This window comes from Pelophylax lessonae (genome assembly GCF_965119305.1).
Source record: "Pelophylax lessonae genome assembly, chromosome: 4".
In the NCBI taxonomy this organism is placed as follows: domain Eukaryota; kingdom Metazoa; phylum Chordata; class Amphibia; order Anura; family Ranidae; genus Pelophylax; species Pelophylax lessonae.
In genome coordinates this window covers 107,755,980-107,828,068 of record NC_138771.1, presented here as the reverse complement: position 1 = coordinate 107,828,068, position 72,089 = coordinate 107,755,980, and the positions used below count along the sequence as shown (strand labels likewise).

Genomic DNA, 72,089 nt, shown 5'->3' with positions numbered 1-72,089 from the left:
TGGACAGTCCCAAAAAATATGCAGCATTGAGCCACCTTCAGCTCCACACTGCCAGCACGTACCAGGTACCTGCAAAAATATACCCTTTACCACCTTGTCAAGATCTTATAGCTAGTTTCCTGAACCTTGGTGGCAATGGAGGACTTCTGCGCAAAATGCAGTATTTTCTCCTACTGAGAGTCAGTGAACTGCATGTCAAGATCAGATTCCCATGTAGTAAGTAAAGCAGAAACAATGCCTGCTGCCTATCGGACCAGAGCAGCATAAATAGTGGAGAGGCAATGGCGGGTGGGTTGGAATGGTGCAGACTTTAACTGTGCTGTGCTGTTTAATTCCTGTGCCAGAAGCAGGTCTGAGAAAGTAATCAGGCAACTGATGGGCAGACTGCATAGCTAAAGCCAACATCATGCAGTGTCCAGTTTCCTTCCTATAACATGCACATCTTCAGGGTGCCCAGGGATGTGTTCTTTCACTCTGGTCCTGGAGGAATAGCAGTACACTGACATGCAAGGGACCATGTAGTTTTGCAATTAGCAGGAAGATGATGTATCACCCTTCCTGCTGGCTGTTATTAAGAGCTGGAAATATTAAAAAAAATAATAAACTACGGGTGTAGACTGATATGCATGCATTTTCAAAGTACAAACAAATATTTCAGCAATACTAATATAGCATTTTGCGTCAGCAATAAATGCTCTTTAATTTGACTTAATGTAAAGAATGTGACTTTAGTATTGCTTTAATAGATGACATAGAATTCATAGTGCACTATGGGTTAGCTAAGAAATAGCACAGTAGTTGGTACTTGCCTTTTTTCTAGCTATGTCTGACTTGAATGTTCAACTCCGATAAGGGATGAGTAACTTATGAGAAGCCATCTACCATTGCTTACATTAAAGCTTGAGACCTAGAGGATTTTATGAATGCTATATTTCATATTTAATTTACTGATAAAAAAGAAGACATTTACAAACCCACTATACATTCTTCTAATGAAAGCTGTGTGAATAGGCAGGTTTACTAGCACAGCTCACACCAGACAGCTGTGACTGATGTGACCATGCCCTGAAATAGAAATGTGCTTGTAATGTTTGGCAGGAGCTGTGGGACTTTCCTGCACCCATAGACTGGTGACCACAGTTCAGAAGGAAGTTGAAGGCTTTATTATCAGCTGCAGAGGAAGTTGTGTCTCTAGTTGTGGTTGTAGCTGCATGAGCTTAAACTTCTGAGGATGTCAGAGTACAGACACGCCTGACCCCGTACGTGTTTTTTTTTTTTTTTTTCACTTTTCCGAATGACCTTCAGGTCTTTGGCTGGCAGTACACCCGATTAGAACTTGTTCTTCCTTCTTAGTGCTGGTTGTAGAAATGTGGCTGATTGTCTCCATACGTGTTGTAGGTCAAAGACTCGGTATAGAAACAACAGACAGCTAGATCAATAGTGTGTGAAAAAGAGCTCAGCAATGGCATGGTAGATATTCCGGTTGTAAACCCCAAATTTTATTTTATTTTTTTTCACCCTGCAAGAGAAACCCATAATGAGCTAGTATGCATCGCATACTAGCTCATTATGAAATAATTTCCTTAGAATGAGCCCCCACCTTGCCGCCCGCTTACCTCTATGACGGGCGACATGTTCAGTCGCCCGTCTTCCGCACGCGCGGGAGCCGACGGTCACGGCACGGGGCTCTGAAGGAACGGCACCAGCGGCCGTTCCTTCAGAGCGCATGCGCCAGTGATGTCACTGGCTGCATGTAAGGTAAATATCTCCTAAACGGTACATGTTTAGGAGATATTTACAGTACTTATAGGTAAGCCTATGATAAGGCTTATCATAGGCTTACCTATAGGTACAAGTTGCAGAGGAGGGTTTACTTCCTCTTTAATATTAAACAGGATTTATACGGAGACGAGATATAAAAGCATTCTCTACACCCATTGTCACAGATCCGCTGACTTAGAGCCCATTGACACCAGTAAGATCCATTGCGGTGCATTTATCACATTCATGTTAGATTGCATGTTGACATGTTGTGAAAGCAGCCTGTCAATTTGATTGGGCTGCCTAATGCACAACAATAGATCAAAAAACTGAACTACTGCATTTTTGCTAGGGTGGCACACTGTGTTACCATGCTATGGTGCACTGCAAAGCAGGTTTGTTGGTTGGGGGGATATTTATTTTTTTATTTATTTTTATTTCAGGTACTTATATAGCGCTGTCAATTTACGCAGCGCTTTTACATTGCACATTCACATCAGTCCCTGCCCTCAAGGAGCGTACAATCTAAGGTCCCTAACTCACATTCATACATACACAGTAGGGCCAATTTTATACAGGATCCAATTAACCTACCAGCATGTCTTTGGAGTGTGGGAGGAAACCGGAGTACCCGGAGGAAACCCACGCAGGCACAGAGAGAACATGCAAACTCCAGGCAGGTAGTGTTGTGGTTGGGATTCGAACCAGTGACCCTCTTGCTGCTAGGTGAAAGTGCTAACCACTACACCACTGAGCCACCCATGATATTCATTCACAATGAATGGCACTCCATCGAATGTACCTTGTAGTACTGCAGTGCAGTGATATGAAATGAGCCTTAAGGCTGCATTCACACCTGAGCGCAGCATTTTTAGAGCATTTTCTGGTGTTTTATGTGCGTTTTTATGTGATATTTGTTCAGTATTTATACAGTGTTTTTTGAGCTTTGGCGTTTTTTTATTAGCCAATAGAGAAAACTATCATCTGTTGCATCATTTGTTGCTAGATTATTCTGCTTTTTTAGCTTTTCCATCAGTTTTTATTTTTTTTTTTATTTAATAATTATTCTTATTAATTTTTTTTTTTTAGGGTAAGGGGTTAGAGTTAGAGTGTTACCAAACCCAGGAGCCTGCATTCACTATATCTGGTCTGCCACTATACACAGAACATGGGAATGCAATTATTTTAGTAAATATAAACTGCTAAATACCTTTTCTCATCAGCAGTATATAGCAGTCTTGTGACTTCTATCAGTGTCTGGTCAAAGCTTGTAGGAGGAGTTTTCATTCTCCCTTGATTGTCTTATAAGGCTGCAGGACTCCTGACCCTCTGTCTGGACAGTGCTGATTGGCCCTGTACTGATCACATGCACCCTCCTAAGAAAAAATCAAAAACTCTCTAGCAATACACACCAAACTGAGCATGTGTAGCCTTCCCTCAAGGCTCTGTTCTGTCAGGAGATGGACTTGGGGACTGTGGAAGAAGGGGAGGACCAGAGAAGACGGGATCAAACAGCCTTTTTGCAAAATTAATAAAATTGAATCAAATAAAATAATAATAGAATAATAAATAAATAAATAAACAAACAAACACTCTAGCCCTAAAACAAAATAAATAATTACATTATTAATATTAATACAAACACTACTACTAATATTAATGATAAATTAATTTTTAATAATAATTATTTTTTTTGTTCAGCTTTGGGTGTTTATTATTATTATTCTTATTACTGTTATTATTATTGTAATAAATAATATTAAAAATAATTTAGTTAATACTTTTTTAAGGTTAAGGTTATTATTTATGTATTATTACATATTATTAATTTATTTATTATTTATGATGATTTTTAGTTATTAGGGTATTTATTTTACATTTATCTAGTCATAAATTATTACTATATTTTTTCATTTAAACTGAAAATCGTATGACAAAACACAAATGGCGCGTTCCCATTAATTTCTGTGGGAATAAAAATACCCCAAAAATGCCCAAATCTGCCCAATTTAGGCTACAAAAAAGCTCCAGAACTTTTTTGAGATTCAGACATTTGCTTTCAGGCGACTTGGAGTGAAGATATGAACCATCTCCATAGAGAATAATTGATTTTGTCCCTTTCAGCGTTTTGGAGCTTCCAAATTCTAGCTACAAAACGCTGAGGTGTGAATGGGGCCTTAAGGTGAAACGTGTTGAGAATACAACAGTCCCATGCAGGAGAACTTTATACATTGCAAGGAAAATATTGTAAGTGCAATTGTAGACAGAGTGGATAGATTAGGTAAGACCAGTAATCTTTGTTCAACTTTAAATGCTAAATGTAGCTTTTAAGGCACCTGTCCACTGTGGTATGACCCATACAGAATGCCTGGCTATAACATGTTAGTGTTCCGTTATAGGTGCCACTGTTCTAAAAACAGTCCAAAGTGCAAAGTCTTCATTGGATTTACTGGAAGTTGAAGTTTTAAGAGCACATACATGGGTCTGGGAGAGAAGATTTTGCTGGAATGGGAATAGATGGGTAGAAGACTGGGAGTGGTGGATACCAATGTACAGTATATATAGGCTGCCACTGATGGGGTTCCTGGGTTTAACTAGTGTATTACATTTCACATAGGTGTAGGAAGTCTTTAATATTTCCTTTACCACCCGCCCCATATTTCCCACACCTTTACTTAATAGGCAGCTTATCCCATTCATTAAATTAGCAGCATCAAAGTCTTCAATCTGATTAAAGCCAATGTTTGGTGGTTAGTGATGGGCCGAACACCCCCTGTTCGGTTTGCACCAGAACATCTCGAACAGGAAAAAAGTTCTAGCGAAAATGCAAACCCTATTATAGTCTATGGGAAATGAACATGAAAAATGAAAAGTCCTCATTTTAAAGGCTTCTAAGCAAGTTATTGCCATAAAAAGTATACTGCACTGGGGGACATGTATCAATGCAAAAAAATGTTTTTAAAACAATCTTTTTCAAAGAAGCAGGGATTTTAATGATGCCTAAAGTGAAACAATAAAAATGAAAAATTCAGTTAAATAACGTGCCTGGGGGGTCCGCTCAGTCTGCCTGTAAAATGGTGCAACTGTACAATGTTTAGAGTCTGCTGCAGCAATACTGACATTTCTAAAGGAAAAATCGAATTTAAATTTGCTTGCGGCTGTAATGTATTTTCAGCTATTGGCAATACAGATAGATAAAAATAAAAAAAATGGCGTGAAGTCCCCCCCCCCCCCCCAGTCCATACCAGTCCCTTCAGCCACAGATTCCCAGTTGGACTTTGACTGGGCCATTCTAACACATGAATATGCTTTGCTCTAAACTATTCGATTGTAACTCTGGCTGTATGTTTAGAGTCATTGCCCTGCTGGAAGTTGAACCTCTGCCCCAGTCTCAAGTCTTTTACAGACTCTAACAAGTTTTTTTCTAAGATTGCCCTGTATTTGGCTTCATCCAACTTCCCATCAACTCTGACCAGCTTCCCTGCTAAAGAAAAGCACCCCCACAAAATGATGCTGCACCCACCATGTTTCACGGTGGGCATGGTGTGTTCAGGGGGATGTGTAGTGTTAGTTTTCTGCCACACATAGCATTTTGCTTTTAGGCAAAATAGTGCAATTTTGGTCTCATCTGATCAGAGCACCTTCTTCCACATGTTTGCTGTGTCCCCCACAAGGCTTCTCGCAAACTGCAAATGGGACTTCTTATGGCTTTCTTTCAACAATGGCTTTCTTCTTGCCACTCTTCCAAGGCCAGATTTGTGGCATGCACAACTAATAGTTTTATTGTGGACAGATTCTCACATCTGAGCAGTGGATCTCTGTAGATCCTCCAGAGTTACCATGGGCTACTTGGCTGCTTCTCTGATTAATGCTCTCCTTGCCTGGCCTGTAAGTTTAGGTGGACGGCCATGTCTTGGTAGGTTTGCAGTTGTGCCATACTCTTTCCATTTCCGTATGATTGATTGAACAGTGTTCCATGAGATGTTCAAAGCTTGGGATATTTTATATTAACCTAACCCTGGTTTAAACTTCTCCAAAACTATCTATGACCTGTCTGGTGTGTTTCTTGGCCTTCATGGTGCTGTTTGTTCACTAAGGTTCTCTAACAAACCTCTGAGGCTTCACAGAACAGCTGTTTTTATACTGAGAATAAATTACACACAGATGGACTCTATTTACTAATTAGGTAACTTCTGAAAGCAATCGGTTCCACTAGAGTTTAGTTAATGGTATCAGAGTAAAGGGGGCTGAATACAAATGCATGCCACGCTTTTCAGATATTTATTTGTAAAAAAATTTTAAAAACCATTTAGAATTTTTTTTCCATTTCACAATTATGGGCCATTTTGTGTTGGTCTATCACATAAAATCCCAATAAAATACATTTACATTTTTGGTTCTAACATGACAAAATGTGGAAAATTTCAAGGGTATGAATACTTTTTCAAGATGGTAGCAATGATCTGTCATGAATTAATTAAAAAAATACCCAAACTGGCTACAAAAGCTCCTGAATTCTGACAGTAAGATTTCCAAAATTAAATAAATGCATTTTCTCAATAGAAAAATTATTAAATGTGTTTTGGAAATCTTTAATGCCTCTACAACATAAGGCAGGAAATCTTCAGCAGAACCAGTACCAACAGTAAGGATGAGGTTCTGTGTGGCAGGCGCAGCACTACAAAGTGCCTTATGCGCTGTGGCATTAGAAGAATTGGATCTCTCTGACTTCAGTCTAACCAGACTGTCTGTTACTCTATAAATTCCTCTAATACCGTTCTATGGAAAGCAGTAGGTTTAAAGAGCACACCTAACGCTTAAGATATCTTCTTTATTAACTTCAACTTTTCTTCATAGATAACACTGACACTTTTGCAGCAGACAGTCCATGTACAACATGTGCTGAATACAGTATAACAAATGGTGGATATATTTCTCTCTGTATTGCTGTTTGAGTTTATTTGCTTGGGTTTGTTTGAGTTGTTAGAGTTTGGTGGAACTACAAGTGAACACATAACTAGTTCAGTATACAGCTCTAATCACATTACTAACAATAGGAACATGTATAACTGTTAATTACCTATTTTTGGCCACTTGCTTCCATAAAACTGCTCTGTGGATCTGTGTGTCTATTCAGTTCTCTTCTGTAGTGGAAAATGAGAAGTCTGGCTGAAGCATGAGGCTTCAGAGAAAGAAAATGTGTGTAAGGCTGGCTGTGATTGGCCACAAACTCCTTATGGGTAATAAAGTTTAACTCTGTGCTTTCTGGTTTCAACTCTGCTGTGTCTGAGCTCACCTTACATGCATACAAATGAATCTTACAGGCATATTTTTCCTTTGCTTCTGTGAACACAGTATACAATTGTTATATGACATCCAAACATGAAATCACAGTAAATAACTCTGCTTTTGTCTCTCACATATAAACATATGCACTGTATTGAGGTTAATAACAGGTCTAGCTGTATATGCATGTAGGTCATATTAGCAACCTAGGACAGGTTCTAGCTGGCCAGCTACATTCAGGTTCATTGCTATTATGAGCTTGTGACGAATCCTACTTGTTCTAGGTTTGCAGATCTGGAAAAAAACTTGTGGGAATTCCCCATAGTATTCCAAGACTTTGAACTTATGCCCCGTACACACGTGCAGATTATCTGAAGACTTTTGTCTGCAGACTTACCAAAACCATATAATATGAGGTCAAACCTAAACACTTTCAATTTGTATGCAATCCGGCAGGCCCTTGCACTACATAGAAAAGGTAAATCTGAAGACAAAAGTCTGCAGATAATCTGCACGTGTGTACGGGGCATAAGACTCACAACCTATACTATAAGGCCCCTTTCACACGGGGTGGATCTGTCTGAGCGGAACCCGCCTGCTTAGCAGGAGATCTCTCTGCTGATTCTTGCTGAGCAGGCAGATGACAGGTCCGTGTCCACTCCACTATGCAGAGCAGACAAGGACAGAGCCTTCTCTTCTCTATGGGTTGGTCCAGTGGAAACGGACTACATCTGCTGATTCTGGATGTGCTTTATTTGCAATGGGTTTAAAGACTAATGACCAATTAAATCTTCAAAACAGACTGGTAATTAGGAAAACACATTTGCCCTGGCTCCATTTGCAGGGGGTTTGTTGAATACTGTTTGAAATCTGCAAAATCTGAACTTAGTTACAAATCCTGCTAAAACCTATGGTGGGAAATGGGGGGGGGGGGGGCAAATCTGGATATATTTTTAAGTGTAATGGGCAAGCTATGTCAACAAAGGGAGATGGACACTATGCCATTGGTGACATTTAAACAAAGTAAAAAAAATGTACAGCTTGGAGATGGTCCTCCTTTTATTGCAACATCGATAGTGATATGGAAAAAAACACCAATCTTTTATATGACCTGCTTGGGAGATGTGGTGTTACAGAACAGCACAATTTTCACAGACAGCCCCACCATATTTTGCTATTACGTATTTTGGATTCGTAGTTTATTTTTCAGCTTTTACATTTAACCTGGCTTAAATACAGCAGTAGCACCCCAATTATTTAGGCTTTTTTAGGTAGTTTTAGCTGTGACACCTATTTTTCTTTTTTTTTTTTCATCCAGTAGTAATAGGCCTTAATTGAATGGTTGAATGAAAGTTTACTCTTAAAAAAACAGACACATTCAGCTGAAGACCTTAACATCACACAAATACACCAGTGGCAAAACAGCTTAAGGCCCCTTTCACTGATCAGGTCCACCTGTCCGTTTTTCAGGCGGACCCGATTGGGCCACCTATTGTCCTCTATGGGGTGGCGGATGGCATCGGCCATGTATCTGTTCACACTGCCATATGCGATACGCTGGGGGTGTCATTTCAAAGTTAACGACACCCCTAGATCAGATCGCATATCGCAGTGCAATCTGACAGCTCGCACAGAATCGGATCGCACTGGTGTGAACCACCATGCGATCCGATTCTGCTGCGGACCAAGAAAAGGGTCCTGTGCGTGATCACTGCGATTGCGCTGCGAATTCAGCCATACAAATTGTATGGCTGAACTCGCACCACACAGACATTGCATGTGATTTTAGGAGCAGTGCGCTCCGAATCATATGCGATGTCTGTGATCGCAGTAGTGTGAACCGGCACTTAGTGTTGTTTGCCTGGACTTGGGACTTTTCTTTTGTTCTATATATCAGCGTAGCTAAGTTGACATTTTGAGCAGATGTCAAATAACAAGCTCGGGTGGTTTGATTCGTTTTTCTTTTTTCTTTCTTTTTCCTTTTGTTTTCTGTTTTTGCAAAAAAAACAACAAAAAAACGTTATATATGTGCTATATACTAGGCCTTTTATTTTTCTGACTATATATGTTTTAGTATGTGCAATGAATGTGTTCTGATTGATCTGTATACCATTTTATTGGGCTGTATGTCCCAGGCTGGGAAAGTAAGGATGGGAGGGTAACCCCCAGGATGGCAGAGATTGGAGCGGGTTTATTGCGGAGCGCTGAGGAAGCTGAGAACACCTACCTCCTCTCCATGCGGCGCCGGAACCGGAAGTCCAACAAACTTTTTAGCTGACTATAAGGCTCCATTCACACCATGGAGTTCCGCATCGCAGGCGGAATTGCCGCGATTATGCCCGCAATCCGGAGTCGTCGCAAAACACGAGACGTGCTTATGATCCCCGTTACTTTCAATGACACCCCAATTGTCGCCCGACGAATTGCAGTAAAATCGTGCAAACAGAATCGCGGGACACCTGTTGCCCAAAAGAAGCTCCGGGACTTCTTTTGGGTGACAGGCGCCCCGGGACTTCTTTTGAGTGACAGGCTCCCCGCAATTTTGTTTGCGAGATTTTACAGTCATGGTGTGAATGGAGCCTCAGGGCTCATTCTTCCCACTGACCACTACTGAAGCGAATATTATTCCTATTGACCCACAAAAAAATTATGCAAAATTTCAATAGATGTAAGGGGACACCTCTGTCACTTACCATAATATAAAGGGTCACTTCTCCCACTTGGCACCAATGTAAGGGGGCAACTTTCCCCCTGACCACAATGTAAGGGTACACAGTAAACATCAGAAAAATGAGGCATTTCTCCAATGACCACCAATGTAACGAAATCTGTCTGCATTTCTTTTTGTACCATTATTATTGTTATTATTATTTTCATTTAGTAGTCATCACGGCACAGAATTTTTTTATATAGATCAGGGGGGGGGGGGGGACATTGAAAATATTTAGAATTTAGTTATTTCTTTTTTTATTTTTCCCTTCTTCTTTGGGGGGGGGGGGGTTAAATCACAATAATAATCATAATTGCGATTTACATAATTTGAATTGTCATATTTAATGAAGTAGGTGGAGGCTAAGGGATGGGGGGAGTGGGTAAGGGAGAGAAAGATGGGGCATTGGGATTAGGAAGGATAGCCTGGTGGGTTTGATTGCTCTCTTGAGGAAATGCAAATAAAAAAAAGTATCACGGAAGTGCAAATAACAAAAGTATCACGGATAGTACTCAATTGTCTCCTGAGGAACATAGGCGGACCAATTTTTTTAAAAAATTTTTTTTTGAGTTTGGAGGACTTCCTCCTTTTCTTTTGCTCTTAATTTCTGTTTTGTTTTTTGTTTTAAAAATGGAACTGGGGTTTAGGAATACTCCCTTTCTATATGCTTGTCATTCCCTGCCTTTTCATGTTGTGGTTGAGTTTTCTTTAAACTTGAATGCTTTTTGTAAATTAATTTTTGAAAATGTTTTTGTACTGAATTTAAATGAATAAAAAGTAAAATAAAAAAAATGTTCCACCTTGCAAGGTCAAATATTCTACACCGTATTCTATATTCCTTTTTACTATTACATCTACAACTTACTGATCTTGCTAATGTACCATGAGCTATAATAATTTTAGCAGGGGTTCCCTGAGACCTGAACATTTCTTCTGGGGTAAGAAGGCTGAGAAAGGCTGAGAAAGGCTGAGAAAGGCTGAGAAAGGCTGGTCTACACAGCTCCATTGCGGGTGTTCTGTATTATAGTTGAAGGTACCAGTCCAATGTAGAAAAACTTTTGTACGTCATTAATGCAGATGTTGCTGGCTAGCAACTCTTCTGGATCGGCAATAAACTTCCTTACATTGATTATTAACAATAATCTATGTAAATGTAAACAATGTAATAATCAAGCCCTATTTTGTATCCATTCAAGTTCCTAACTAAACTGAACCAAAGCTCTGATGAAAGGGAAGTGTTTTTGGCCCCAAAAATGCATTGGCTGTCTTTTAATTGTGAACCAATAAATTCATTTGGACTCTTTTTATCATTTAGTCTGGCGCTCCTTCTGTTGAGCAGAAGGACTAGAAGGAGGGATGGTGCATAGCGGTAGTATATAAGGCTGATACCAATGGATAACAAACAGTCAATAAATTGTAACGGTTAAAAGTTTATTGAAGTTACCAATTAGAATGCGTCACAAGCTTGTGTGAGGAGGTTTCCGGAAGTGACACGAGGTCCACTGGTCCAGCGATTGTGTGCAACGACCGACACACTTGCCGGGCTGTCCTCCATCTCTGTCTTTACTTTCCATCAGGATCCACTCCCTGTCCCCTACAGCAGTGGTCCTCAACTCCGGTCCTCATGGCCCACTAACAGGCCAGATTTTAAGTATTACCTTGGGGAGATGCAGACTAGAGTACTGCAATCACTGAGCAGCAAATTATATCACTTGGGATGTATTTCAGTTATCTTGCAAACCTGGCCTGTTAGTGGGCCCTGAGGACCAGGGTTGAGGACCATTGCCCTACAGGATCTGGCCAAGTGGTATTCCATCAGACCGAGTGGGACCCCCACAACGCCCTCATGTGACGCCTAGGAGCTGAAGACCGGTGGTTGGTTGATGCATTTTAATTGGTAACTTCAATAAACTTTTAACCGTTACAATTCATTGACTGTTTGTTATCCAGTGGTATCCAGCCTTATATACTACCGCTATGCGCCATCCCTCCTTCCTGATCCTGATTCCTAATCCTGTGCTTGGGATTTGGCAGCACTGTATGTGGTATCAATTTTAAGGAATTTTCCTTTTTCATTGCCTCCATTACCATACTCTTGTGGTTCATGGTTCCAGTACCCCCAAAGGTGGTCGTCCGGAGGACCAGCGCCAGGACTATTTTGGTTTTGCTCCTTCTGTTGAGGCCTGTTTTTAGAACTACTTTATCGTTTACTTTTAAATGAAGGAAAGAATCTGTACTGCAAAGTCAGGACATTTGGCCACCTGTGGCTCCTCCATCCATCTTTATTAAAGTGGTTCTGCATTACCACTTCAGCTCCGGAAGGGCTCTTTCACACGGACGTTCCGTATGTCCGTATATAACCCCATCTGTTTGCGGGTGATATACGGACATAATGCTTGTCAATGGGATTGCGGATGTCAGCGGATAACCATCCGCTGACATCAGATTTGTGTCCTTTCAGTTCTGTTCCGTTTTTTGGAACGGAACAGAACCCTATTTTTCCTCCGTTAAAAAAAACAGAACTGATGCAAAATCGGATGTCAGCGGTGTCATCCGCTGACATTTGCAATCCGCATAGACTAACATTATGTCCGTATATTATCCGCAAACGGATGGGATAATATGCAGACATACGGAGCGGATGACACAAGTGTCATCCATGTCCATGAAAAAAAAAAAGTGCCGCAGCAGAGATAAAAAACTGATCGGCCATGTGAAAGAGCCCTTACTTTAACTGACAATTGCGCAGTCGTGCAACCCTTTACCCAAATAAAATTGATGTCCTTGTTTTCCCACAAATAGAGCTTTATTTTGGTGGTACTTGATCACCTTTGTGTTTTTTATTTTTTGCGCTATAAACAAAAAAAGAGCAACAAGTTTGAAAAACAAGCAAAACAATATTTTGAACTTTATGCTATAAAACACATCCAATAAAAAATGTAAAAAATCGAATTTCTTCATAAATTTAAGCCAATATATATTCTGCTACATATTTTTGGTTAAAAAAAATTGCCAATATGCGTATATTGACCGTTTTAGTGTCTACAAACTATGGAATATTTTTATGACATTTTTATTCTATCAATGGCGGCGATCAGTGATTTTTAGCGGGACTGCAATATTGTGGCGGACAAATCTGACACTAAGTGGAACTTTTTGGGGACTAGTGACACCAATACAGTGATCAGTGCTAAAAAAATGCACTGTCACTGTACTAATGACACTGGTAGGGAAGGAAATAACATCAGGGGCAAACAAAGGATTGAATATGTTCCCTGGGAGTACCTTCTAACTGTGGGGGAGGTGCTTTGATTGGGGGAGGACAGAGATCCGTGTTCCTGCTTAGCATCTTCCCCTGTAACAGAACAGCGATCTGCCTTGTTTACAAGACCGCCGTTCTGCCTCTCTTTGAAATGATCGCCAGGTGCTAGCGAACATTGGGTCCGCCAATCCCGCTGATTGGCTCATGCCGTGTCCAATCACAGCGGGAGCGGGTCACTGGTGGTGCACATTTGACCCCCCCCCCAAAAAAAAGATGTACAGGTACGTGATTTCACGATGAAGGGCTGCCCTGCCACAGTATATATGCGTGGGGTGGTCCAGAAAAGGGTCACTAAACGCACATCATAAAAAGCTGTCAATAAATGGTGTACAGGCTGTTCGAACTCACCCAGTCACTGAGATTTGTTTTCTGTATTCTGCAAAAAACCTGGTTGATCCTGCTGCTCTCTTTCTCCACCTTCTGTCCATGTCCCCAATTCGGCTAGGGATCTTGCAGCTGTTATGGCAACTCTGCACATGGTCAGCTTTCAGAGAGTTTCTATGCTGATCATTTCCTCCTGATCACATCTGAGCAGCCCATGTGACTATAAATTCACACATGTGGGTAAATGACAGTCCACTCCCTCCCTTCTCCTCCATGCCTGCTAAACACATCTCAGTTTCCTGACGTCCATATCATCGAGCCACTCTGGGGAGATCTCAAACGTGCAATTTATGCAAGACAGCCCAAGAATTTATAGGAACTGGAGGCTTTTTGCCAGGAAGAATGGGCAGCTTTACCGCCTGAGATCTGAGAAGATAAAAAATACCACAAAAGACTTCAAGCTGTCATTGATGTTAAAGGGGGCAATACACAGTGTAAATAACTGGGGTATGTAAACTTTTGATCAGGATCATTTGGGTAGTTTCTGTTGTCATTATGATTTAAAAAGAGTAAACACAGTTGATTTATAATAAATGGCTTCAGCCAAACACTAACCGTGAGTGAAAGAAAAGTTTTTGTGTTATCATTCATATTCTCGGAAAAATGGCCAAGAAATCATAAATTCTGCCAGGGTATGTAAACGTACCCTGGCACTGTGAATGAATGATGTAGCCGGACAGGGGGATCCCTGCTTGGCTAGGTTTTCTTTAGATTATCACAGTGAGCAGGGGGGGCATCTGTAACATGTTACACCCTGAATTTTGGTTTAGCATGTAAGAAGTTACAAAAGGTCAACCTATCCTTTAAACCTCAAAGAGAACCATACAATATACAGGGAGGCAAAAGAGTGAAAAAGGCTTTTTTAATCTAAGATTCGAAAATGTGGGACATGTGAAAAGAAACCTAAAGCTCCACATGCTTGATGGTTATGAGAATGCAATATTTATTATGTAGCGCCCTACAGGTAGGTGCTAGGCAAATGTATAGTGGGCCTTGTCTGCCTAACAGCAGGGCCATGATTTCTTTTTGCTAGGGTGTCATGGCTTCCAGGTGTGCCTGCTGAGAGGGGAGTCTCCCCACTGGTCCCTGTGAGAGGCTTCCCATAGGGCAGTGGAGGAAACCAAATCAGGGGACACATTCAGGCTTGTAACTACCCCAGAAGGCAAATTATGCCGCAAGGGATTCTGGGAGTGGGTATAAGTTTGTGGGAAGTGGATGTCTTTGGCGGAGCAGAGTCCCAGGAGGGAGAGTACGGCTATCTCTCTGCCTGTCTGAGGAAGCGGATATCTTGGGGTATTGCCTGAGAATCCAGAGCGTGCTGAGTTGAGCTGAGGGGGATCCGGTGTGCCGAGAACCAGCGGAGAGCGAGAGGGGTCCAGTCCCAGGAAAGCCTACACAGGTCGTGAGTACTGAGGATTGCCCCTGGGGGTCTGCCTGAAGTGTTAGAGGAGACCACTCCGAAAGAGGTTCTGGGATCCAGTGTCAGCTAGCTGTAAAGGGGGTACCCAGGTTGAGGACCCTGAAGTGACATAGGGGGGTACATAGTCAATGGACCCTGAAGAGCTAAAAGTGTAAAGGGGGCACCTGCAGTTTGGGCCCTGAATTGTACAGAGTATCAGTTGAGAGTTGCAGCCATACAGGAATCCACAACATGCTACCTCAAGCCAGTGCAAAGTTCAGAGAGATAGGTGTTGGGCGCTTCTAACCAAAAAAGAAGAGGGGGGATCCACCACAACAAAAGAGCACAGGGGACGTCCCCAAGTTCTTAATATGCACTGTCCAAATGGCCGGGTACAAGGCAGCACTGGCGGTAAACTTCGGGAATTCCGCTGGCAAGAGTAAGAGGAAAAACAGGCGCCACTGTATTAAGCCAAAAGTTTTATTGCACACAATTACAGTAGTAAATTACATTAAGGTAAAAGCCAGTCCATGTAGGAGCATCTGTTTCCGCACTATCCGGCCGTCCACCGGCCCGGAAGTGACGTTGTAGGAAGCTAGTCCAAGGAGCTGGTTTCACCGGAAGCCGCAGCCGGAAATGACGCAACGCGTTTCGGAGCATGCGTACTCAGCTCCTTCTTCAAGCGTAAGTGGCCGTCGCCTACAGTCGGATTTATGTAGGGCAGCCTACGATCGGTTGTCATAGGAATGGTAAACAAGGCGGAGTGGTACACACCGGAAATGGCTACGGAACCAGCCAATCAGATGTATACACACGGCGCTCATGGTCATACAAGTGGGCTGTTTAAACTGGGGCTTCTTTTTTTAAAAAACAATTTTTAGACAACATACTATTCTACAAACATATTATAAAAACATACTATAAAAACATACATGTATATGTATGTATATGCGCCATCCATGGCAGATGCATTTTGACATAAACATAGAAGAAATTTACATATATATATATAAAAAGAAAAAAAAGAGAAAAAGAAGAAGATTGAAAGAAAAAAACGTTACACAATTAGAAATCAAGAAATTAGAATATGGGCTCAATGTCCATAAACTCATAAAAAGAGTTCGTATTACCATTATATGTTAGATAGACGCACATCTTTAAGGGGCTTATTATGTATATATAAGCATAGATATCACATGGAAATGTACAAACTACATGTGTGGAGAACACGCCTACACTCAACATATTAGTTTATATATAAGAAAAAGCTTTAAGAGACTTTAAAAAACTTTAAAAAACTAATCATATAATACATGTGAAAGGTATATTTTTAAGAATATATGTATTAAAAAAAGTATATATATATATATATATATATATATATATATATATATATATATATAAAAATTCTGGTAGGGAAAGGGAAAAGAATGTAGAATCCCTATATGCAAAAAGTATTGTTATGTATGTGCATATGTGTCATACTGACATACACGTATGACCTTCAAGGAGGAAACTGAGGGGGGAGGGAGAGGGGGAGGGAAGGGGGAAGGAGGGGAAGGGAAGGGGGAAGGAAGGAAGAAGGGGAAAAAGAAAAGGATAACAAGGGAAAAAACAGGAAAGAAGAAGAGGGGGAGGGGGGGGGGGTGGAAGAGGGGGGAGGGGGGAAAAAAGTATATAATGATATAATGACTCATAAAATAGTATTAATGTCTAGCTCCTCATTCAGTCCCCCGGGCGCAAGGACATTCAAGGCGTATATCCAGTAGGTTTCCCTACTACACAGACGCTTGAACCTCTCGGCCTCAGGGGGACCTTTTGGGATGGCTTCAATCACCCAGACATATAGTCCCTCAGTCGACTTGCCATGGTGATGAAGGAAATGTCTGGGGACACTATGATGGTCTTTGCCTTCCTGGATATAGTGTCGATGCTGACCAAAACGTGCTCTTAAGGCCCGTATAGTCCTGCCAACGTAGTGCAGGCCACATGGGCATACCAAGCAGTATACTACAAAGTCTGAGGAACAGGTATGGAATTCATTGATCCCAGACTTTGTAGTATACTGCTTGCTCAAGCCAGTGCAAGGCTGGAGGGAGTAGTCAGTGACTTTGCAGTGCAGCAGTGTCAGTAGCTCAATACTCCACAGTCCTGGATCTTCTGGACTTAAAGTCGAGGATTCAGCACTTCTTTCAAGTTACAGTGTGTTCTAAGCGTCAGTGAGCGTTGGCTGGCGTCAAGGCAGCGTTATCAGACATTTTTCTGGATAAAGTCCCAAGTTGTACTTAGTTAAGCCTAAAGGAGTATCCCACTCATTCCCTTCTCCCATCCCCTTCAAATACAATAAAACAACAAAACAAAGATGCCGGAGTTGTCAATGTCTCAATTCTCACACCCAGGGCCGCAGCTCACATGGGCTGGAGAGGTAACTGGTAACAATGGCAGACCCGCATCAGACTCAATGCCTGGAAAACCTGCTACAATTATATGCAATATTTATTAATTACCTAAATAGAAAAAAAAAAAAATTCTTGCCCATATTTAAAGTGAACACACGCTTGTGGGGCAGGGAATGCTCTAACCAAAGATGATTGGCCATGCTGCGGATCCTAGTCCAAACATACCTGAGCTCATCACTAGTAGGGAGGAATTAAAAGCATTAAAATCATTTTTTTCTATCTTTTCTCATTAGGGACATTTCCCTTCACTTCCTGTCCTGGACAGTGGACACGCAGGAGGACCTTAGAGGAAATTTCTCCAAAGTGAGCACAATTCTCCAACTAGTTGTTTTCATGGGAAACTTTCCCTAACCTTTTGTTCTGGTGACAGCTGAAAACTTTTGGGTTCTCCGTCACTTCCTGTCCCAACGACAGGGATCAATGGGTGACGCTTCCCAACAGGACACAGGCAGCAACAAAAACCTGACTGAGGTTCTAACTGTCCAAAACTGGAAAGAAAAGATTTAAGTATACACTTAAAGCGGAGTTCCACCCTAAATTTATACTTACCTCCATTTTCTCGCTCCGGGTCACCTGAAAAACAAATGGATAATTGCAATTTTTTTTTTTTTTTTTTACTTACCTCGTATAGAAGAAAATATACTTACCTTACTTCCTTCTTCCTCCCCTCGGCGGCCACGGCGATTCGTCACTTCCTGGCTTTGCAATGATTCCTGGGAGCTGAACGTCATCGCTCCCAGGAATCAATGCGCCTGCACCGGCCCCGACGTCAGTTCCGGGGGGCGCGTGTCATTTCCTTCTAAACAGCTGCTTCCGGGCATGCCCAGAAACTGTGGAGGGATGACGCGCGCACACCGGAAGTGACAGCGGGGCCGGTGCAGTGCATCGTGGGACCGAAGAAGACGGAAGAGGACGCAGAAGAGGATCGCGCTGGCTTCAAGCTGCCCACACCTGAGATGGCAGCGCGGGACAATACTTTTTCAAGGTAAGTATTTCTCCTAAAAGGTAAGTGCAAACCGGGACAGATCAGAGGCTAGCCATTGTGGAATGTACTAGCCCTGACTGTCCCGGGGGTATTTTTATTAAAAAAAGTATTCCCAGGGTGGAACTCCGCTTTAAGGAAAATAGGTACAAAACTATATTATACATTCCTTTTATTATATACTGTGTACTACATTGTGAAATCATTGGCCATAATGGAGAATACATTATTCCCTGGCTGCATAGACCATTCCTGCCATTTGATGTTGATTGCATTAGGAATACTTTTCATTCCGGCACTGTTGTCTGCAGACTACATTCCAGCCAGGTCTGTAGTGATTGTCTATGTTCAGGATGAAGAATCTTCCCGATTTTATGGAGGTTTCACAGAATAACAGACTGCTGCTGCCAAACTGCAGTCCTCATACATCTCTATGTACTCCATATCATCCGCCAGTTCTCTAAGTACTCCATATCATCTGCCAGTTCACAGCCTCTGGACAATGTACAGATAGGATGGAACTAGTTATGTGATCTCCCATGTAAGCCTCTTATTTCTGACATGCAAGTAAAAGAATTTATCTCAAAGTATACTACATACCACCTACTCACAGAACATTCTGAACTGTTTTATCTAGTGTACACACTATTCTGCAACTGTAAGAAAATGTAAGGGGGGGGGGGGGGGGGAGGATAAAGGTCTTACATACATAAATAAAAGCTGGCCATTATAATTAGCCCTTGTCAGTGGTACATGGTTTGTCTTGACCCTCTAACTGCAACAGCTGCAGAACAGCTTGTTCTGTTGCAAAACAATAGACTTGGTCAGATGCCCCGGTGAAAATAAAGAAAAAGAAACCTAACAAATGAAAATTAATGCAGCTATCACACTGGTAAGCTGCAACAGGGCTGGACCTAGCCTGTCTGATCGGGGGTGCAGTAAAAATGTCAGGGGGAGGAGGATATGAGGTCAGTAAGGAAGTGTACAGTGGATGGTCAGGGCAGAGGATAGGATCGTTCGTTTGTAGGCAGTGTACAGTGGGGTATCAGGGAGTCAACCAGGCAGTGTACAGGGGGTCAGCAGGGGAGCATACAAGAGCCCGTAGGCAGTGTACAGGGGGCCAGTAGGTCAAGGGATAAGGGTCAGCAGGGCATTTGATAGGGGTCAACAGGGGTTTGCTGGGTGTAGAGCAGGAGTCATCAGGCAACAAGATAGGGGTCTGTAGGGCAATGTACAAGGGTCAGCAGGGCAATGTACAAGGGTCAGCAGGACAGAACACAGTGTTCATCAGGGCAGAGGACAGGGGTCAGTATTGCAAAGAAGGAGGATCACAAGGGCAGAGAAAAGGAGGTCAGCAAGATGAAGGAGAGGGGGCAGCAGGGTAGGGGGTACAGGAGGTCAAACCCTACCCCCCAATCCCACCTATCACATATCCTCCCCATTCCTCCTCCTAGAACAACTCCCTCCCAGCACCCTCCTAAATCCAGGCATGAGCTGCAATATAAAACTTTTTTTGCTTGTAGGTTTAATACCACTTACAGTATTTTCTGACCGAAGTACAAATGTATGTTCTCAGGACGTGATGGTGATATCTGGATCAAGACTGCAACCATGATCCAGATATTATTTTCAGCAGGGGTTTCTGCACACTAAAACAGAATGGTACACTAAGGCTGGCCTTATATTGTTCAAAATAGGACTGGTTCCTGATGAACTGCTCATGAAGAATGCTGTCAGTTGCCTGACATCACTCAGATGAAAAATCAAAGGCAAAATGATCGCCCGTCAGTGCTTGGCAGGCAGTACACAACCCATGCACCTGAATGGGGCTGCACTACCACCACGTGCAATGAAGACAGTTGCAGCGTGGTGGTGAGAGTTTTAGACCCCATTCACACTTCGCATAGCGGGAATGCACTTTTTTTTGCTCACAATTCCTGTACAGAGAAGAAACCTGTACAGATAAGAATATGCATGCTGTCATTGCAGACACTCTTACAGCCCAACTGATCTTTCAGTTTAAATCCGCAAAATACATTCCAGGTACGTCATATAAAAAAGGTAAACAAAGCCCTACAGTTTGCTCTAAAGTAGCCAAAGCCTGATAAGAAAAAGCTGTCCCTGCCAGCATGAGAGAGGATCTCATGTTCTCTGTGGAAGCAGTTGTCCTTTGGCCAGGGCAGCCATCAGAACATTTGAGGCCTCTTACACAGCTTTAGACCGCCCCCCCCCACCCGAAGGCCTGACCACCAACATTCCCCAGGGTCCGCCCACTAGCGATCTCATCAAATCCACACACTGGCCATTCCACTGAGTCCTTCAGTGCACCCACTTTTATACACTGCTCAAAAAATTAAAGGAACACTTCGAAAACACATCAGATCTCAATGGGGAAAAATATCATGCTGGATATCTATACTGATATGGACTGGGTAATGTGTTAGGAACAAAAGGATGCCACATCGTTTGATGGAAATGAAAATTATCAACCTAAAGAGGGCTGAATTCAATGACCCAAAAATCTAAGTGAAAAAATGTTGCAGCAGGCTAGTCCATTTTACTGAAATTTCATTGCAGCAACTCAAATGGTACTTTTGTATGGCCCCTATGTGCTTGCATGCCTGACAACATCAGGGCATTCTCCTAATGAGACGATGGATGGTGTCCTAGGGTATTTCCTCCCAGATCTGGACCAGGGCATCACTGAGCTCCTGAACAGACTGAGGGGCAACCTGGTGGCAACAGATGGACCGAAAACAATGTCCCAGGGGTGTTCAATCGGATTTAGGTCAGGCAAGCGTGGGGGTCATCCAATGTTATCAATTCCTTCATCCTCCAGGAACTGGCAGCATACTCTCGCCACATGAAGCCGGGCATTGTCGTGCACCAGAAGCAACCCAGGACCCACTGCACCAGCGTAGGGTCTGACAATGTGTCCAAGGATTTCATCCCTATACCTGATGGCAGTCAGGGTACCATTGTCTAGCCTGCAGAGGTCTGTGTGTCCCTCCATAGATAGGCGTCCCCAGACCATCACTGACCCACCACTAAACCGGTCATGATGAATGTTACATGCAGCATAACGTTCTCCACCGCTTCTCCAGACCCTTTCATGTCTGTCACATGTGCTCAGGGTGAACCTGCTCTCATCTGTGAAAAGCACAGGTGCCAGTGGCAGACCTGCCAATTCTGTTCAAAGGCATGCCAATTGAGATCCACAGTGCCAGGCAGTGAGCACAGGGCCCACTGGAGGATGTTGGGCCCTCAGGCCACCCTCATGAAGTCGGTTTCTAAATGTTTGGTCAGAGACATTCACACCAGTGGCCTGCTGGAGGTAATTTTGTGGGGCTCTGGCAGTAATCATCCTGTTCATCCTTGCATAAAGGAGCAGATACTGGTCCTGCTGATGGGTTAAGGACCTTCTATGGCCCTGTCCAGCTCTCCTAGAATAACTGTGTCTCCTGGAATCTTTTCCATGCTCTTAAGACTGTGCTGGGAGACACAGCAAACCTTCTGGCAATGGCACATATTGATGTGCCATCCTGGAGGAGTTAGACTGCTTGTGAAACATATTTAGGGTCCAGGTATCGCCTCATACTACCAGTAGTGACACTGACCCTAGCCAAATGCAAAACTACTGGAAAACAGTCAGAAAAGAGGAGTAGGGGAAAAAAAATGCAGTGGCCTCCACCTGTAAAATCATTCCTGTTTTGGAGGTTGTCTCATTGTTGTCCATCTAGTGCTCCTGTTGCTAATTTCATTAACACTAAAATGGGTGAAACTGATTAACAACCCCCTCTGCTACTTAACTGACTAGATCAATATCCCAGGTTAAATTACAACTTAATATAGTAAAATGAAAAGTGTATTCCAATTCATCAGTGCTTTAAATATTTAACAGTAAGGAATATTTTGGCCAAAAAATATGAAGCCTGTCACCATGACAAGGTAGAGTCTTTTGAGCAGGACTAGTCTACACAAACACTAACTGCACCACCTTTTCAAAGAGACATCCCAAATTCAGAAAAGAGACAGTCCTCATATATTCAAATAGACATCCCAATCCAGCAAAGAGACTGTGCCCAATATATTCAGCAAAGAACCCAATCCAGAAAAGACATCCCCATCCACCCTGGCAGGCACAGCCCAATCCAACAAAGACAGCCATAGCACACCTCCAAGCCCTGCTCTACCCTAACAGCTGTTTCCATTTCAGCAGCGCCTGCCTCTCTGCACCAGGCATCATTCCTCCAAGGCCCCATAATCTCCTGCTCTAGGTCAGCGCTTCGAGGGTCCCCCTCACCAGAGTCCCAGTTCTGTTCTCAGCAGCAGGACAGAAGCCGGGAGGTGGAGCATGGAAGAGAAAGTTACATCCTACTCCTCTTCTGGGGCCTGCGAATGCGCGCGATTGGTTGCTAGGTCGCCAGGCGGTCCTAGCAACTAATAATTTGGAAAGTGGCGATCAGCGGGAGGCTGGGACTTAATAGCCATTTCAGTGTAAAAAAAAAAAAGGGGAGGGGCCAACTTGGGGCATGGGCCCCTTACATCTGGATGGCCTGCCCTCCCGGATGGTGGACCCTAGCAATCCGCTCAGGAACAGTGCCACCAATTTCTGCCAATCACAAAGTGACATTTACAATTTGCTGGCCACAGCACTGTGATGCAGTTGATTGCATTGCATCATCCTGCACTGAAAAAAAAAAAAAAAAAAAAAATTGTTTTTCCATTGCACACCATTCCAACACATTGGTGAGACATTGAATGATAGGGGTACAAGGCCTTTTTGCCTCTGTGTTTGGACTGCGCTGTGCAAGGCTGTCCATCACAGTCTCAACACACCTTGTGTTAATAGGCGATTACAGTCCCCAATCAAAGCATGAGCTTTTCTGATTGCAGAGCTCTCGATTTGACTCAGGAGTTGTGCAGGACCTCTGCAATGAGACTGCTGCTTTCACATACAGAGCAATGGCTCTTCTCTACAGCATGCAGGCAAGAGAGAATATTTTCCGCTTGGGTTGTGTCTGCTTTCTAAAGAAATGGGCTAATTTAAACAGTCGTTCATGCCCATACACCTCCCAGATAAGCGTATTTATGTGCAGGGTACGGCCAGGTGTTTAAATTCTGCCTGTACAAATCAATGACAGCCTGAGAGGCTCAGCAGCTGTCTGCGTGTAATAACACATCGATCAATTACCTGTGGTTAGGGACAGATGAGCAGCCCTGGTTGCAGTCTGCATACAGAGCCACTCATCTTTCCCAAGCTGCATGTAATCATTCCTCCATGGATTGTGTCATCCTGTCATTGATTTGTGTCCTGTCTGCAGCTGAAGGTAAGACACCTGGTCATAGCAGCTATAGAAATATGCTGTTCTGGGTGGTGTACAGCCATGTGACTGAGCCCGAAGACTTTGCACACATTTTGCTGTGATGTCCCTTCAATGTATTTAGCAGATTTAAACAGTTTATTTGGCCTTGGAAACATTAGTCTCTGACCCCAATACATTAAATCATTGATCGGAATATGCATGAATCCAAGATAAGCCAGAACTCTTGATTATCATATTAATTCTATTAAGTGACTTAAAATGTTACTAAACCTGGGAGCCTGCATTCACTATATCTGGTCTCTCAATACGCAGAACATGGAAATGCAATTATTTTAGTAAATATATACTGCTAAATACCTTTTCTCATCAGCAGTTAGAGTGGTCTTCAACTTCCATGAGTGTCTGGTTAAAGCTTGTAGGAGGATTTCATTCTCCAACAACTGTCCTATCAGGATGCAGGACCCCTGACCCTCTGTCTGGACAGTGCTGATTGGCCCTGTGCTGATCACATGCACGCTACCAAGAAAAAAACTCTAGCAATTAGTGATTGACCGATATCGGTTTTTCGTTGCGGATACCGATATTTTGGCCAATGCATATTGGTATCTGCTGATATTTTTGTACATTTAAAAAAAAATGTTCTCTTCTTTTGTTTGACAGGTACTTTTAGGTGGAGGATCTGGGGGTCCCCCAGACCCCTCCTCTGCACTTAAAAGCAAGTTTGGCTGTTTTAAATGCTGTCATTTTAATCTGGCACCAGTACCCCGAAGTGGTCAGATCCGAATGTGCCTTTGATTGGGTCTTCGGCGGGCGTGCAGGCTGGTTGCCCGGGCGAGCCGCGGAATGCGGCAGTGGGGGGGGGGGGGTGGACGTCCCCTCGAGCTCCTTGTAATGACAGCCGAGTGGCTTCTCAGTCGCATGGGTTCTCATTACAAGACAGCCGACCGTGGACGCTATGGACGCCGGTACCAGGGTGATGTCTCTACAAGACAAGCACTTTCCCGAAATCGGTAACCTCCGGAGGCCAATTCTGATATATCGGGAAAAGTGCATATCGGCCCTCGATATATCAGCTTTGCCGATAATCGGTCGATCCCTACTAGCAATACACACCAAACTGAGCATGTGCAGCCTGTCCCCTGGCTCTGTAAATATCAGGATTTTTATTGGAGTCAGCCGAAGGTGAGAATCAGAAGAGACAGGATCAAACAGCCTTTTTACACCAATGCAGAGGAGTCACCTCTTAGGTTTCACAGTGAGTATAACAAGCATGCTTTACTGCATATACAGACTGATTTTACTGTTGTGGGTTTAGTAACAATTTAAAGCTGAAGTATGGCCTACAATGATTTTTGTATATTTGCAGAATAAAAAATGACTTCCAAAGTGTGCCCCATCTCTAGATGCTGAAATGTTTCTTAAAACTTTTACTTCTAGTCAGACCAAACCTCCCTGTCGGCATCAGGACTTGTAGTCCTGGCTGCAGAACAAATATCACATTAGGTTGTTTGCTCGGGACCTCATCCATTTATAAAAAGCTCTGCATTCTTTTCACTGAATATAAGCTGTTTTGTGAATGGAAGTACAAATGAAGATCACAATCTTCCTCCTCCAATCACAGAACGTCCTGCATTAAGTGAAAATATTCCAAGTTTTTTTATGAATAGAGGAGGTACCAAGCAAGTGACCTTATGTGATATCTGTACTGCAGCCAGAACTAAAAGCTTCATTGCCGACAAGGAAGCGCAGACTGAATAAAGTAAAAGTAATAATGGCAGCCAGCGGAAGTAACTCATTTTTACAGTGAAAAGGGCCAAAAATACTTTTGGGCTATATTTTCATCAGCATAACAGCCAGATGGCTAGCTGGAGTCGCTGATCATAAAATCTAATATTGCAGCTCAAAGCTACGTAAAATAGGGCAGATACGTGGCAATGAAACCATCTATTGCCATACAGTGGGTAATATCTGCTTTGCCTTCTAGCACCTTCAAGTAGTTGTAAACCTCAAACATGAAATATGAACAACACATATCCCTCTATAGTGTGTACTTAAGAGCACCAAGTGTCAATTCTGTCTGCTGTCTCCCACCAATTTATTCTCTAGGGCCTCTGCTTTAAAAGATATGTTTGGAGGTTATAAGTGATTTTCTAGCCAAAAAAAAAAAAAAAAAAAAGAAGAAGATTGTTACATGTGAACAAAGTGCCAGAAAAATTGTGGTCCTTAACCACGTAAGCCCCGGAGGATTTGGCTGCTTAAAGACCAGGGCCTATTTTGCGATTCGGCACTGCTTGACTTTAACGAACAATTGCGCGGTCGTGCGACGCTGCACCCAAATGAAATTGACGTCCTTTTTTTCCCACAAACAGAGCTTTCTTTTGGTGCTATTCGATCACCTGTGCGATTTTCACTTTTTGCGCTATAAACAAAAAAAAAAAGCAAAAATTTTGAAAACAATATTTTTCACATTTTTTTTTATACGAAATTCCCCCCCAAAAAATGTAAAAATCTAATTTTTTTAACATTTTAGGCCAATGTTTTCTGCTACATATTTTTGATAAAAAAAAAAAAAAAAAAAAAAAATCGCAATAAGCGCATTTTAAATTGGTTTGCGCAAAAGTTATTGCGTTTACTAAGGGAGAAATTTGTCATTTTTATTTTAACGAGTAATGGCGGCGATCTGCGATTTTTTTTCATGGACTGCGACATTGCGGCCGACAGATCGGACCCTTGACTGACATTTTTGACACTTTTGGGGGTACCAGTGACATTACTGCAGTAATCAGTGCTATACATATGCACTGTTACTGTAAAAATGACACTGGCAGGGAAGAAGTTAACTTTAGAGATGCAGGGGTTAAATGTGTCCCTAGGGGCGTACTTCTAACTGCAAAGGGGTGTGGCTTTTCATGTAACCACAGAGACATACGATCCTACATAGCAGGAATCGTATGATCTCTGCTGTTACACCAGGGAGAATGACAGGCGGCTTTGTTTACATCAGCCGCCTGCCTTTCTCCCTCTCCACCGGGAGATCGCGAGTGACCGGCGGACATCGGACCCGCCGGTCACACGCGCGGGGATGCAGGGGAACGAGCGGGCGCGCTCGCCCCCTACAGGCTCCTCCTGGGCTAACGACGTAGTACTACGTCACTTTGCTCAGGAGGGGCTGACTGCCACAGTAAATATACTGTGGGCGGTCGGCAAGTGGTTAGGCCTGGCTTAAGTTACCCTGCATGAAGGAGAGAAACTTCAGAGCATCTGTTTGTATTGCTTCCTGTACCCAGGAGAAATTTCTCCCACATTTTCTGATTGCAACAAAAACTGGACCAAGGATCGGTTTCATATTTTTATTGCCATGTGTATCCACTGGAGAGATTTCCCTGAACTGTGTTTTGAGGATTTATTGATTAGCTTTATCCCTGCAACGAAAGGCACAAAAAACATTCAACAAGATCCACGTTTCCCATTTCAATGACTTCTTCAAATCTGGCACATCAAGTCATACCAAATCAGTAAACAAGACCTGTTCAATGCTTATGGAAGTTCATTTTAATTCACATCACAGAAAATTTACATTCTTTATACACATCTGTCTTTGGAAGTGTAAGATGAACATTGCAGAAAGTTTTAGAACATCCTATTGGATAAACTTAGTCCTAGTGACCAATAGGCTTTTGAGAGAATGCAACCTGTTGCTTTCATGACCTTATATAGACACGCATCATATGCACAGCAATTGCTTCAGTTACCCAGTGAGAAGAAAATAGAAATTAAAAGTGCTTAACAAAAACTAAAAAATACAAATAAAAATATAAAGCAGAGTAACTGCTGTCACTGTACAAAGTAGGTTTACAAATGAAAATCTGATATAAAATAAATACAGACTTGGTATCAGTCTTTCTGCAATCCTATCTCTTTCAAGGTAGAAGCAATGTCCAGCCTTTGGCTACTAAAGGCTCCCCATTGTCTGCAGGGAAATGTAATAACAGGATGGCTGGTGCTCAATGCCAGTCTAATAAGGTTACATAGCATTCATGAATTCTGCATAAGCTTATTCCTTTCAGTCCCATTATGGAACCCTTTTGTACCATCAGGACCTCTTGGAAGTCTCAGGACTCCAGGGGGGAGCCCATCTGCATTCTGTATTTTCCTTCCTAACATTGGACTACACGCTGGGCTTTTTTCCTGCGTGACCGTTTGAGCTTGTCTTCTCCGCTGGACCCAAGGACTGCTGGATGGAGTGATGCTGCTGTCTGAAGAATACTCTGTAGATCTTCTGGAAGTCTCTGGGCTCATGCTTTCAGCTAGGGGTGAATGCTTGACCCCTTTACGTTGCCCACAAGGGCTACTCCAGGGGCTATTTCTTGGTGAGGCATTTGGACTCAGGTGGTTATTTGGATAAGCAGAGGGGCTCAGCTTATTGGTAGACTGAATCTTTCGGCCTATCATTGGGGAGTTTGGATTACTATCGGGCTCAGATGAACTATAGACTATGGCCTCATCTCCAATATACTGAAGCTCCTCAACTCTTTTATTAAGAGACTTGTTTTTGCGCAGATTCTTTGAATCGTCATCCTTGCTTCGGTCTTTCTGAATCTTTTTCTTCGGAGGCTTCATGCCTATTAGAACCACCTTTATGCTTTCTTCAGTTTCACTTTCAGCATTTAAGGTTTCATGTGCCTTAATTGCAGCTTCAACCTCTTCAAATTCTACAATTGCACAATCCATGGTTCCGACCTGAGCATATCGGCTGCTGAATCTTTTCACATCCGATGGAAGATCTCTGCCCGGTTTCAAGATACGAATAGAGGAGATGCTACCAAAAGCTCCAAAGCTCTTCAAGAGCTGTTCCATTATCTTCTCTTGCATACCCCCGTTCTCTTGCTCCTTATTCAAACAATGCAGTTCTGGGATACAGTGGAGGTCATAAACCAAAAGCATCTTGCTGGGGAGGTTTTCACTGGGAAAAACAGGGACAGGAGTTTTTCTCCTGACTTTCCGGTTATCTTCATTTAGTTCAAGTATGTCTGAATATCTTAGAGCGTATGCAGTTGTCCTCCAATCCCGAGTGAGATGTTTAACCTGTGAATGGAAAGAAAAGAATATCAGCATTACATTTTCGCTAGAAAACATACGTTTTATTAAAAAGCAAAAACAGAACAAATGCATCGTAAGTTACAAAGGCATACATCGAGCGTAACCATACTCATGATTGTGCACTATTGGCCAACAATCAGAATTCTAAGGGCTCTTTCACACGAGCGATCCGATCCAACTGTCAGTTTTTTAGGATCCTCCATGCAGCTCTATGGGGCAGCGGATGTCAGCGGAGACCTCTCCACTGACACTCGCTGCCATCCGTATCCGATCCTGTCCGTGAAATCCGGACGGATGGAAACCCTATTTTTCCATCCGTTCAGGGATCGGACGAGAGCGGACAGGCGGTCCGCTCTCATCCGATCCCCCATAGAGAGTGCACTGCAAGCGGAGATGGAGCTGTCATCCGCCGGCTCAGCGGGGATCGGCAGATCGATCCCCGCTGAGCAGCACGGATCCGCCTACGGAGGCGGACCGTGTGAAAGAGCCCTTAAATGGTTTTAAACCCAAAACAAAAAAAGGTTAAATATTGCAGCTTACCATATCTTAGATGTGGTGACAGCTATATTTTTGTTTAGGCTTTTTTCCCTCTCGGTGATCTGGCCAGTAACATTAGAATACCTCTGGATGAATATGCACAGGGGGCAGATTTGGACAGCAGCATGGTCAGTTTGGAGGGAGGGGAGTGTTAGATGCACTAGCAGATTTAAATATACTAACTGAAGCCACACTCCAGCTAATATTTTATAAGCAGTTACAGCATTGTTTCCTCCTATGATAAAGGTTTTATAGAAATAAAATCTGATCATTGTCAGCACCCCTGCCAGTGTTAAATGATTTCTCCTATCCCTGGTTCTGCACCACAAGGTTTAGAAGTGTCTATGGAAATGTTTGACCATTCTTCCAGAAGCGCATTTGTGAGGTCAGGCACTGATGTTGGAGAGAAGGCCTGGCTCGCAGTCTACACTCTAATCCCAAAGGTGTTCCATCGGGTTGAGGTCAGGACTCTGTGTAGGCAGTCAAGTTCCTCCTCCCAAACTCACTCATCTAGGTCTTTATGGATTTTGCTTTGTGTACTGTTGTGCAGTCATGATGGAACAGGAAGGGACCATCCCAAACTGTTCCCACAAAGTTGGGAGTATGAAAATGTCACCTTAGACATTGACACCTTCCCTTCACTGGAACTAAGGGGCCAACCCCAACCCCTAAAAAAAAAAAAAAAAAAACGCTCCACAACAAATCCCCCCTTCGGCAAATGATTTGGACCAGTGCACAAAGCAAGGTCCATAAAGACATGGATGAGAGAGTTTGGGGTGGAGGAACTTGACTGGCCTGCACCTTAAATCAATAGAACACCTTTGGGCTGAATTAGAGCGGAGACTGAGTGCCAGGCCCTCTCGTCCACATCAGTGGCCGACCTCACAAATGCACTTCTGGAAGAATGGTCAAACATTTCCATAGACACACTCCTAAACCTTGTGGACAGCATTCCCAGAAGAGTTGAAGTTGTAGCTACATAGGGTGGGCCAACTCAATATTGAACCCTACGAGCGAAGGTTGGGATGAAATTAAAGTTCATGTGTGTGTGTAAAGGCAGAAGTCCCAATACTATTGGTAATATAATGTGTCAAATTTCTGAGTTTGGGACCCCTGGATAGGCTACAGCACTGCCCTGAACACAGACTAGGCCGAAACAACGAATCGACAACTAATCGATTATGAAATTAGTTGTCAACTATTTTCATAATCGATTCGTTGGCCAGCCAATTAGTTGGCCTACATACAGAATGTATTATTTGTTTACATATCAGAAGACAGTGCAGCACACATACAGCTCAGTACACCGTCCATAGATGTAAGAGCCTTAAAACTTGTGATTGTGTGAGGAGCAATGCCTCATGGGACATGTAGTCCTAGGCAGGAAGTGAGTGGTTCTAAAGGCAGAAGTTTTTTAACCTTGCTATAGGGGCACTCTGAAGGCAGGAGCCAGAATCGTCAGGAGGACCCCAGGAGAGGAGAATCAGGACTGCTCTGTGCAAAACTATTACACAGAGCAGGTAAGCATAACACCTTTGTTGTGTTTTTTAATCTGCCCAACAACAAATTGGCCAAAAAAAAAAAAAAAGGCATTAGAAATGCAACGCAAATCACATAAAAATCCTGTGCGCAAAACACACAGAAAAAAGCATGAAAAGCAAACTGCATAGGTGTGAACCGAGCCTTATGCTGGCCATACATGTATCGATTTTCGGACGAGAATATTCATACGAAAAATCTTTGTACATTCGCTGAATGAAAGAATGTCGTTTGAAAATTCCACTTGCTTTTAACATTTAGTATTAAAATGAATGTCATTTCTGAACGAAAACCACATACACTGTCCGAAAATTCCTTTTCTCCTCTTTCGAATCTTCCCATCACTGTGGTCGAAAGCGAACGTCGATTTGACCCCACTAACGATTTGAGAACAGAACAAATGTTCTTAGAATAAATTTTTTTGAAGACGACGACATTGTTTTTGTATGGCCAGCATAAGTGACAGCACGAACAGGTAGCTTTTATCAAGCCTATTACAAGGGAGTCTGTCATACGTAATATATAACAGTTCTGTCTGAAAAAAAGAAAAAAAGTATTTTTTCTCTTTAAATAAAAAATTTGATCTTGGAGTCTGATATATACCAGATTCCACCTCTAATAGTATATACAGTATATCTCTTCAGTCTGTTATTCTCAGAGTGGATTAGCGATTTTGCTCCCTAACCATATAGTTGCCAATTTAGCTTTACCACTGCATATTGATATTTAGGAATAAATTGCCTTTTTTTTAAAAAACTTTACATATTACCCAAATTATACGCCACACATTTTTTTTTTTTTAAAGATTATCCGATAATCGAAATAATAAATCGGCCAACTAATCGATTATGAAAATAATCGTTCCTTGCAGCCTAACACAGAACGAACCCTCCTGAGGACGCGTTGGACGTGAAACGGCCGTAGAGCTTGTTATCTCAAACACCTAAGGTCCCAGCCATCACTTTTCATTTTAGTGGTGGCTCTATATGCGAGTTCTTTTTATATTCTATATACACTGTTTTTGTATCAGTGATACTGAATATTATATTGTATTTCTCTTACGTCCTCCGACAGTCGCCGCCCACTCACAAGTCTTCACCAATGGGTATTGACCTTTGCTCCGCAGGAGTAGCTAGGCAACAAGAATTGTTAATAACAAACGCTTTTAGCATAGACACACCCCTAGGGGCTGTCCCCTCAGTCAATACCTCCCTGCACCAGCATTCCCAACTCAGTTTGATCTTGCCTAGCTTAGGAGTAGCAGGCTTTCCTGTGCTGGGGCTTCAGTCTCAGCCTTCTACCCTTTTTGATTTTATTTCAAAGTGTTTTTCTTTCCTTTAACTAGCTGTTATTTTGTCAGCTTTAGTTTAGGGTTCTTCGGATGAAGATGTTCATGCGGAGCTGGGTCTTGGACTGGCCGCCCTGGATCTCAGGGCTGAGTGCCAGATGGATCCCCGGCCCGTCATCGAGCGTTCAGCTTAGGTTTGCCCTGGCACATTGAACGACCCATCCTTGTTCGCTGCAGGGATGCTGCCTGTGAGGAGGCTACCTCACTGGACGCCATGCTGCGGTCTATGGCTGCAGTCCACAAGCGTCCTGGCTGCGGCACTCCCTGTCTGCCTTGATAGCGGTTTGTCGCTGGAGATGGCTCCCCACGCCATCTGGTACGGTAAGCACCTTCTGTGTGGGGACCTTCTGTGTGGGTGTCAGTCTGTGGCTGTGTAGAACACCCCATGTCTGTGAAAATGCGGGCTCCCTGTCAGTTCCTGTATGGATGCATTGCCTGTGGGCTGCGAGGGGGGGCCATCCTGCTCTGCTGTGAGTTATGCTCTGGGTGCAGATTTAGGTAAAGACATGGGTTGTGCGGCGGCCGCTGCGATCCGCCATTTTTTTGCATGTATGCTGTGGCCGGCCCTGTCCCTGTACAGCGCCGTGTTTTGGCGCCATTCGCCGCCATTTTGGCGGGCCGCGCTAGTTCGGGCACATGTCGGCGCCATTTTCCTGTAGCCTCATCCCTCAGCCAAGCGGCCATGTTTGCGGAGCCTCATAGGCTATATCAGTCAGCCAGCTATTGCATCACTTCCTCTTTCTCTGGGAACAGCGATCGGTGGCAGCAGCCTGTTGTGCTCTCTCCAGGTTTTTACCTTCATTGTCCTGTCATTCCTTGCTCAGTGTTCTCTATCCCTGTGGGATCGGTGCATACAGTAGTGTACGGTGGGCTGCGCTCGCTGTGGTGTTAAAGGGCCAGTACCTTTTTTTCCCTTTCATTGCTGGGGCATGGATTCTCAGGATAGCAAGTTTCCCCCCGCCCTGGTGGGGGACCAGGGGGCTGCTGCACCCCTCGAGGGGGCTGATCTGGCCGCGGTGGTGGCGTCCTTGGTTTCTCAGGTGCAGATGCTGATGGCTGATCGATCCGCAAAAAGGGCCAGGTTATCCATTTCCTCTGATTCAGAGGGCGATGTGGCTGCTGTGGCTGGCGTTCCCCTTCTCGGGGTCTCGCTCATCGTTGGACCTTATGGGGTCCGAGGGGGAGGCAGAGGTGGAGGGGGTTGATGTTTCTCCCCCTGGCTCGCCTGAAGAGCTTGCACTCATGGATGAGCTGATTGCCTCCATTAAAGATACGTTGCACCTGGAGGATGAGCCTACTCCTCCTGCTAGGGTGTCCTCTTTTGGAATGCAGAGAACTCGCAAATCAGCGCAGGTTTTTCCCTGCCCTGCAGAATTTCATCATACTGTTAATGAGCAGTGGTGCAATTTAAAGAAACCCTTTACAGTGCCGAGTAAGTTTAAACTGCTTTATCCGTTTGCGCCCTCCACCGACGAGCGTTGGTGTGTGGCGCCTCAGGTGGATCACGCGGTGGCCATTTTGAACAAGGCTACTGCGGTTCCTTCTGAGGATACCCCGGTTTTCCGGGACCCTACGGACAGGAGGCTGGAGTCTCTTGCCCGTCATGCCTATATGGTTGCTGGTTCCATGCTGAAGCCTATTTTTTGCTTCCATTATGGCGGCCCAGGCTGTTGCAGATTGGACGAAGGGGCTCAGGCGCACCCTGGTGGCTGATTCGGCTCCGCCTACCACGTTGGCTATGGTGGATCAAATCCATCAAGGTGTCATGTACTTGTGTGATGCGGACTTGAATTTAGCTCCCTTGGCTGCACGCCTGTCAAGCGTGGCGATACTGAACCGTCGTCTGATATGGCTAAAAAGTTGGTCGGTCGACCAATCTTCTCGCAAGACGCTGGCGGATTTTCCCTACGCGGGTTCTCGCCTTTTTGGCGAGGCTTTGGATACTCTGATTAAAGGTGTTACGGGGGGCAGGAGTACTCTCTTACCCCAGTCTCACAAGCATAAGTCCTTCCGTGGTAAAACGGAATTCCTTGTTTAGGCCCTCTCAGGGGTCCTTTCGGTCGCAATCCAAGGGCAAGCCCTTCAAAGGCCAAGGCTCCCAGAAGAAGCCGTGGGCGGGTAAGCAGAAGTCCGGCCAGTCCGGTTCGACTTCCCACGCCAATTGCGCCTGAAGGGGCGCCCTCACCCGTTTCTGGGGTGGGGGGACGTCTGCGCGGTTTCCTACAACCTTGGTTGACCCACATTCGGGACAGATGGGTTCAGGAAATCGTTCGATCTGGTTATAAGTTCGAATTTCTCTCTCGGCCGGCGGGCAGATTTTTTCCCTCAAATCTTCAGCTGTCTCCGGAGTGCTTGCAGGATCTGCACCTGGCGGTGCGGGACCTGCGGGTCCAAGGGGTGGTTGTTCCGGTGCCTCATCGGGAAAGATTTCGGGGGTTTTACTCCAATCTGTTCACTGTGCCCAGAAAGGAGGGCAAGGTGCGTCCGATTCTGGACTTGAAAGCTCTGAACCGCTTTGTGCGGGTTCGCAAGTTCCGCATGGAATCCCTGCGCTCAGTGGTGGCTGCCCTGAGTCCGGGGGAATTCATGGCCTCCATCGATCTGAAGGATGCGTACCTACACATCCCCATTTTCGAGGGTCACCAGAGGTACCTTCGATTCGCCATTGCGGAGGATCCCTACCAATTCGTGGCGTTGCCTTTCGGTCTCGCTTCGGCTCCGCGGGTTTTTACCAAGGTGCTGGCGCCGGTTCTGGCCCTGTTACGAGCACAGGGCATTGCTGTTTTGGGGTATCTGGACGATATCCTGATAAGGTCAAATGCCAGTCAGAGCCTGGTGACTGACCTGTCCACCAAGATGCGGACACTGCAGGAGTTCGGTTGGACCATAAACATTCCGAAGTCGACTGTGTCCTTCGGTTCGTATTCCCTACCTGGGAATGATTCTGGACTCTGTTCAAGCGTAGGTCTTCCTGCCGGAAGACAAGCTCCGGACACTTCAGGACGAGGTCCGGTCCCTCAGCGACAACCGGCACTCGTCTCTCCGGACATGCATGAGATGTCTAGGTTTAATGGTCTCGGCTTTCGAGGTGATCCCCTTTGCCCAGTTTCACACGCGGGGTCTCCAAGCGGAGATTCTTGCCGAGTGGGACGGGCGGCCGCACTCCCTGGATCTGCGGATCTCGTTGAGCCAACGCACCAGAAGGGATCTTCTGTGGTGGCTCCAGTCCCCGGCAATGTCGGGGGGCAAGTCTTTTCGTCCATTAATGTGGACGGTGATCACGACGGATGCCAGCCTCTCTGATGTGGGTACTGCGTTGCCTTTCCCTACCTGGGAATGATTCTGGACTCTGTTCAAGCGTAGGTCTTCCTGCCGGAAGACAAGCTCCGGACACTTCAGGACGAGGTCCGGTCCCTCAGCGACAACCGGCACTCGTCTCTCCGGACATGCATGAGATGTCTAGGTTTAATGGTCTCGGCTTTCGAGGTGATCCCCTTTGCCCAGTTTCACACGCGGGGTCTCCAAGCGGAGATTCTTGCCGAGTGGGACGGGCGGCCGCACTCCCTGGATCTGCGGATCTCGTTGAGCCAACGCACCAGAAGGGATCTTCTGTGGTGGCTCCAGTCCCCGGCAATGTCGGGGGGCAAGTCTTTTCGTCCATTAATGTGGACGGTGATCACGACGGATGCCAGCCTGTCGGGCTGGGGTGGTGTTCCGGGCGTTCTGTCCGCCCAGGGAACTTGGTGGAGGAGGAGCCCTTCCGATCAACATTCTGGAATTGAGGGCGATAAAGCTTTGCCTTCTGCGATGGACAGACCGACTTCGGGGCCGTCCAGTTCGGGTTCAGGCGGACAATGCCACCGCGGTGGCCTATATCAACCATCAAGGGGGCACCAGGAGTGCCCGGGCGGCTCAGGAAGTGGCCGACATTCTGTCTTGGGCCGAGACGCAAGTCCCGGCGATAACGGCAGTTCACATACTAGGGGTGGAGAACTGGCAGGCGGACTATCTAAGTCCCCAGACCCTGGACCAGGGGGAATGGTCTCTTCACCCGGATGTCTTCCAGATGTTGTGCGCGAAGTGGGGTTCCCCAGATGTGGACCTGTTCGCGTCTCGTCTAAACAACAAGGTGGAAAGATTCGTGGCAAGAACGCGCGATCCTCGGGCGGACGCCTCGGACGCGTTGGTGGCGCCCTGGCATCAGTTTCGTCTGAAGTTATGCCTTTCCCCCCCGATTCAACTACTGTCCAGGCTCCTTCGCAGGTTGGCCTCGGAACCGCATACGGTGATTCTGGTGGCACCGGACTGGCCTCGCCGGTCTTGGTACGCAGACCTCGTCAATCTGGCAGTCGACGCTCCGTGGCGCCTGCCACTTCGGGAAGACCTTCTGTCTCAAGGGCCGATATTCCATCCTGCTTTACAGTCGCTGGCTTTAACGGCCTGGCTGTTGAAAGCCAGGTCCTGAGGGATAATGGTCTCTCCCCTGAGGTCATTCCCACTTTGATCAAGGCTAGAAAAGCCTCGTCAGGAAAAATTTACTGCCGTACTTGGAAAGCGTACTTTGCCTGGTGTGAGTCCAGGGGGTATTCCCCTCGCTCATACTCGGTGTCGCGAGTGTTGGCTTTCCTCCAAACTGGAGTGGACCAGCGTTTGGCGCTGGCCACGGTCAAGGGGCAGATTTCTGCGCTGGCTGTTCTCTTTCAACGCCCTGTGGCGTCTAATTCATTGATTCGCACCTTTGTTCAGGGGGTGCGTCATTTGGTCCCTCCTAGGAGGGAACCTTTGCCTCCTTGGGACTTGAACTTAGTTCTGTCCGTGTTACAACAGGCTCCCTTTGAAAAGATCAGGGAGATCTCGTTGTCTCTGTTGTCCAAAAAGGTTGCCTTTTTGGTGGCGATCACTTCGGCTCGCAGGGTGTCGGAGCTGGCGGCTTTGTCCTGCAGCTCTCCCTACCTGGTGATTCACAAGGATAAGGTGGTCTTGCGACCTAACCCATCCTTTCTTTCGAAAAGGATCTCGGAGTTTCACCTTAATGAAGACATTGTCTTGCCTTCGCTCTGCGCGAAGCCTAAGCATCCTAAGGAGGTTGCCTTGCATTCCTTGGATGTTGTCCGGGCTATCAGGGTTTACCTGTCGTCCACTAAATCTTTTTGCAAGTCGGATTCCCTCTTTGTCCTTCCTGAGGGACCTCGGAAGGGCATGGCGGCGTCGGCTGCGACCATCGCCAAATGGATCAGACAGACCATTGAGCAAGCCTATGCTTTGAAGGGGAAGGTTCTTCCCTTCCCTGTGAAGGCGCACTCTACCAGATCTTTGGAGTATGTCTTGGGCTTACCGCCATCCGGCTTCTGTGGCCCAGGTGTGTAAGGCGGCGACTTGGTCGTCCGTTCACACCTTCTCGAAATTTTATAAGGTGGATGTTCAGGCATCGGCTGATGCCTCCTTTGGCCGTAAAGTTCTCAGTGCGGCAGTTTCTTAGGGACCCTTGGTTTTTTGGGCCCTTGTTTATTGGGGTGTTTTACCCCTGGGTTACTTGTTTTCCTGGGTTGTTGCTCCTGTTGAGCACTTTTTCCTGTTGCCCAGTTGGTTCTCTTACTGTGGTAAGGTTCCTTTCTCTGATGTGGGTACTGCGTTGCCTTTTCTACGGTTGCGTCTCCCACCCCTCATGTTTACACTGCTTTGGGACATCCCATTGGTGAAGACTTGTGAGTGGGCGGCGCTTGTCGGAGGACGTAAGAGAAAACTGAATTTTTGTAAAATCTTACCGTAAAATTCCTTTCTCTGAGTCCTCCGACAGTCGCCGCCCCCCGCCCCTCTTTTGGGGTTTTTGTGTACTCTTACTGCTATGCTACCAAACTGAGTTGGGAATGCTGGTGCAGGGAGGTATTGACTGAGGGGACAGCCCCTAGGGGTGTGTCTATGCTAAAAGCTTTTGTTATTAACAATTCTTGTTGCCTAGCTACTCCTGCGGAGCAAAGGTCAATACCCATTGGTGAAGACTTGTGAGTGGGCGGCGACTGTCGGAGGACTCAGAGAAAGGAATTTTACGGTAAGATTTTACAAAAATTCATTTTTTTTTATTAAATTGATTTTTACTTCATACACCATGAGCCTCTCCCACTTTTTTGCAATTTAACCCTTTCATGACGTGCTGAGTGAATCAACGTATTGGAGGTTATCTACGAGGCTGGGAGTTGTTGACTACATTGATGTCCCAAAGATCCTGAGACTGGTCGCATAATACTCGATTGCTTTCCTATAATCTAGACAGCATTTGGCTCTGGTGAGTTTGCTGGTGGAGAGATCACTTTCCTTTTCATCGTGACATCCACGTGTTAACTGGATTGTACCCATTGAATGTCATCACAATAATTTATGAACTTTATCACAAGAGACATTTCTTCAAGTTGTTCATTTCTGTCCATTTGAGATTACTTCTTATTGTTTATTATCTTTAGCGCTGCAATATTCTTTTTATCCAGACCAAACCCTGCTCTCGGTGGTCTGAAGTCATTTACAGCAGTTCTTAAAGTGGAGTTCCACCCTAAAATTATACTTGCCTCCATCTTCTCACTCCGGGTCACCTGAAAAACAAATGGATAATCGCAAATATTTTTTTTTTTTTACTTACCTCGTTTAGAAGAAAATATAATTAACTTACCATCCACTTCCTCCTTCCTCGGCCGCGGCCCGCGCCGTCACTTCCGCTTTGCAATGATTCCTGGGAGCTGAACGTCATCGCTCCCAGGAATCAATGCACCGGCCCCGACCTCAGTTCCGGTGCAGGCGCCGTCATACCTTGCAAAACAGCTTCTGGGTATGCCCAGAAGCTGTGCAGGGATGACGCTGCGGCACCAGAAGTGACGGCGGGGCCGGTGCAGTGCATCGTGGGACCGAAGAAGACAGAAGAGGACACAGAAGAGGATCGCACTGGCTTCAAGCTGCCCACACCTGAGATGGCAGCGCTGAAGAATACATTTTCAAGGTAAGTATTTATTCTTGCAGGTAAGTGCAACCCGGGACAGATCAGAGGCTATCCATTGTGGAATGCACTAGCCCTGACTGTCCCGGGGGTATTAAAAGAAACGTGCACTGGGTGGAACTCCGCTTTAAGCCCTTAGTCTGCTGGACTACGTGAGACCACTTCCACTCTCTTCCCCCCCAAGCAAGTATCCCCCTCCCTTCTCTTGCTTTGTCTGATTTTTTTCCCTACAACTTATGATTTTCTCTGCTCTTTCCTCCGTTTTAGAGCCTCTGCTACAAATTTCTTTGCACTTCCAGCTCCCCACTCACGCAGAGGCTTCTACTCTTGGTACCACGGAGAATCCCTCGTTGGCATCATCATTTCCTTTCAATTTCGTGCTAGTCATGAAATCTTCAGTATGGTACAATTGCCAATGCTGTGCATTTGTTTGCATAGATCTCACATTATTGTGTTCTAGTATATTTCTCATAGGATACCGCCTCTGTACACATTGCTGCTTTCTATGCCGTTAGCGTGCTCTTCATACTTTGTTTAAAAAAAATAAAAATAAATAAAATTAACTCAATATAAAAAATGTGCGCAAAGCACTAAGGCTACATTCACACCTGAGCGTAGCGTTTTTTTACCGCGATTTTTACCACGATTTACAGGCTTTTTTACAGGCGTTTTTTGTGCAGGCGTTTTTAGATTGAATAGAGACCAATGGAAAACGCCTGTAATCTGCCCAAAAAGAAGCTCATGTACTTTGAGCGTTGGGCGTTTTGCTCACAGCGTCAAAACGCTCAGATGCGAACAGGGGCCATTGAAATGAATAGGATTTGTCTTGTTGGGCGTTTTAAGAGCTGATCCTAGAGCAGAAAAACTCCCCAAAAACGCCCCAAAATGCCTACATGTGAACGGAGCCTAAAGGTCGCTCTTTGCAAAATAGCCACACAGATTTAAAAAAAATAATCTGTCCCCTGCCAGCATGCTACAGAGATCTCTCGTTTTCTCTATGGAAGTGGTGATCCTTGGCCCATACACATCTTCATTCCTATTTACATGTTTACTACATCAGTTGTAGACCTGCTGGTACTATATTCCTCAAATTGCATGTATTCCAGAAAACCAACACGGGTGCTATTTATGGTATTAGGGTTTGAACAAAACACATTTAGCTGTTCTATGAGGCGAAAGCGAAAATTCGGAGTGATTTTCGTTTAGTTTCCGCCACCGGAATCGTTGATGCTGATGAAAATTACGAAGAAAATATTTTCATCAACAAAATGAACACTGGTTTCCATCAGCAGAATTCATATTGATCATCAAGGGACACAGATAAGGACTATTCATCAGTCAAGGGTCTGTCTACTAGGCTACTCTGCATTTTGGGTTGTCTTCAACCCAATTACTCCCCCATCCAAGGCTCTCTCCTACACTTCAATATATGCCTCTTGTTGGCATAACTCCTGGGCCTACCCAAAATGTTATCCAATGCCAAAACACGCAGGGACATCTAGTTCAGTCTATGGCTTCTGCTTTTCCTCTTTTGCTGGTGCCCAAAACAGCTACTAGAGTCCAGCTCTATTAATGGAAATTGAATGCCATCAAACACTCAAGACAACAACCAAGTGACAAAATGACCAAAACAATTGTAAGCTCTCACCCAATAGACTTCTGGACCTTGAAGCAAATGGAAGTAGTGTTTTTTAATATATATTCTACAGTGCAACAATGAAACACTGATTTGGTTTCTATGAGCCAATGTTTTGGATTTATTGGCTCCAGTTTCATAAATCACCCTCTTACATATGTTCTATCCTACCAGCCACACTGAGATTTCCTCCCACTCACCTATTCACAGTCAGAAACGGCACAATTATTTATATTCCATTCCCCAGGCTAGCTAATCCCATGGGTAGGATATTACCAATTTATTAATGAGCAGGCATTCAGACAATTAGCCCTCCAGTCTAAACCTCCACAATGCACAAGAGAAGATGCAAAGAATAGAAATGTTTTTTTATGCCATTTTTAGAAATGTTTTTATGTCATTCCTAGCCCACTTCTATGAAACATAATGCTTCACATAATGAACTCATAGGATCGGCTGTTTCATTTTCTTGAGTCACATTTTTATTGGAGGAAAGAGACCTTGATGGCATACACACATTTTGCATCAAACCTTTTTTCAGCATGTGGCAATTCTGTAGGGACAGAAAAAGCAGATACACTGAAAACTAGAATGCACTATACCCGCTACCCAATGGCCACCGTACGGGCACCCAGTCTAGACCAGTGGTCTTCAAGCTGCAGCCCTTTGCTTGCTGTATCTGACCTTTGGGGCACCATCCCTCCCACCGACACCAATGATGGGGCACCATTCCTCCCACCGACACCAATGATGGGGCACCATTCCTCCCACCGACACCAATGATGGGGCACCATTCCTCCCACCGACACCAATGATGGGGCACCATTCCTCCCACCGACACCAATGATGGGGCACCATTCCTCCCACCGACACCAATGATGGGGCACCATTTCTCCCACCGACACCAATGACGGGGCACCATTTCTCCCACCGACACCAATGACGGGGCACCATTTCTCCCACCGACACCAATAATGGGGCACCATTTCTCCCACCGACACCAATGATGGGGCACCATTTCTCCCACCGACACCAATGACGAGGCACTTTTCCTACCACCGACACCAATGATGGGGCACTGTTTCTCCCACCGACACCAATGATGAGGCACTTTTCCTACCACCGACACCAATGATGGGGCACTTTTCCTTCCACCGACACCAATGATGGGGCACCATTCCTCCCACCGACACCAATGATGGGGCACCATTCCTCCCACCGACACCAATGATGGGGCACCATTCCTCCCACCGACACCAATGATGGGGCACCATTCCTCCCACCGACACCAATGATGGGGCACCATTCCTCCCACCGACACCAATGATGGGGCACCATTCCTCCCACCGACACCAATGATGGGGCACCATTTCTCCCACCGACACCAATGATGGGGCACCATTTCTCCCACCGACACCAATGACGGGGCACCATTTCTCCCACCGACACCAATGACGGGGCACCATTTCTCCCACCGACACCAATAATGGGGCACCATTTCTCCCACCGACACCAATGACGGGGCACCATTTCTCCCACCGACACCAATGACGAGGCACTTTTCCTACCACCGACACCAATGATGGGGCACTGTTTCTCCCACCGACACCAATGATGAGGCACTTTTCCTACCACCGACACCAATGATGGGGCACTTTTCCTTCCACCGACACCAATGATGGGGCACCATTCCTCCCACCGACACCAATGATGGGGCACCATTCCTCCCACCGACACCAATGATGGGGCACCATTCCTCCCACCGACACCAATGATGGGGCACCATTCCTCCCACCGACACCAATGATGGGGCACCATTCCTCCCACCGACACCAATGATGGGGCACCATTCCTCCCACCGACACCAATGATGGGGCACCATTCCTCCCACCGACACCAATGATGGGGCACCATTCCTCCCACCGACACCAATGATGGGGCACCATTCCTCCCACCGACACCAATGATGGGGCACCATTCCTCCCACCGACACCAATGATGGGGCACCATTCCTCCCACCGACACCAATGATGGGGCACCATTCCTCCCACCGACACCAATGATGGGGCACCATTCCTCCCACAGACACCAATGATGGGGCACCATTCCTCCCACCGACACCAATGATGGGGCACCATTCCTCCCACCGACACCAATGATGGGGCACCATTTCTCCCACCGACACCAATGATGGGGCACTTTTCCTACCACCGACACCAATGATGGGGCACTTTTCCTACCACCGACACCAATGATGGGGTACCATTCCTCCCACCGACACCAATGATGGGGCACTTTTCCTCCCACCGACACCAATGATGGGGCACTTTTCTTCCCACCGACACCAATGATGGGGCACTTTTCCTCCCACCGACACCAATGATGGGGAACTTTAGACACCTTTAGAAGATGTCAGAACAACAAAACGTCAGGGCGAGATGGCCAGGAGTAACGTGGGCACGATGAGATGTTTTGTTACACACAGATGGTCTCAGCTAGTTAAAGCTATTGATGAGCTTTATGTTTTTGATTTTTTTTTTTTTTTTTTAAGATTGTGAGTGTGCATTTTACAAGTTTTTACAGAGCGTGAAATGGAATTACACTGAGGATTGCCCGTGTCCTCTTTACTTTTATTTTCAGCGCTAACCGGGAAGGAGTGTGCTGACCGATGTGGAGATCGGAGTGTTAAGCGTGTTTTGCTGATCTTATATGAGAGGCAAAATCTAGCAGTGAGTGAGGTGGCATGAGGGGTATGAGACAGTACTGCACTGGTGGCGATTTGACGCTTATTTCAAGCAAGGATTCATGGACTAACAATTATCAGTGCATGGGAATTGACTGTTTAGAATATTTACATGTACCTTTTTTCCCTGGGGGTGGAAGCTCCTCTGCGGTTTTTATTCCAGGTTAAGCGCTGCTGAAGTGGTTACACTATCTTTGAAACAATGTGGCTCTATTCCTCCCACTGACACCAATGATGGGGCATGGTTACTGACGCTAGGACATTTTCTACTCCTACTGGCCACAGTCAAGCCCCTCTAAAGTCTAAAGGATAATAAACTGGCCCTTTGTTTGGAAAGTTTGGAGACCCCTAGTCCAGACACTATCAAAAAAGTCAGACACTACCAATAGGGCAACACACTGGGGTTGATTTACTAAAACTAGAGTGTGCAATATCTGGTGCAGCTGTGCATGGTAGCCAATCCTCTTCTAACTTCAGCTTGTTCATCTAAGCTTCGACACAAGTTTCTATGCAGAGTTGCACAAGATTTTGCACTCTACAGTTTTAGTAATTCAACCCCACTAAGCCGGAAAATAGGTTGGCATCTGTACTGTTGTGTGCAGTCTGAAAACTGGTTTTGAGTTGAGTTTACGTCTCCTGCACACAGGTACAGTGCATCCGGAAAGTATTTACAGCGCTTGACTTTTTCCACATTAGGTTACAGCCTTATTCCAATATGCATTAAATTTATTATGTTCCTCAAAATTCTACTATGTGTGAATGTGTGAGTGCCTATAGCTGAGAGTGGGAGTACTGTATACCCCCTGGAACTCCCCATAGGCGTAGTCTATGAAGATGATCCTGAGTTACCACTATTGCTTAAAAGAACTTCATCCTGTGGAGGTATTTCAGGTCGTAATCCCTTCATGCGAACTGTTACATTATAGAGGGCCTTTTTCCCAGTAGCAGTCTGTTCACTGTTCAACAAATGTCGGCTCATTGGGTCGACAAATAGCCGCTAACAAGATTTCATTTTCCAGCAAAAGACTCTTTTCATCATTGAAGATGCAATGCCCTCAGCTATTAACCCTCCATTTTTGTTCAGGCGATTTAACAGGCTCTTCCATTCCAAGAGGAATTTACCCAGGGTTAGATTGTCACATTGCAACCTCTTGGTGACAGTGAAGGGGTGAGAAAGAAGGTTCTCCAGCTCTTTTGTTTGTGTCCACTGGCTTTCAGTTAATGCAAGATTTTCATTGTCCATTTCTTCTATGAAGTCTTAAAGTTCAAGCAAACGCTTCACCATTAAATAAGTGCTTCCCCAGCGAGTAGTTTGATCCAAAATGGCTCCTTTTCCTGCACGTCTTTTCAAAATTGCATCTGTTTTCGGGGCCCTGGCTGCAACAGTTACTTGCCGTAATTTGCCAATTAGTGTAGCTGCATGGCGATCTTTTAATCCATCTCTTATGGCAAGTTGCAGTGTATGAACAGCACATCGCATATGATGAATAGTAGCAAGCTTCAATGCTTCTTCAACAAAGTTGTCTAAAAAAATGTCAGCATTCTCTTCAGTTTCTAAACTTTCTCCAATACTTGCAGAGCTGTCTTCCTCTAACCTGTTTGTTACCTTCTTCATCTGCGTTCATCTTCTCAATTGTGCTCAACATGTTAGAAGAGTTATCTGTCACAACACAAAATCTGTTCCTATGTAATTTCAAAATCTTCTAGAACACCCTCCACTAACTTCTGAAGGTAATCACTGGTGTGATGTGCCTGAGTGTCCTTTATCCGAGGGTCCGTGTTATTGTTTTGTTATTTTCATCCACAAATCTAACATTAATAGCAAAATAATTGACTCTGTGACGTGTGCATGCATCCATTTTAAGGAAGACAAAACGTCCTTTCAGAACTTTCTGTACTTCTTCCTTTTTACATTTAGCCTCCTCAATTATAAGTTTCCTTATACGAAGTCATTAATTATAACTTTTTGTGAATTGGGACATTTAAAACCTGCTTTTTTTTTTAATTCTAATCTAAATTTAGTAGGAGTCGGTGAATTGTTTGCCGACTCCAACTCCAAGTACCCAAAATTTCCTCCGAATCCGATTCCACAGCCCTGACCAGGACTCTTCCTAGAGCCGGCTGGCCAAACTGAGCTATCGGGGGAGAAGGGCCTTAGTCACGGAGGTGACCAAGAACCTGATGGTCAGCCTGACAGAGCTCCAGTGTTTCTCTGTGGAGAGAAGAAACCTTCCAGAAGAACAACCCTCTCTGCAGCACTCCACCAATCAGGCCAATATCATCCCTACAGTGAAGCATGTGGTGGTAAAATCATGCTGTGGGGATGTCTTTCAGTGACAGGAACTTGTCAGGATCGAGGGAAATATGAATGCAGCAATGTACAGAGACATCCTTGATGAAACCCTGCTCCAGAGAGCTCTGGACCTCAGACTGGGGCGAAGGTTCATCTTCCAACTAGACAACGACCCAAAGCAAACAGCCAAGATAACAAAGGAGTGGGTATGGGACAACTCTGTAAATGTCCTTGAGTGGCCTACCCAGAGCCCAGACTTGAACCCGATTGAACATCTCTGGAGAGAACTGAAAATGGCTGTGTGCTGACGCTCCCTGCCCAACGTGATGGAGCTTGAGAAGTCCTGCAAAGAAAAATGGGAGAAACTGCCCAAAAATAGGTGTGCCAAGCTTGCAGCATAATACTCAAAAATACTTGAGGCAGTAATTGGTGCCAAAGGTGCTTCAACAAAGTGTTGAGCAAGGGCTGTGAATACTTATGTACATGGGATTTTTTCAATGTTTAAAATCATTTGCAAACATTTTAACAAACTTCTTTCATGTTGTCATTATGGAGTATTGTTCGTAGAATTTAAAATAATGAATAAAATCCATTTTGTAATAAGGCTATAACGTAACAAAATGTGGAAAAAGTGAAGCGCTGTGAATACTTTCCAGATGCACTGTATAGAACAATGCTCTGAAATATTCCAGCGAACATAGTAATGTAAAGGCTGTGGCCCTGAAACATCTCACCACCTCTGTGTGACTTAGTGGTTCTAATGGCAGAAGGTTTTATTTTTTATCTTAATGCATTCTATGCATTAAGATAAAAAAAAAACCCTGTGTGCAGCAGCCCCCCTAATATTTACCTGAGCGCCATCTTGATCCAGCTATGTTGCACAAAATCCTTGGCTGCCTGGGACTCTCCCTCCTCATTGGCTGAGACAGCAGCGGGCGCCATTATCTCCCACTACTATCAAAGTCAGTGAGCGAGGAGCAAACCGCAGCTGTGTCTGAATGAACACACAGAGCAGCGGCTCGGCTACCCTCATAGCAAGCTGCTTGCTGTGGGGGCACTTGGAAGGAGGGAGGGGCCAGGAGCACTGATGTGGGACCCGAGAAGAGAAGGAGGTTGCTCTGTGCAAAATCACTGCACAGAGCAGGTAAGTATACCATATTTGTTATTTTTAAACAAAAAAAAAAAAAAAAAGTTACATCACAAGTGACCACCCAATAGCCAAAGAGGAATGAAGAGAGCTGGAAGAAGAGATGGAGAGGATTGATGCTCTGGCAGATGGGATAACCCAGAGGCGATCATATAGCACGAAGGATTTGCTGTAATAAGGATGTGCTAGTACGATGTGCATACTTGCAAATTATGGCGAGAGCCCTATCTTGGGGACATTTAAAGTAGAATGCCAGGCAAATTGATATCAGTCCCCTGTAATCTTCTAAACAGCACAGACTTGAAGGGTCAGCACACTCACAAGTCAGGGCTAGCCATGCACTGAATGTATTTTGTACAGTTCCTGATACACTGGCTAAAACTTGCCTTCCGGCTGACATCCCTTGAGAAACTGAAGGAGCCAGGCAGAAAATGGTCTGCCAGGTAGCAGCTGCATCCAAGTCAGATGCAGTTTGCTGTTCAGGTATTTGGAAAGCTAGTGGGTCTGGCTCAAAATACAATAGCTGCAGTGGGAGAGTCATCCATCTGCGGTATATAGCACAGATGGAGGAATCTGTTAAGACTTTCTTTGTTCAGCCTGTATGACCAGTTTAACAATATCTATAAAAGAAGAAAAGAGCGGGGATGACCCCAATGTATTATATGCCATAAGTCCAATCAGCAAGCTGGGGGAAGAAATTCCCCTCAAATGGAATCCTTTATGGTTTTCATGTTCAGTACTAAAAATAAAATGTTAAAGAGCTGCAGAAGAATCTTTTGCATCTGAAACTTTGTTTTCTGCTGTACACAGTGGTTCCCATTGCTAGCTCCCATGCAAGTATTGTGTCCTGTAACGATACAGGGGGCTAGATTAGAAGATGGAACCACCGAGCACGAGACCAGGAATCCAACAATTCAGAAGAATCTGATGTAAAAGTATCCTCAAAAAGCTTTAATTTTAAACTGACTGTAGATCTGCAAAGCTGGCCATGCACATTAAAGCAGGGCTGAATGCAAAAAATACCTTCATTCCCCCATCCATGCTAAACAGCATAGCTTGGTGAAATCTGCAGTTCCAGCCATTGTTACTCTGATAGCTGGCACCCATGGCTGTCAGAATACCCAAACTGTGCATGCATCTGGTTGGATGCAGGGGCTGTTGAGATAAGTTTCTGCCCAGAACCTTTGACCAAAGTTGACACAGCTGAGGTAACATTCGGGTGATTCAGCAGCATGCAGCCCGCTGTTGGCTGACGTCACTAAGCTTTAAAGTCAGGATCCACCCAGATTCCTGAGAGGCAGCTGGTTCAGCCTCTCAGTGAGCCACTGAGAGCCTAAGCCAGCCGCTCCCACCCCCTCCAAAGCCCAGTGCTCCAGTGAGCGCTGGAGGGGAGAGCAGAGAGCCGGTGTCAAAGAACTGAGCGATTAGCAGTCTTTGATCACTTAGTTCTCTGTCTTAGAGGCGGCAGGGTGCAGGTGCTGCATTGGGCAAATGCGGCTTCTTATTCCCAAACTTTTTTTAGTCCCCTTTCAAATGGGGCGGATCGGTTTTTCGCTCCGTTGATCCCTGCTGAGTAGGCGGATGACAGGTCCGTCTCCACTCACTGTGCAGGGACGGACCTGTCAAGAGTCCCGCTCTCCTCTATAGGAGATCAGATGAAAATGGACAGCCTGTTCGTTTTTATCCGATCTGACCCGCTGGACGGATGGCAAGCGTATTGCCATCCATCTAGGTTTTAGCAGATCTTGTCGGATTGGATGCCAAGCAGGTGTCAGCAGACACATGTTCACTGACATCCGCCTCTCCATGGAGTAGAACAGGTGGCCCGATAAGGTCCGCCTGAGAAAACAGAAAGGCGGGCCTCATCAGTCTGATCGGGCGAATGGAGCCTAAAATACAGGTAATCCTTTAAAAATTAGTGACGGTCACTTTAAATATATTAAACATTTAAGTGACAATTAAATCTATTTAAAAAAGGTTTATATTAGACATCTTCATGGAAAAAAAAAAAAAAAGGATGTATTACAATGACCACGTGCCTATCTAATTTTGTCAACGTCTTTCCAGAAAAGTAAAACCTTTAGAAATTGAAAATTACACACCTTTTTGAACGAGGTAAGCAATTTAACACTGACAAATCCCATTTTGTTTCTTCTGACATGTTTCAGCAGGAAAGCATCTTTCTCCAGGTTCTCGTCAGAGAGGTAGTACTCAATCTGTACAACAAGTTTCTGGATGAGCTCGGAGTCCGGAGGCTTCCAGTCTTGATCGAGTTCATCACCATCATTCTCACTTGTGGCAGCTCCACTAAAAAACACAGAAAATGGAGCGTTAATGATGCTGAAAAAATACCCACTGTGTACAAACCATATCCAGCAGCCAGACTTTTATATTTAAGGCTTTTTTTTTTCTTCAAAAATTATACTTACCTAGGGACCAACGCTACATTTGTCCCCTGCCGTCTCTAAGACTAAGAACCAAGCGATCAAAGACTATTGATCGCTCGGTTCTCAGAGCTCTCTGCTCTTCGCCACCCCCCCCATGCTCGCTTTATAAATCTGTTTTAGATTTTTTCCTGCTATATCCTATTTTCCAATAACAGGCTTGCTGAGCCTAGTAGTCCTCCAAAGGTTTTATTGCATAGTTCATTCGTTAATTTTTCTTTTGCGGCAACGAAGTGGATACAGTAATTTTATTGTAAGCCCCATAATGAAAAAGAAAGGGGGGGGGGGAGCCAATCCCATGTACAAACCTACATAAAATATACAGTATATATCACCTACACCCTGTGCAATGTATCAAATATTACTTAACCACTTAAGCCCCGGAAGATTTTACCCCCTTCCTGACCAGGGCTTTTTTTGCGATTCGGCACTGCGTGACTTTAACAGACAATTGCACGGTCGTGCGATGCTGTACCTAAACAAATTTTACGTCCTTTTTTTTCCACAAACAGAGCTTTCTTTTGGTGGTATTTGATCACCTGTGCAATTTTTACTTTTTGCGCTATAAACAAAAAAAAAAAGCGTAAATTGTGCAAAAATAACAATATTTTTCACATTTTTTATATGAAATTCCAAAAAAAAAAATGTAAAAATCTAAATTTTTTAACATTTTTGGCCAATTTGTTTTCTGCTACATATGTTTGGTAAAAAAAAAAAAAAAAAAAAAAAAAATCGCAAAAAAGCGTATTTTGATTGGTTTGCGCAAAAGTTATTGCGTTTACTAAGGGAAAGATTTGTCATTTTTGGTGTTTTTTTTTAACGCGTAATGGCGGCGAGCTGCGTTTTTTTTGCGGTACTGCGACATTGCGGCGGACAGATCGGACCCTTGACTGACATTTTTGGGGTTACCAGTGACATTACTGCAGTAATCAGTGCTATACATATGCACTGTTACTGCAAAATGACACTGGCAGGGAAGGGGTTAACTTTATTGGGGAAGGAGGGGTTAAGTGTGTCCCTAGGGGCGTGCTTCTTACTGTGATTGGACATGGCTACTGGTGTAGGAACAGTGATCAACGGTTCTACATAGTAGAACCGTATGATCACCATTCCTACACAGGGGAGAATGACAGGCGGCTTGTTTACATCAGCCGCCTGCCTTTCTCCCTTCACGGCGGACAATTGCGAGTGACCGGCGGACATGGGGGCGGACATGGGGTCCGCCGGTCACACGCACGGACTTCCCAGGGAACGAGCCGGGGCGGGCTCACAAGGAAGTGACAGGCTAGTGACGTACTGGTACGTCACTTTGCCTGGCCGGGGCTGACCGCCGCAGTATATGTCGGCAACCGGTTAATGTGCAAATAAAAAAAACAAAATATTCTCGAAGTACCTTGTGCTAGAAAAAAAGTGCATATATAACACCGCATTCACACTGAAGCGGCATGACTTCGGGGGCGACCTGTGAAGTCGCGTGCACCGTGACTTCGGCACGACTTGCACGGACTTCACAGACAATGTCTATGCAAGTCGCTCCAGGTCGCCCCGAAGTACTACAGGAACCTTTTTCTAAGTCGGAGTGACTTGTGTCGCTCCTATTAGAACGGTTCCCGTACCACACAACGGACCGCGACTTGTCAGGCTGACAAGTCGCCTGACAAGTCGTATTAGTGTGAATGGAGACTAAAAGATGTCCCATTATAAAGTACAACTATTTCATACAAAAAATATCAAGTCCCGCAAGCCCCCCCCCCCCCTTTTTTTCCCATTATAAAATTTTTTTGATGTTATCAAAAACAGCATAGCAGCTGTTCCCTTTTTTTCTATTTTTAATTTAAATTTATGTGTATTTTGACAGGGCTGTTGCGACCCAGTATAGTCCAGTAGGGCAGGTTTTCCTCGCTTAACACAATGTTAGCCCCATGTATGACAACGTGGTATACAGCCCTATACATAAATTGTCCGATACGGATTCTGGGCAGGTCTTAGAAAGAAGGCGTCCCCCCCCCCCCCCCCCCCAAAAAGCGCCACCACCCACCCATTGCCACCACCCGCCCCTATGTGCAGCCTTCTCCACAAGGACAATATATGACCGCAGATGTTGAATCTAACAGTTCCCCTGAACAGGCTCGTCAGAGTCATAACAAAAAAAAAACTGGCGCCTAACTTTTTTAGCTGGCTCCTAGATTCAAAGCAAATTTGTCAAACCCTGCTTTAGTATACTTTAAGAGTTGTTTTATACAGAGCAAATTTTAGTTTTCAGGAAAATATGTTTCCAAAGCAAGCAAACTCCTTTCATGTACTGAGGCATGGACTCCAAAGAGAGAGATATAATTTTGCCCCTGTACAAATCATTAGTGAGACCTCATCTGGAATATGCAGTTCAGTTTTGGGCACCAGTTCTCAAAAAGGATATTGAGGGACTGGGGAAAGTGCAGAGAAGGGCAACCAAACTCATAAGAGGCATGGAGGAGCTCAGCTATGAGGAAAGATTGGGGGAACTGAATTTATTCTCACTTGAGAAGGAGATTAAGGGGGGATATGATCAACATGTATAAATACAAAAAGGGGTCCAGACAGTGAACTTGGTGTTATTCGCTTTAAGGTCATCAGAGAGGACAAGGGGGCACTCTACATCTAGGAGGAAAACATATTTCATCTCCAAATACGGAAAGGTTTCTTCACAGTAAGAACTCCCTCAAGAGCTGGTTCTGGCTAGCTCAGTGGATTGCTTTAAAAAGGCCTGGATTCTTTCCTAGGTGTACATAATATCCCTTGGTACTAATATTCATAGGTAAGGTTGTTCCAGGGAATATCAGATTGCCTCTCTGGGGATCAGGAAGGGTTTTTTTCCCATGCTGTAGCAAAGTGGATCATGCTTTGCTGGGGTTTTTTGCCTTCCTCTGGATCAACTGTGGGTACAGGTTTGGGTCCATGGGATTGCATTTTTTTATTAGTTGAATTGGATGGACTTGTGTCTTTTTGTTCAACCTATGTAACTATGTAGGGTACCTCTACCAATGTTGTGAATATGCTAGATGCCAGGTTGTCTCTGATGCCTGTTGCTGACCTGGAACAAGCTGACTTTCCAGTGAAGCAAGAACTTCTGCTTGATATATTCCAGGTTGGAAATTCATCAGGTACTGAAATTATGAGATCAGCCAAGGTCAGCCAAAAAAACTGGCATTTTTAGAAAGCAATTACTGTCTCAGTACAAATTTCCTTGAATATATTTTGTCAGCATTTACGCAATTTCCATATGGCTTCTGGTAACGTTTGGTAATCATTTCCTGCGGTAAACTGCTATGAAAGCATTGTTCTATCTAGAGAGACTTGCTCCTAATAGCTTCTTGCAGCTCACTGCCACCCATCATAATCTACTAAATTGTACAGGATTGGTTTTGCATTTTAAATGCACATCAAAAATAACTTGTGTGTCATTACAATATAACAAAGTAATGATTCCAGGAGACTTTACTGTAAGCTGAATTGTGTTCAAACCCAGAGACACTTCCAGAAAAATATAGAAAACCTGATCCTTTTCCTGGAAATCAGACTAATAAACCCAGACTACTAATGTGTAGAGAAGCTTTCAAGATGACGGCCTTATGACAGAGGCAGCAGGCCACTAATGACGGCCTTATGACAGAGGCAACAGGCCACTAATGACGGCCTTATGACAGAGGCAACAGGCCACTAATGACGGCCTTATGACAGAGGCAACAGGCCACTAATGACGGCCTTATGACAGAGGCAACAGGCCACTAATGACGGCCTTATGACAGAGGCAACAGGCCACTAATGACGGCCTTACGACAGAGGCAACAGGCCACTAATGACGGCCTTATGACAGAGGCAACAGGCCACTAATGACGGCCTTATGACAGAGGCAACAGGCCACTAATGACGGCCTTATGACAGAGGCAACAGGCCACTAATGATGGCCTTATGACAGAGGCAACAGGCCACTGCAAGGCAAGTGGAATGTAGGGCACTCTGGGTAATCTAGACTGACCAGAAATGATAATCCAATGTGTATGGAAGACAGGGCAGGCAAACCCGCGTCCTGGAAAAATACTTCAGCAGCACTCCATAAGGACAGAATTTTATTATTCAACGCTTTCAACTATATAGGCATTTTTGATTGCATCTCGTGTTTTGCTGAGAGATTGAAATGTGATCAACTGAATATTTTTAGGGTCTTGGAGAGCTGTCACTTGCATACTATGATCTGTTGGCACTTGCATGTATGGGCGCTCTGTGCAGGTCCGGTGCTAGACTATTTTACACCCTAGGCAAGACCAGCTACCCCCCGGCCCCCAAAAAAATAAAAAGGGAAGGGGTTAAAATCTCCTCTATGTCATACCCAGTGACCCTTATCTGATGGCTCCTCCATTTTATGCTGTCATACCCAGTGACCCCCATATTCCTCCATGTCACACCTTGGGACCCTAATGTCCCTCTATGCCACACCAAGGGACCCCGATGATCCTCCATGTCACACCAGGGGCACCTGATGTTCCTCCATGTCACACCAGGGGCACCTGATGTTCCTCCATGTCATACCCAGAGACCCTGATGTTTTTCCATGTCACACCTGGGGACCCTGATGTTCCTCCATGTCACACCTGGGGACCTCAGTCCCCCATGGCACACCTAAGGACCCCAATTCCTCATTGCACACCTGGTGACCCTGAAACCCTGTTACACCCAGTGACCCCTATCCTCATGGCACACGTGGTGACCCCGATTCCCTTTCACACCAGGGAACCTCCATGTCACACCCAGGGACCCTGATCCCCTGTTCTGGGGACACTCACTGGGTGGTATGAAGAGAGTGGCCCGCACTCTGCCCTCCTTCACCGTGATCCTGCTGATTCCTTCTTCTAGGATGCTCCTCTTCTTAACCATAGTGCTCACCACAGCTCCAACCGTCTCCTGGTGAAGGGAGAAGCAGCAGTCCGAGAACTCCACACGTCCCTAATCCCAAACCTCCTCAGACCATTCCGGTGCCTTGTCGTTTCTGCTCCAGTAAAGGTGCCACCCTCCAGTGCCAAGCTTGGGGTCAGGTTCAGCTCTCCTCCACTCCCTGTTTAATACCGATCCAGGGAAATGAATGGCTGCCCATCAGCTCAGTGCAGAGAGTCACTTCCTGCCCAGGGTTTACACCATTCAGCTCCAGCCAAAGAGGATCATCATGCAGGCAGCACTCCTGTGGGCTCCCTTCCTGCCTCTTGGGCGCCCGCCCCCCCCCCCCCAACAGTGGTGGAAAGCCAGGGCCTGGTAGTTCAGCCACTGCCCCAGACACCTGGCATCTTCCTCTGTCCATTCTTCCTCCCCCACTGCTGCCCCCTCCCCTCAGCTCATAAGGATCATTCATGATGGACAGAGAGTGCCAACTCATGGCTGCGCCCCTAGGTTGCAATGCGCCCTAGGCGGCTGCCTAGTTTGCCTAGTGGAAGCACCGGCCCTGGCTCTGCGTAATCTAGACATGATAATCCAATGTGTATGGAAGACAGGGCAGACAAACCCGTGTCCTGGAAAACAACTCAAGCAGCACTCTATAGGACGGAAGCAATTCTCAGATAAAAGCAGAACACAAACAGAAGGCGCTTCTAAGTGGAATATTAAAAAGTCTTAATGCCCAGAGGACAATAAAAACACTTACTAGAAATAAAAGGTATATTGGCTCATCAAATACCATAAGATGTCCAGCAATAAATGTCCCAAAAGGATTCCAAAGAAGGTGGCAGCACTAGTGGATAGATCCCGGCCGACCAGCAGTAGGGAACTGTATGTCTAATATCCAGGAAGGGTGGCCACGCTGGTACTCGGATGTGACGTCAAAAGGGGTGGGGTGCGTTTTCGGAGCATGCATGGTGGCTTCTTTATGAAGGAGCCACCATGAATGCTCCGAAATGCATTCTTCCCCTTTTGACATCACATCTGGGTACCTCTGTTCCACGCTGGTCCTGGCAGCCCTTCCTGGATATTAAACATACAGTTCCCTACTGCTGGTCGGCCGGGATCTATCTACTAGTGCTGTCCTCTTCTATGAGATATCCTTTTCGGACATTTACCGCTGGACATCTTATGGGATTTGATGAACCATATACCTTTTATTATAGTGTTTTTATTATCCTCTGGGCAATAGGCTTTTTAATATTGCACTTAGAAGCACCTTCTCTGTGTTCTGCTTTTACCTGAGAATTGCTTCCCTCCTATAGAGTGCTGCTGGAGTAGTTTTCCAAGATGCGGGTTTGCCTGCCCTGTCTTCCATACACATTGGATTATCATTTCTGCCCGGTCTAGATTACCCAGAGCGCCCATACATGAAAGTGCCAACAGATCATAGTATGCAAGTGACAGCTCTCCAATACCCTAAAAATATTCAGTTGATCACATTTCAATCTCTCAGCAAAATACAAGATGCAATCAAAAATGCCTATATAGTCGAAAGCGTCAAATAATAAAATTCTGTCCGTTTTATTCTATAAAGAATACAGCAAACCACAATGTGTCTACACTTCACTATACAATAACGGTCATATACATATAATCATCATAACGTATTTATAATTCATTTGCGTATTAATAGTTCACTCAAATTACTTACAGATGGTATCTACATTGAGAAATATATTCAAGTGCGCCCCCATGAATGGACATTACGGACCTTCCTTTATATTGTACAGTAGAGTGGCTCTCAGAATAAGAATAGCTGTAATTTACCAAGTCATAAAGAAGCAGAAAAGTCTGCTCTGAAATACGTTACATAGTTTATAAGGCTGAATAAAGACACCGCTTCATCCAGTTCAATCTGAGAATGTGTGCGACTTCTGTTTTCCATATCACTGTACATTGTGTTCGCTAAGAAACACATCTACGTTTTGAGAATTTATCTACACTCTGACACCAACTGTGGAAGGGAATTCCACAACCTCAGCGCTCTATCAGTAAAGAATCTATTAAGTCTAAACCGTTTCTCATTCAACTTCATTGTTTGGCTGTGTGTCTGTAAAGACCTAAGATTTAAAAGTTTCCTCCCAATCAAGGATTTGTATAGAACTATCACATCCCACCTGTAAAGGGTTACTAAACCCACAACAGAAAAATCAGTCTGTATATGCAGTAAAGCATGCTTGTTATACTCTGTGGAGCCTAAGGGCTTAATCCTCCACATTGTGTATAAATGCTGTTTGATCCTGTCTTCCCTGATCCTACCCTTTTACAGTGCCCAATCCATCTCCTGATAGAACAGAGCCTTGGGGGCACTCTGCACATGCTCAGTATGTTGTGTATTGCTAGAGAGGTTTTTTTGGGGGGAGAGTATATGCGATCAGCACAGGGCCAATCATCAGCACTATCCACACAGAGGGTCATAGGTCATGTAGCCTCATAGGACAGTCAAGAGGTGAATGAAAACTTGTCCTACAAGCTTTAACCAGTGCTCAGCCGGACACTGATAGAAGTCACAAGACTGCTATATACTGCTGATGAGAACAAGTGTTTACCAGTTTATATTTACTAAAACTAATCCAAGTCTATGCTCTGTGTACTGTGGGAGACCAGATAGAGAATGCAGGCTCTTGGGTTCATTAACACTTTAAGCACCTCTTATCCAGGGAGAAGAAGTTCAATGTTTGAAGTCATTCCTCATAACTGAGGTCCTCCAGCCCCCTTATTGGATTTGTTGCCCTTCTCTGGACTCTCTCCAGTCCTAGCAGATCCATCTGGAAGACTGGTAACCAGAACTGGAAGGCATGCCAAAGATGTGCCCTAATCAGAGTTTTGTAAATTGGTCGAATTATTTTATCTCTTGGGTAAACACCCTTTTTAATGCACGGGTTTCTATGTTGACATAGGTTTAAAATGTTTGTATATTGTATGTTCCACAGTTCAGAAGTATAACACATGGAGTTTATATGTGTGCATCTTTAACTGAGCCTTTTATGGATTATGGACTACAACAAGGCCCATGGGGTCATTTCATGTGGCCTTTGCACCTTTCCAGCAGTTGTGGCACCCCCTTGTCTCTGCCCCCATCTTGAAAGCAGAGAGGACAGAACTCCTCCTACAGATCCTGCGTCTCTGTGCAGCCACAGCACCCCCTCCCTGGTTTCAGCATTCAGCTGACTGGCAGCTGACTCCCGCCCTCCTCCAGGCCCTGCACCTTCTGCTTCCCAGCTCTGCCGGCAGCAGCACAAAATAAGGGGGCTGCACTGTGATGAAAGGGATGGGGGGGGTGGGAGTGCTCTGGACATCAAGTCTTACAGATACAACCCTTACGCTGATGGGACCTGTGATGAAATGGAGTTTGACACCCCTGGTCTACGAAAAATCTTATTTGGTTTGCCAATAACATGTTTGGTAATTTTGTTCTTGGTTTTTTAATGCTACATTTAGAGTCTTTCTACTCTTTTCTGCCGGACTAACAATGGGATGGTGTGATCAGGATAAATTCTTTGGAATACAGTATCCCACTCCTCTTGTTCTTTATAGCAATTATATATACTTTAACTGTATGGACAGACACATCATTAGCACAATCCTTGTTATGACTTGTCAGCCGCAAGATTATGTACTGCGCACACTTTGCAAATTCCATGAAAACACTTTGTACTTCCATTTCTCAGAAGACCTTTGGAAAACACTGCTAAAGCTTGGACAACAACACACAGCAAATCCTGTACTTAGCTGTGATCTAGAATGCGGTTCATCTGCTGAAATGAGAAACGAGGACCATATTCTACAACAACTCAGTGGTATAAACTGGCCCAATGCATTAACCACTTCAGGCCTATTTCTGACATTTGTTGTTTACAAGTTAAAAGTCAGTATTTTTTGCTCGAAAATTACTTAGAACCCCCAAACATTTTTTTTTAGCAGAGACCCTAGAGAATAAAATTTAAGATTGTTGCAATTTTTTATGTCACACCATATTTGCGCAGCGGTCTTACAAACGTAATTTTGTTTTTGGAATCTATAACGTGAAAGAATGTTAAGCCAAGTAAATTGATACCCAACATGTCATGCCTCAAAATTGCGCAAGCTCGTGGAATGGCGTCAAACTTTGTTACTTAAGGCCTGTACACACGTACCGATTGTCGGCTGAAAATGTTCGGCCGCCGAACGATCGGCCGATTTTCGGCTTGTTAGTATGATGCTTCCGACAGCCTACAGTGCACTTTCGGCCGAACAGAATCTGTCGTGCAAGTAGGGCTGGGCGATAAAACGATACCGATAGGTATCGCGATAGTCCCGTGCTCGATAGCAATAGGAAAACTTGAACGATAAATCGAAAAGTCCGCTCTGACGGGTTTAAACTTTTAAAAATGGCGCCGCCCGGCGCCAACACGTCATTGCGCACGCGCCGCCGCCGCTCGGGAGAGGCCGGGAATAGCCGAAATTACACGAGCGGAGGTGGCGCGTGCGCAATGACGTATCGGCGCCGGGCGGCGCCATTTTTAAAATGAAGGCGCCTCTGGAACAGGTAAGTGAAACAGCTTCACTACCTGCCGTTATGCAGGGCTGCGGGCACACTACAAGGGATGCAGTGCTGCGGGCATGTTCTACCTGTACCATGCCCACAGCACTGCATCTCCTGTAGTATGCCCACAACCCCGGATCCTCTTGTACCATGCCAGTCACCCTGCATTCTCCTGCAACATGCCAGTCACCCTGCATTCTCCTGCACCATGCCAGCCACCCTGCATTCTCCTGCAACATGCCAGTCACCCTGCATTCTCCTGCACCATGCCAGTCACCCTGCATTCTCCTGCACCATGCCAGCCACCCTGCATTCTCCTGCACCATGCCAGCCACCCTGCATTCTCCTGCACCATGCCAGCCACCCTGCATTCTCCTGCACCATGCCAGTCACCCTGCATTCTCCTGCACCATGCCAGTCACCCTGCATTCTCCTGCACCATGCCAGTCGCCCTGCATTCTCCTGCACCATGCCAGTCGCCCTGCATTCTCCTGCACCATGCCAGTGCCCTGCATTCTCCTGCACCATGCCAGTCACCCTGCATTCTCACCCTAGGGTCCTTATTTTAAATGGGTAATAAAAAAATATCAATATATATCGATATCGACCGATATGAAACACTGATATCGTGATACAGTTTTCAGCCATATCGCCCAGCCCTACGTGCAAGCATTAAAATTTTTGTATGCCGACACCAGAACGGCCGATTGTTCGCCAGTCAGTACAGAATTCGGCCGACAGACAGCAGATTTGCAAGACTGAGCATGCTCAGAAAAGAAAAAAGACAAGGAAAGTTAACCATCACATGACATCCCTTCTGCAGTCGGCTGTTGGCCGACAAAATTCGTGTGCAGTCTTTTGCATTTTTCAAGAGACAAGACAGCCCGCGGACAAAAGACGGCCGATCGTTCGGCCGACGATCGGTACGTGTGTACGGGGCTTTAATCTCCATAGGAGACGCGCTTTAAAAATGTCTACAGGTTACCAGTTTAGATTTACAGAGGTAGTCTTGTGCTATAATTACTGCTCTCGCTCTAACAATCGCAGGGATACCTCACACCATTTACATATGTGGGTTCAACTTGCGTATGCGTTTGCTTCTGCGTGCAAGCTTGGAGGGACGGGGCACTTAAATTTTTTTTTTTTTTTTTTTTACACTGTCCCTTTAAAAAAAAAAAAAAAAAAAATGTTTGATAATTTTTATTCCTATTACAAGGAATGTAAACATTCCCTGTAAGCCCCCGTTCACACTGGGGCGACCTGTCAGGCGACCTGGTCGCCTGACAGGTCGCCTTCCATAGAGAAGCTGTGGACCCGTTCTAATAGGAGCGACACAAGTCGGTCCAACTTAGAAAAAGGGTTGGGAGCTTCTTTGGGGCGACCCGGAGCGACCTGCATAGACTTCAATGAAATGAAGTCCGTGCCAGCCGCTCCGAGGTCGCGGTGCAAGCAGCGCGCCGCAACCTGTGAGGTCGCCCCGGGAAGTAGCATCGCCCTAGTGTGAACGGGGCCTAATAGAAATAAGAATTGTACATATGTAGTTCATGTGGAGTGGTCCCTAGCGTGCCACATCCCGGGTACAGAATCAAAAACAAAGGGGTTCCCCTGTGGGTGGGACTTTAAAGGCACTGATATTTCAGAAATTACACATAGGTAAGAATACAAAAATGTAGCTTTATTGAAATTGTTTATACAAAATATATAAAAGATAAAAGCAGAGGCAAGCAAAATTATACATCACATTACAGGGTTGAACATCCACCATAGGACCCCCATGTAAACACCCGACGCGTTTCGGAGAAACACTCCTTCTTCAGGGGTGCCTTGGGAGGGTGGTATGTTTCACTGTAATGGTTGAAGAAAGAGTGCCTGCCTGCAAGGCTAAAAACAGAACATCGACAATGCCAGCGTGGGTCTATGGTAAGCCGATTAAATTCGATGGAGTTGGCTTCATACAGAAGAAGAATTTTTTAATTTATAGAATTGAGATTATATCAAGGTTGCTTGCTACCAGACGACTATGTGGGTCTGGGTGGGGACAGCTGAGATCCCAAAAAGGAGGCAATCCTTTTCAAATCCAATCTTGGCAGAATGAATGCAATGTCAGGATAGATGTTGCTCCACGCTCGGCAAAGGAACATATGTTCCTTTGCCGAGCGTGGAGCAACATCTATCCTGACATTGCATTCATTCTGCCAAGATTGGATTTGAAAAGGATTGCCTCCTTTTTGGGATCTCAGCTGTCCCCACCCAGACCCACATAGTCGTCTGGTAGCAAGCAACCTTGATATAATCTCAATTCTATAAATTAAAAAATTCTTCTTCTGTATGAAGCCAACTCCATCGAATTTAATCGGCTTACCATAGACCCACGCTGGCATTGTCGATGTTCTGTTTTTAGCCTTGCAGGCAGGCACTCTTTCTTCAACCATTACAGTGAAACATACCACCCTCCCAAGGCACCCCTGAAGAAGGAGTGTTTCTCCGAAACGCGTCGGGTGTTTACATGGGGGTCCTATGGTGGATGTTCAACCCTGTAATGTGATGTATAATTTTGCTTGCCTCTGCTTTTATCTTTTATATATTTTGTATAAACAATTTCAATAAAGCTACATTTTTGTATTCTTACCTATGTGTAATTTCTGAAATATCAGTGCCTTTAAAGTCCCACCCACAGGGGAACCCCTTTGTTTTTAATAGAAATAAGAAAGACAGGTCCTCTTTAATGTGAGATCAAAAAGAACACAGATCTCACATTTACAATTAAAAGAAATAATAATAAAAAAAAAAGTATATATTCATTTAATTAGGCCCTTTAAGTCCGTTGGGCAGAAGTGACGTTTGACGTTGCTATGGTCCTCCAAAGGCATAGAGTCGATGGAGGCCATATTGCTCTCACTTGACTTCCTGTCTATCAGGAGAGGGGATCGGATCGTTTTCCCCCGCTACCAACGGCTCCGGTAAGCGTGGAAAATAACCCGGAAGCGGCAAGAGGGGGGTGGGCACTTCTCCCGCCACCCATATTAGTGATACCGTGGCGAATCCGCTGCTGGGACCACTTTTATGATCAAGCAGATCGCCCGCCGTGTAAGAAACTACCGGGCTGCCATAACCCCAGTATTTAACGTCAAAGTAGCAACGTAAATACACAGGGGGAGGTCCGGAAGTGATTAAAAATACTTGTCAAGGGAAATATATACGAGCAGCTATTGCAAACATTTGGAAGTCAGAAGCTCCGGGGCGGTCATTCTTGCTTCTTTGTTCAGCGGGTCACTGAATTTGTATAAGTATAATGTATAAAGGTTCTCTGACCTTCACCCAAAAGGGAAAGTTCCACTTATTTTAAAGGTACTCCCACTTCCGGTCAGATTGCCACGGCAATCTGAGTGGAAGTTCCCACCCCCCTCCTTCCCCTGCAGAAAAGGCCCAGGAAGACTGCGGGATCATTCACATAGAGCAGCATGGCTTGCGCATGCACAGTGGGAAACCGACTGGGAAGCCGCGAGGCTTCACTGCCAGGTTTCCTTAGTCAAGATGCTGGTGCCTGGACCCGAAGCCGATTGAAGAATCGACTCAGGTGAGGACAATGCTGGATTCAGGGGTAGGTAAGTGTCCTTATATTAAGTCAGCAGCTACAGTATTTGTAGCTGCTGCACCCTCCACTGCTAACTTTGGCACTTTTTTGGGGAGTAGAGGGAGCGGGTACCCTGGTTTTGACAGGTACCAGCTCCCACTCTCAGGTAAGATTGCCTATCTACGACATTTCAGGCCCCTCTTCCTTCTGGGACGCACACATTCCAGAAGACGGCGGGACCATTCAGAAAGCGCAGCATAACTTGCGCATACGCATTAGGTAACAGGTTGTGAAGCCACACTTTCCCTTACTACAGATGCCGGCACCTGCACCCAAAGCCAATTAGAGTTGGCTTGGGGTGCAAAATAGTGGGATCCCTGGACAGGTAAGTGTCCTATTAAGAGTCAGCAGATACAATATTTGTAGCTGTTGACCTAATTTTTTGGGGGAGCCTGGAGCTCCTCTTTAATGGCTGTCCTGCATTGAAATAAAAAGGCTACATTTACAATGCACTATAGCCGCTGATAGCGGTGTTCAGGAGGCAACTAAACACTGTCTCTGGATACAGCAATGGTCTGTGCTATGGCAGTCTACAAACTGGCTGATTAGCTGCTGCCAGAACCCTACAGGACCACCAACCCTGGACGCACACTGGCCTCATCCAGGGTCGGAGCCTCTATTCAGATGATTGGTTACATGGAAACCGCATCTGCGCCTGCCATTGATACAGAGCACAGATCTGACAGCTGCAGCTGTTCATACACAGCGCATGCAAGCAGCATTCACAACCACTGGCAAGAATCTACAGATACTCTTTGTTATGGTGGTACACTACACATAATGACTGAAGCGGATTTACTATTGATCCTAAATACTCTGGAAGCGATATTAAACCCAAAACCAAAAATGATATATTGCAGCTTACCAATCAGATGTGGTGGCTGCATTGGTTTTCTTTCTAGGTATTTTTCCCTGTTTTCTCCCGGTGATCCGGCCAGTAACTCACTTCCTGCATGTCTACACTCCCGGTGATCCGGCCAGTAACTCACTTCCTGCATGTCTACACTCTGAAAGAAGCAACAGCCGCCTCTTTGGACAGCAGCATTAATAATCTGGGTGGAGGGGAGTGTTCAATGCTCTAGCAGATTTAAATACACTAACAAATGGAAGTTGAACTCAAGCCACCACTTTACAAGCAGTTACAGCAACAGCCCCTTTTGGGATAAAGGTTTTACATAAAAGCTGATCATTGCAAGCACCCCCGTCAGTAGTAATAGATTGTTCTGTTGATAACAGACTTATTGGCCAAATCACCAGGTGAAAAGAAAGCCTAAAAGAAAACAAACAAATGCAGCCATCACATCTAATTGGTAAGCTACAATATAATGTTTGGATAAACAGATCAGCTGTATTGGACAATTATGTCAATTTCTATGGTTTCTCCTGAAATCCATACATTTGTGTGGCTAGACTGTCAGAACGGACCAATCCTTGACATGTGTTGATTTTGGGGCAGTGTTAGGCCGCTTTCACACTTGCCGCTCCATCGGCGGACTCTGTTTGTCTCAGTGGGGGATCGATCCGCCGATCCCCCACTGAGCAGGCGGGTGGCAGCTGTCTCTGTGCTGCGTGCAGAGACAGAGCTGTTAGGTCCCCGCTCTTCTCTATGGGGGAATCGGATGAGAACAGACCGACTGTCCTCCTCATCCGATCCCATCCAATCCGATCTGCCAGTAGGATGGAAAATAGTGCTTCCATCCGTCCAGATTAGACGGACAGGATCGGATCAGATGTCAGCGGACATGTCTCCGCTGACATCCGCTGCCCCATAGAGATGCATGGGGCATCCGTTCAGATCCGCCTGAAAAACTGACAGGTGAATCTGAACGGTCCGCAAGTGTGAAAGGGGCCTTAGTGAGGTGGTTCAGCTTTATTGCCCCAGGAATAATTAGGGATGCACCGAATATTCGGCCGAAAATAGCAAAAAAAGCACTTTCGGTGTTCGGCCAAATAAGTAAAAAGGCCGAATAAATTTGTGCCGAACAATGACGTTTTTAATGACGCGGATGGTGGATCGGTAAGCCCAGATTGTGGGTCCCCGACTGGCGACCCGCCATCCCCGAGCATCACTGTAAACATAGCCGGAGGCACTACAGGAAGCAGAGCGGATGCTTCCTGAATAGCCGCTTAGCGCCGGCTTCTGTCACAGGCGGAGTGATACCAAATGTACTCCGCCTGTGACAGGGTACAGGAGCCATACAGCAAACATCGACTCTGCAGATGGGAGGGAGGGAGGTAAGGAGAGACACGAGAGGACAGAGACACGAGAGGACAAGAGAGAGTGAGAGGACAAGAGAGAGAGAGAGAGTGAGAGGACAAGAGAGAGAGAGAGAGTGAGAGGACAAGAGAGAGAGGACAAGAGAGAGAGGACAAGAGAGAGTGAGAGGACAAGAGAGAGAGAGAGAGTGAGAGGACAAGAGAGAGAGAGAGAGTGAGAGGACAAGAGAGAGAGAGAGAGTGAGAGGACAAGAGAGAGAGAGAGAGTGAGAGGACAAGAGAGAGAGAGAGAGTGAGAGGACAAGAGAGAGAGAGAGAGTGAGAGGACAAGAGAGAGAGAGAGAGTGAGAGGACAAGAGAGAGAGAGAGAGTGAGAGGACAAGAGAGAGAGAGAGAGTGAGAGGACAAGAGAGAGAGAGAGAGTGAGAGGACAAGAGAGAGAGAGAGAGTGAGAGGACAAGAGAGAGAGAGAGAGTGAGAGGACAAGAGAGAGAGAGAGAGTGAGAGGACAAGAGAGAGAGAGAGTGAGAGGACAAGAGAGAGAGAGAGAGTGAGAGGACAAGAGAGAGAGAGAGAGAGTGAGAGGACAAGAGAGAGAGAGAGAGAGTGAGAGGACAAGAGAGAGAGAGAGAGAGTGAGAGGACAAGAGAGAGAGAGAGAGAGTGAGAGGACAAGAGAGAGAGAGAGAGAGTGAGAGGACAAGAGAGAGAGAGAGAGAGTGAGAGGACAAGAGAGAGAGAGAGAGAGTGAGAGGACAAGAGAGAGAGAGAGAGAGTGAGAGGACAAGAGAGAGAGAGAGAGAGAGAGGACAAGAGAGAGAGAGAGAGAGAGAGAGAGAGAGAGTGAGAGGACAAGAGAGAGAGAGAGAGAGTGAGAGGACAAGAGAGAGAGAGAGAGAGTGAGACGACGAGAGAGAGAGAGAGAGAGTGAGAGGACAAGAGAGAGAGAGAGAGAGTGAGAGGACAAGAGAGAGAGAGAGAGTGAGAGGACAAGAGAGAGAGAGAGAGTGAGAGGACAAGAGAGAGAGAGAGAGTGAGAGGACAAGAGAGAGAGAGAGAGTGAGAGGACAAGAGAGAGAGAGAGAGAGTGAGAGGACAAGAGAGAGAGAGAGAGTGAGAGGACAAGAGAGAGAGAGAGAGTGAGAGGACAAGAGAGAGAGAGAGAGAGAGTGAGAGGACAAGAAAGAGAGAGAGAGAGAGAGAGAGAGAGAGAGAGAGAGAGTGAGAGGACAAGAGAGAGAGAGAGAGAGAGAGTGAGAGGACAAGAGAGAGAGAGAGAGAGAGAGTGAGAGGACAAGAGAGAGAGAGAGAGAGAGTGAGAGGACAAGAGAGAGAGAGAGAGAGAGTGAGAGGACAAGAGAGAGAGAGAGAGAGAGTGAGAGGACAAGAGAGAGAGAGAGAGTGAGAGGACAAGAGAGAGAGAGGACAAGAGAGAGAGAGGACAAGAGAGAGAGAGGACAAGAGAGAGAGAGGACAAGAGAGAGAGAGGACAAGAGAGAGAGAGGACAAGAGAGAGAGAGGACAAGAGAGAGAGAGGACAAGAGAGAGAGAGGACAAGAGAGAGAGACATGAGAGGACGAGAGAGAGAGAGACATGAGAGGACAAGAGAGAGAGTGAGAGAGAGAGAGACATGAGAGGACGAGAGAGTGAGAGGACAAGAGAGTGAGAGGACAAGAGAGAGAGACATGAGAGGACAAGAGAGAGAGACATGAGAGGACAAGAGAGAGAGACATGAGAGGACAAGAGAGAGTGAGAGGACAAGAGAGAGAGACATGAGAGGACAAGAGAGAGTGAGAGGACAAGAGAGAGTGAGACATGAGAGGACAAGAGAGAGAGGACAAGAGAGAGAGAGAGACATGAGAGGACAAGAGAGAGAGGACAAGAGAGAGAGAGAGACATGAGAGGACAAGAGAGAGAGAGAGACATGAGACGACGAGAGAGACATGAGAGGACAAGAGAGAGAGAGACATGAGAGGACAAGAGAGAGTGAGAGGACAAGAGAGAGACATGAGAGGACAAGAGAGAGAGTGAGAGGACAAGAGAGAGAGAGACATGAGAGGACAAGAGAGAGAGTGAGGGGACAAGAGAGAGAGACATGAGAGGACGAGAGAGAGAGTGAGAGGACAAGAGAGAGACATGAGAGGACAAGAGAGAGACATGAGAGGACAAGAGAGAGACATGAGAGGACAAGAGAGAGAGACATGAGAGGACAAGAGAGAGAGACATGAGAGGACAAGAGAGAGAGACATGAGAGGACAAGAGAGAGAGACATGAGAGGACAAGAGAGAGAGAGAGAGAGAGACATGAGAGGACAAGAGAGAGAGAGTGAGAGGACAAGAGAGAGTGAGAGGACAAGAGAGAGAGTGAGAGGACAAGAGAGAGAGTGAGAGGACAAGAGAGAGAGTGAGAGGACAAGAGAGAGAGTGAGAGGACAAGAGAGAGAGTGAGAGGACAAGAGAGAGAGTGAGAGGACAAGAGAGAGAGTGAGAGGACAAGAGAGAGAGTGAGAGGACAAGAGAGAGAGTGAGAGGACAAGAGAGAGAGTGAGAGGACAAGAGAGAGAGAGACAGGACAAGAGAGAGAGAGACAGGACAAGAGAGAGAGAGACAGGACAAGAGAGAGAGAGAGACATGAGAGGACAAGAGAGAGAGTGAGAGGACGAGAGAGAGAGACACGAGAGGACAAGAGAGAGGACAAAAAATTGGCAAAATAAATGGAAAAAATGCGAAACACCGCGTTCAGTATTCGCCCAAGCATTTCATTATTATTCGGCTTCCGTCAAGAATTTCATTTCGGTGCATCCCTAGGAATAATATGTCACATATCAAGGATTCATAGCATAAAACCCAAGAGAAATGCTCAATCCTTATATCCCAATCAGACTGTAGGGCTCCAGAGCCCAACTCCAAGCTTCTGCCAGTTGCTTCCAATACGACATTAGTAACAGATACAGTCCACATCACAGAGGGTTCAAATATAAAAGAAAGTCACCTTTTATTGCTTACATAAGGCGAAAAACGTATAAATAAAATGTATGACTTATATTAGAACCTTCTGTGTTGTGGACTACATTGTTAATAACATATCAAGGATTACCTGCTTCCATTAGTGTCTTAGATTGCTACTCATTCTTATCCCTAGTTTACATTGAACACTGCTTTAAAATCCTGATTTCAAAGCCGCATGTCAGTGCGACTTCAGGTGGGACTTGGAAGACCTCTGTGTGGCTTCATGCACAGACGTCTATCTAAGCCACATCCAAAATTGCCAAAAGTAGTGCAGGAAATACTTTTTAAATAGATGTGGCACCGCAAAGTTGGTGTCGCACTGATTTGAACAGTGACATTGCCAATAGGGTACGACCTGTCAAATCGCATAACAAGTGGCTCCAATGTGAACGGGGGCTTAGGCCTCATGCACACAGGACTAATTTTTCCTTCAAGGAGGAAAATGCAGCTAAAAAAACACATCTAAAGCAGCATTTTGTATGTACGTTTGGCATTATGGCCTGTTCAAATTCAGTTAGTGCATTTTTTCCTGCATGGACAGTAGGTTACAAAGATTTCAATGGCAAAGTTCACACCAGTGCAGTCAATAAAAGTAGAACATGCTGTATTTTTTGCACAAGGAACTGCACTGGAACATGGTAAAATCCATTAAAAAATGCATCAAAAACTCACATTACAGCAAAAAAAAAAAAAGAAAAAAAAAAAAAAAACACGTTAAAGGATAAGACTATCTTTTGGAACAGGTTACATGTTCCACCCATATTTAGGGTGTAACATGTTCCAGCAGCTGCAGCCTCTCCCCCTTCCCAGTGACAGCGGGTGGGCACTTTCTCCGGGCGCCTGCTGTCACTATTTAAAAAAAACTATTAAAAAAAATTTGGGGCTCTGCCCACATAATTCATTCACAGAGCTCTGTGAATGGGAAACTACAAGTACCAACATACTTTGCGGCGGTCGGCTTGTAGTTTCAACGACCTACCAGGGCGCTGTTAAGAGCTTTGGTAGCTCGCTGTCTCTTCCTGTCAGTGTGTATCTGCCTGTCCATATGAGGCACAAGCAGACATATACACAGACAGGTCTGCAGGAGTCCTGCATGGCACCCGCTATCTGCTAATCACCGGTGCAATGCTTTACAGGCTTCAAGTAAAAATAATAAACGCACTATTTTTTTCTACCCAAACACTCCTTTTATGAACGCACAAGTGATTTTTATCTGCTTCTAAATACCTGTAAACACCTGTGCATGCATGGACACATAGGCTAAGGGCTCTTTCACACGGTCTGCCTCCGTAGGCGGATCCGTGCTGCTCAGCAGGGATCGATCTGCCGATCCCCGCTGAGCCGGCGGATGACAGCTCCGTCTCCGCTTGCAGTGCGGAGAGGGAGGTGTCACAGCCCCGCTGCTCTCTATGGGGGATCGGATGAGAGTGGACCACCTGTCCGCTCTCATCCGTTCCGATCCCTGAACGGATAGAAAAATAGGGTTTCCATCCGTCCGGATTTCACGGACAGGATCGGATACGGATGGCAGCGGGTGTCAGCAGAGGGGTCTCCGCTGACATCCGCTGCCCCATAGAGCTGCAAGGAGGATCCGATCAGATCCGCCTAAAAAACTGACAGGCGGATCTGATTGGATGGCCCGTGTGAAAGAGCCCCTAACAGAGGGGAGTTTAGCAGCAGAAAAAAAAAAAAAAGTCAAATGTCTAAAAACAGCATTTTTGACATCCTGTGTGTTTGAGGCCTAAAGGCTCACCACACACACCTTACAATCTCCTTTAGATCTACCAACAACTATGTAATGCAAGGGTCTGCCTGATTGAATAGTTAGGTAGGTGCTCATCATACATAGTTTTAGTAGATCTAAAAATCGGTTATACTAGGATTGTACGAACAGCTAGTAATGCATATGGGGAGTCTTAATCAACTACAGCACCTACGAAAATAAAGTGTCAATTAAATAGAACAGACAAATGACATTGTTGGCTATACAGTACTAGAATATGCATGCTAAACGCAGAGCTCTACGTACTGGCATGTCAATGTAACAAACGTCTTTTTGGCCAATTCCAGAATTGTACATTATTAGCAGGAAGGACCAAGAGCCACCATTCGGAAGCCTTTCATAGCTTTCCCCACCTCCTCCATTACTGGTTATAAAGCGACATTTAAAGCACAGCAGGAAATGCCTTTCACATATGCGACTGTAGGAAAGTGACAACATAAGGTTATACCTTTCACAGTGTGTTCCAATTCTAGCATACAAAACAATGGTAAAAAAAAGACAGCAGGCGCAGCTGCACAACAAAGAGTGCATTAAAGAAAGTGTGAAATACCTAGCCTGGTCAATCCGGATGCAGTCCTCATCACTGCTGCTTCCACCTTCTACGAGTCTGCTTTGATGATAAACCCCATCAGATGGCCCAGTAGTTATTATAACCTGACCTAAATGATCTCCAATTCCATAGCACTCAATCCCTGGAAAAGAGGTAAAGCCTAGATCCACCTCAAGGGGGCATCCTTTAGCAGGATCTAAATTGGGCCATTCCACAGGCCCACATATTTCACCACAACCTTCCATTGGAAACCACATATCGGATTCTGTGGATGAACTAAAGTCTACCATAGTAGAGGCCACTGAATTATCCAAATAACCATAAAAAGTGGTCAGTTCCTCATCAGTCTGGCATTCACCTGCTACTAAGGAGGGTTCTGTTACAGTAAAGTCTTCATATCCCAAACCTATATCTATTTCTGAACACATTTCAGGTCCCAGCAGGACATCCGGGTCAGCTTCCAATTCCGTAGGACAATGTATTCCCACAACAAACTCTTGCTCTTTGCATGAGGCCTCCAAAGAACTATCAACTCTATCTTCCTTCAATTCAAGGTCAGTCTTCAGTTCCTCTCTACCTTCAGAAATCTCTTCTATAAAGTTTAGCCTAGGATCAGAGGGTGCAAATCCCACCTCAGAGTTCTCTGGCTGTACGGCATTCATTTGGTCAAAACACTTTGAAAAACCTGAACTTTTTTGGAACATCTGCAGCAAATATGGAGAGCAGAGGTGCCTAGCTGCCCAAAGCCAAACCCTGAACCCCCAGGGAACAGACAAGGGCCCAGCCTGAGGCCTACACTTCGCTTCCGATCCACCTGCAATGTTATCCACGTGCCCAGCACTGCACAGAAATCTTTTCTTTGCACACAGACATCCGAACCATTTTCCCTCACTCCTAAACACAGGGCATAATAACTCCTGAAAAGGGTAAGGAAGGAGAATTAGGAAGCAGCGGATGAATGTGTTCATTGAGTGAAACATCTTCAGTAAGGCCCTGATATAAACCCACATCTAGGCCTGACCATGCCAAAGGGCTCAGCCCTTTCCTCTTACTGCCTTATATCAGTTACCTTCTTTAACCCCTTAGTGCAGTGCTCTTGAGGCTTCATAATTACCACATCTAGTAAATGTGAGGTCTATTACTTTCCCTGAGTCCCTGATTAGCTCAGTTGCATTGTGTCCTGGTAATTACAAGAGCTGAGAATATTTGAATGGTACACAAATAGGTTCACATTGAAAGCGGGTTTGAAATCGTGCGAGTTCAGCTAAACTCGCACGATTTCAAACTGGCATTTCAGTCCGACTTTGGGGGCGATTTCACTGTGTGGGTTCCTGCACAGCTGCCTATTGAAATCGCCCCCGAAGTCGCCAAATGTTATATCAAAACTACTTTTGGGAATCATTGCGGCGCCGCAAAGTCACACTGATTCGGACGGTGCAATTGCCCGTAATTTGACATGTAAAATTGGACCAATGTGAACTTGGGCTTAGGCCCATTTAACACTAATGCCTCGTACACACGCATCGATTATTGGCCGTGATTTTTCGGCCAACGTCTGATCGGCCGATTTTCGGCTTGTTAGTATGATGCTTCCGACAACCGACTCCAACTTTTAGGGCAAAAAAAATCTGGTGTGCATGCTATAAAATTTTTGTTGGCCGTCAACACAACGGCCGATTTTCCGTCAGTCAGTACAGATTTCGGCAGACAAAAATCTGATGAGCAAGTCTGGGCATGCTCAGAGAAGAAAAAACACACGGAAAGTAAACCAGCACATGACATCACTTCTGAAGTAGGTTTTTGTTGGCCGAGAAAATTAGTGTGAAGTCTAGGCACATTCCAACCAACAAAACACCACTCTGGACAAAAGACGGACGATCGGTCGGCCGATAATCGTTGCGTGTGTACGAAGCATAAGTAATTCAAGCACTTTTGTGTTAAAAAACGCCTGAAAAGTTTAGGAAAAATGCTTCCCTTTCAAATGAATTAATCTTTTCACACTGGGGCGG

General features: G+C 45.2%; 1 protein-coding gene across 1 annotated transcript; it reads right to left on the bottom strand.

The window, feature by feature from the left end:
• Positions 1–27,159: 27,159 nt before the first annotated feature.
• On the bottom strand, positions 27,160–71,060 carry LARP6 (La ribonucleoprotein 6, translational regulator; the record flags this gene model as incomplete). The annotated part of the gene is made up of 3 exons (XM_082256821.1): positions 27,160–28,715; positions 49,058–49,262; positions 70,081–71,060. The coding sequence occupies 3 exons, from the start codon at positions 71,058–71,060 to the stop codon at positions 27,666–27,668; spliced, it is 2,235 nt and encodes a 744-aa protein (XP_082112947.1). The 3' UTR covers positions 27,160–27,665.
• Positions 71,061–72,089: the final 1,029 nt, after the last annotated feature.